The sequence below is a fragment of the Phascolarctos cinereus genome, unplaced genomic scaffold (genome assembly GCF_003287225.1).
Source record: "Phascolarctos cinereus isolate Bilbo 61053 unplaced genomic scaffold, phaCin_HiC Scaffold_3;HRSCAF=262, whole genome shotgun sequence".
Taxonomy (NCBI): Eukaryota; Metazoa; Chordata; class Mammalia; order Diprotodontia; family Phascolarctidae; genus Phascolarctos; species Phascolarctos cinereus.
The window spans coordinates 190,008,286-190,071,542 of NW_027555736.1; the positions used below are offsets into that span (position 1 = coordinate 190,008,286).

Here is a 63,257-nt window from a genome sequence, read left to right on the forward strand (position 1 = left end):
TCATTATTATTTGATCCTCACAGCACCCCTGTGAAGTTGATAGGGTAGGCATTTTTTTAAATCTCCATTTGACAGATGAGTAAACTGAAACCCAGATAGAAAAGTGTCTTACTTAAAGTCATACAACTAACTAATTAATGGCAAAAGCTAGGACTAGAACCCAAGTTCCTTGATTTCCAGTCTTTCTTTCTCTCAGTTCTATGCCTTCCCTCTGTTGGTTATTTCCCATTTATCTTGTATGTAGTTTGTATGTACAGTTGTTTACATACTGTCACTTCCATTAGGTGAGCTCCCCAAACGCACATACTGTCTTTTGCCTTTCTTTATATCCTCAGCCTTAGCACAGGGCACTTAATAAAAACTTATTGAATGACTAACTAACTCCATCAGACCTTACTATGAAGGGAACGGGCCTACTGTAGGATTTTCCAATTAATCCCAACTGTAAATGAAATGCCTTTTGTCAATTGTTTCATGATGGCTGCGGTGGCTTTATTCCAGCTCCCCGGGGGTCACTCGTGTCTGGAAAGCCTTGGAATTGTCTATGTCCTCCCATCTTCTCTGCGCCTTTGTTTTTCAAAGGTGTCCAGTGTGGGGGTCTTCCAGGATATCAGCCCTGCTGTAAATCTGCATTATGAACTGGAAGTTGGCACTGACATGGACACTCTTGGTGGGTCCATGGGGCCATGAAGGTGAGTAGCATACTAAGCCGGAGAGAAGTAGGGGACTGAGCATCTTCTAAGGAGTTTCCTTTTCTTTTTTTTAATGTTTTACTGATGTTCTTTTCATTTATTAACATCACTGTCACTTTCCATAGACTTTGTCCTCCTCCCCACCAGAACCCTCTCTTTCGACAAATAAATTCATATGCCTTATTTCATACCTGTTGTTAATCCCCTCTTTATCAAGGCAGGGATGTATACTTGACCTTCAAGTCTTTGGAACTAACAGCTGGTCACTGAATTGACCATTTTTCTTTTGCTTTACTTTGCCGAGGGCATCATGTAAATTGTTCTCCTATTCTATTCACTTCACTCTATATCAATTTATAAAAAATTTCCCAATTATCTCTCAGTTTCTCATATTTGTTATTACTTAGGGGCCAAAAATATTCCATTAAATTTATATACTAAAGTCTGTGCAGCCGTTTTCAAATCAACAGATATACACTTTGTTTCCAGCTTTTTTTGATACTACAAAAAGTACTGCTATAAATAATTTTGCATACATGGAACATTTCTTTCTTTGAATCCTTGGAATATATGACTAGCAGTAGATAGATTTAAAAAGATATGTATAGCTTAATGGCTTTTTTTTAGTGTAATTTCAGATTATTTTCCAGAATGGTTGGACCAAATCACAGTTCCACCAAAAGTACATTAGTGTGACCTTCTTTCCACAGCCTTTCTGATATTTATCATCTAGTCATCCTCGCTAGTCTTCTGGCTCTAAGGTGAAACTTCAGAACTGTTTTTTTTTAAAATTTTTTTTGATTTATCAACAATCACTTCCATATGCTTTTGAGTTGAAAATTTTTCTCCCTCTTCCTCCCCCCCACCCTCCCCAATATGGCGCACAATCTGATACAGGCTTTACATTTACATACCCATTAAACATATTTTCACATTAGTGAAGTTGTAAGTAAAAATTAAAACCAATAGGAGGAACCATCAGAAAGATGAAACAAAACTCAACAGAAGGTAAAAGTAAGTGATAGTGATTCGACTTCCATAGTTCTTTCTTTGGATGTGGACAGCATTTTCCATCCTGAGGCCTCTGGAGATGTTTTAGATACTCGTAATGCTGAGAAGGGTTCAGTTTAACAATCTTAGTCATTGCATAACATGGCTGTTATTGTGTACAAAGTCCTCTTGGTTCTGCTCACTTCACTCAGCATCAGACCATATAAGTCTTTCCAGGTTTTTCTGAAGTCAGCCTGTTCATCATTTCTTATAGCACAATAGTATTATTCCATTACATTCATATACCACAACTTGCTCAGCCATTCCCCAATTGAAGGGCATCCTCCCAATTTCCAATTCTTTGCCACCATAAAAAGAGCCGCTATAAATATTTTTGTACATGTGGGTCCTTTTCCCATTTGTTTGATCTCTTTGGGATATAGCCCTAGAAGTGCTATTGCTGGATCAAAGGGTATGCACATTTTTGTAGCCCTTTGGGCATAGTTCCAAATTGTTCTCCAAAATGGTTGGATTATTTCACAACTCCACCAACAATGTATTAGTGTTCCAATTTTCCCACATCTCCTCCAACATTTATCATTTTCCTGTTTTGTCATGTTGGCCAATCTGATAGGTGTGATGTAGTACCTCAGAGTTGTTTTGATTTGCATTTCTCTAATCAACAACGATTTAGAGCATTTTTTCATATGACTATAGATGGCTTTAATTTCTTCATCTGAGAACTGCCTGTTCATATCCTTTGACGATTTATCAATTGGGGAATGGCTTGTTTTCTTATAAAAAAAAATTTTTTTAAGGCAATCGGGGTTAAGTGACTTGCCCAGGGTCACACAGCTAGTAAATGTCAAGTGTTTGGTCTGAGCCTGGATTTGAACTCAGGTCTTCCTGACTTCAGGGCTGGTGCTCTATCCACTGCACCACCTAGCTGCCCCAGAGCTGTTTTAACGTGCATTTCTCATTATTTTTGATTGGGAACATTTTTTCTCATGTGGTTGTGATAGCTTGTATTCCTCCTTTGATGACTGCTTGTTCATATCCTTGGACTACTTATCTGTGAGAGGAATGACTCTCGTCCAGAGGTGGGGAACCTGCATTAAGGCCACATGTGACCTTCTAGGTCCTTAACAGAATCCAAAGACTGCACTTAAGGACCTAGAAGGCACATGTGGCCTTAAGGCCGAAGGTTCGCCACCCCTGCTCTTGTCCCTATAAATTCATGCAAATCTTAGTAGGGTCATTATCTAAGATGTTAGAGTTGAAGGTATCCCAGAGTCCCAGGTTCTCATCTCTTTTAGTCAGCCCGAGGATGCTTCAATTGCATTGCCTATCTTGTCTCCTTTATCCCTCCAATTCCTCCTCCATCCTGAAAACTTTGTGTTCTTCCTTTCATCTCTTTACTTCTAGAATTTGATTCTGGCTTGAGATAGGACAAGAATGACTAGATACAAGTAGGTCAAAAAAGGGTCTGGGGCTCAAAGTGACCTCAAAACTGAAGGCAAATCAGTTGTAAAAAGTGATTGACAAAAGTTTAACCTACTGGGACATCGTCATGCTACACTCCAGCCTGGTTAAGTTTTTAACTAGTCTTGCCTACTTACTGAAATATGGAGAATAGAGGGGAGGCAGATATGTGTGTATATGCAAGTACATATACACATGTATGTATGCATGTATATACACACACATTTATATGTATATATGTGGAGAGACGCAAAAAAAATTGAGATAAACTTGGAGGAACTAGAATTGTTTAGCCTAGAAAATAAACATTTGAAAGAAGGTTGAAAAAAAAAACAAACAGAGAGAGAGAAAGAGAGAGAGAGAGAGAGAGAAAGGGGCAGCTAGATGGCAAAGTGGACAGAGCGCTGGCCTTGGAGTCAGGAGGACCTGAGTTCAAATCAGGCCTCAGACACATAACACTCACTAGCTGTGTGACTCTGGGCAAATCACTTAACTCCAATTGCCCTCACTAAAAAAAAAAAAAAAGAACAATATTAAATATAAAGGTATTTAAAACACTTCACAATCCGGCCTTGCCAGTGTTCTTATACTTTACCCCCTTCCACGTACTCTATGATCCAGACACGCTGGCCTGTTACACATGACCCTCTGAATCCCTTCAGCTTTTGCACTGACTATCCCTATACGCCTTTGTTCCTGGAATGCTTTGCTCCTTCACCCGTGCCTCTTGGCTTCCCTGGAGTCTTGCAAGACTCAGCTTAAATCCCCCTTTCTGCAGGAGCCTTTCCTGGTTCTCCCAGCAGCTGCTTTGCCTTTTTCCTCTGAAGTCACTTTCTGTCTGCTCTATGTATTTCTTCTCTCTGCTTACAAATCTGCCTAGTTACTCACAGGTTGTCTCCTTCATTAGAATGCAAGCTGTTTGGAGGCAGAGACTGTTTTTACTTCGTATTCCCAGCACTTACCACTACGCCTGCCTCGTCTTAAGCCTTCAATAAATAAAGGCATGTTGACTGACAGACTCCTGGGGTCTCCAGGACTGTAATTCTACCTTTAGCTTCCCTGGGTCTTTCCTTCTTACATTGTCATCACCATCTCAATCCCTCTTTTTGACCTTGATTTTTCACTCTTTCACCCCTTCCCCTCTTCCTTTGGCTCTGACTTGTCGCCACTCTGATCTTTATCCCCAGTCTCTCAATCCTCCGCTCTGTTTTTTTGCTCCAACTCCAGCAGATGAGTCATCTCCCATATTGGCCCAATGTGTCGCATGTTTAGTGGGTGTGTGGAAGAGACAGTTGGGGAGGGAGAGGGAGAAAGTGGGGGGATTGTTGCCAAGAGTCAAAGAAGAAACACCTGCTAATAGAAGCTCATGCCTCTCCACTGTTCCAGGTAGGTAAGCAGGTGAATTCCATGTCTATACTCTCATAATTTGGGGTGAGGATCCTGGCAGTGGACCCATTATACCTCCTGCTTAGTAGGACCCCTCCCATTCTTTGTCCTAGGCCCTTAAACTCATCTCCTACTGGCCAAGAAACTATTCTTGCTTCCTACTCTTCTCTGCCCCAACCACCAGGTTTTAGAGAGGAGTGGAATGGAGTCAAGGAGACAACAGACATTTCAGGGGAGGTGGGGTGCTCAGTAAGGATTTGGGGGTGAAGTCATTAACATGACCAGCCCAGACCCCAGTCCCTCCCAGGAAATGGGAGAAGAGCCAGGGCTAGAAAAGGCTTCAAATGCCATGGTCTCTCTGACCCCCACCCCTGCTCTGGGCCAGATCTGTGAGCGCCAACCTTCACCCCACCTGATGACACCCCTATGAGGAGGTTGAGGTTATAATGAGGTGACATTTCCTCTCTCACCTATGGGGTGGAGCTGGGATCTTCCCTTTGATGTTACTTTCTATGACCTTTTAGTTTTATTTTGAATTGAAACATGAAGTAAATTGTGCACTTCCATATAGGTTGTAGAACAGAAAAAGAGGACTTATTTACATTAAACTGTATGGGTAGCTTGCTTCCTTTTTAAAATGTAAAATCAGTTCAACCTATAGCTTTCTAATATTGCTTTTTTGGAGGCATGAGACTGCTATTGTACAGTTCCATCCCATACTGTTATGCATTGGCTATTTCTCAATGCCTCTTCCCTGCCCCTCAGCCCTTAGAAAGCTCTCTCTATGTCCTCTATCTCTGTGTTCTTGTGCCTGACACTTTTCCCCCCTCCCTCTTTTCCTTTTGTCTTCACTGCCCCAGGCAGGCTTTTCTGTAACCTGGTTTTCCCTTTTTGGTTAACAATTCCTCTTTATTTGACTTTTGGGGATTGCTTGCCAGGACTTGCCTTAGGCACCCAGCACGCTCCAAACAGAGGTGTTGATCTGGATATCTCTCTAGGCCAGGGGTTCTTAACCTGGGATCTTTGAACTTTAAAAGAAATCTTGATTACTGTATTTCAATATAATGAGTCCTCTTTGTAATCCAATATATTTTATTTTATGCGTTTAACAACATCATAGAAGCAGCTTGATGGGGGCACTGGAAGACCTTGACTTCAAATCTGGCCTTAGAAACTTACTAGCTCTGTAACCCTAAGCAAGTACCTTAACCTCTGTATGCCTCGGTTTTCTCATTTGTACAATGGGGATAATAATAGCACCTACCTTCCAGGATTGTGGTGATGATATAATGATATAATGTTTGTAAATCTCTTTGTAAACCTCAGAGCACCTTATAGATGCTAGCAATTGTTATTCTCAGAAGGTGTCCATACCTGCCAAGGGGTCCAAGACACAAAAAAGGTTAAGAACCCCCAGTATAGGCCTTCTCTCTTCCATCTATTTTCCATCAAACAACAATTCTCCATGTGGCCCCCGGCTTGGATCCCCCTGCTTAGATTAAAGTGTCCTACTTGCCATTGCCATCCTCTCCCGAACAGACTCCCTCCACTACATGCCCGCCATTTTGCAGGTGCCCGGAGCTCCATTTCTTGGGAAGTACAACGATTCAATGGCTGGTACAACAATCTTGCAGAACATAGATGGGGTAGCAAAGGTAGGTGGGAAGTAGTCTGAGATAGGTTCCCCAGGACCGGGGCTGATCAGAATGCAGTAGAGGGATTTGTGGAGCCTGAAGGGAAGAATAGAATGAGTAGGAAGAATTGGGAGAGGGTAAGAAAGGGGTGATGAAGATTGGACAGGGAAACTCTTCCTTGAGAGGCAGCTTGGGATAATGAAGTCAGGAAGACCTGGATTCAAATCCCAACTGACACTAACTAGCCCTGTAAATGAGCCTCAGTTTCCTCATTTGTAAAATAGGAAAGTTGGATTTGATGGCCTCTAGGGCACCTTTCAGGTGTGTATCCTAGGATCCCATCAATACCTATCTGTATAGTAGAGGGGTCCCTGGGAAGGGTTCTGGGCAAAGGGCAGATTTTTGGTCACTCAATTGACCATGTTCTCTTTATCCTCCCAGGCTCCCGACTACGGCGTCTGGTTCCTGCCACTTATGCGGATGGTGTGTTTCAGCCATTGGACGAGCCCCACCTCCCCAATCCCCGAAATCTCAGCAACGCCGCTATGCGGGGTCCAGCAGGGCAGCCCTCCTTCCGGAATCGAACAGTGCTAGGGGTCTTCTTTGGTGAGAGTGGGCAAGCGAGGGAGGAGGGTTAAAGAGGAGCAGGGGTAAGGTTGAAAAGAAAGAAGGCTGCTGATGGGGGAGGAGAACGGAAAGAGATTGGTGACCTAAGGAGGTTTCTAGGAGGTGGAAGGAGATAAGAAGGGAAGCAGATGAATTCAGAATTGGCTGGGAGTTGGGGTGTGTGTGTGGGGGGGGGAGGGCGGAAAAGGAATCAGGTCATCAGATCTCCACCCTGAGCGGGAATTGTAGATTCTTGTGGGAGTAGGTGGGAACACATGGGAGGCCCTCTCATGTGATTTCGCTAAAAGGCTGGGAAGGAGAAGATTTTCATTCAGAAATTAAAGATGAGCATGGTCCTGTGCCTCTGTGGCTCTTTAGGGCCAGCTCAGGGATTGTGGCCATCTAAGGAAGCTTAGGAATAGTTTCCAAGAGGAGAGAGGGACTTAAGAAAAGCTTATTAGACCGACTCTGGGCCTCTCTGGGCCTCAGTTCTCTCATCTGTAACATGAAGGAGTCAGAGTTGAGAGGCAGCTAGGTGGCCCAGGTGGACAGAGCTCTGGAGTTGGAGTCAGCAAGACCGGAGTCTGAATCCTGATTCAGACACTTAGTGTAGCTATGTGATCTAGCCCAATTGCTTCTTTTTCCTCAGCCTCAGTTTCCTTACTCTGTAAAAGGAGGTTGAACTTGGCCTCCTTCCAACTTTAAATCTATGATCCCGTGGCTAGGTACTACATTTGAATCTATGATTCTATCACCTAACAGATACAATTTCATTCAGTTAAACATTTATCAAGCACCTACTACATACAAGTTGTCATTCAGTCATTTCCAGTTGTGTCTGGCTCTTTGTGACCCCCATTTGAAGTTTTCTTGGCAAAGATACTTGGCAAAGAAAGGTTTGCCATTTCTTTCTCCAACTCATTTTACAGATGAGGAAACGGAGGAAAACAGGGTTAAGTGACTTGCCCAGGGTTACACAAGTCGTAAGGGTCTGGGGCCAGATTTGAATCTAGGAAGATGAGTCTTTCTGACTCCAGGCCTGGCACTCTATCCGCTGCACCACCTCGCTCCCCCTACTATGTGCAAGATATTGTGTTAAATATGAGGGATCTAAATCAACAGCCTAATTTTTAAAAAGGAAACTGAGGTTCAGATTCTGAACGCTAGCCTGCAGGAAGACAAAGAGCCTGCCTTGCTGCCCTTCTTGGGCCCAGCCCAGCCATGCCAGTCTCTTGTTCATGGGCTCCATGAGGGAGGGCGCCCTAGTCTCTTTACCCATCCACATTGCCACTGAGGTTGGGCAGGCCCTTCCTGGGCAAGCTTCCAGCTGGCATGTTGGAACCCATGTTGCCAACCCACTGGCTGGGCAAACTCACTGGGCACCTCCCTGGTTGCCAAGGAGAGGATCAAACCAGGAATGACAACAGCATGGACAGAAGGGATTGGTCCAGAGATGGGGCTTCAGGGCAAAGGAGGTGGGGGCATGAACTAAACACTGTCTGTCTTGGGGAAGTGAGTTTTCAGAAGCTCCAAGAGAAAGCTTGGTAGGATAACAGCTGACTTCTAGAGAGCACTTTAAAGGTGGCAAAGCACTTCAAATGTGCCATCTCATTTGATCCTCCAATGTAAGCTTTGTGAGATAGATGCTGCCATTTTACAGATGAGGAAACTGAGGCTCAGAGAGGTTAACTCACTTGCCCAGTGTCACACAGTAAATATTTGGCATGGGAATTGAACCTATATCTCTCTGACTTCAAACACAGAGCTCTATCTGCTATAACAAGATATCTCTGTAGGGGGCCCAAGTGTGTAGGGTGTGTCAACCAAGAAAATCTTTAGTCTTCTTCCTTATGCCTTGGCTGACTGTCCCTCCCCCAATCCTTCCCTGTCTTCCAGGGTACCATGTCCTCTCAGAAGTGGTCAGTGTGGAGCGGACAGGCTGTCCTACTGAGTTCTTGAATATCCGTATCCCAGCTGGGGACCCAGTGTTTGACCCCGGTTACAAGGGAGATGTGGTGCTCCCGTTCCAGAGAAGCCAGTGGGACCCAGACACTGGACAGAGTCCTAGCAACCCCCGGGACCAGGTGAGGTGATAGGAGGGGGTCAATTTGGAACTAAGTGAATATTAGGAGGAGGAGGTTGGGAGTAGCTGTCATCAACACCCTTTTTTCCCCCAAAGGAGTGAAGCTCATTGGGCCACTACAATAATGATGGGGAGGGGATTGTCATTGGCGCTGTCCTGTTGGGAGGGGGGCAGGATATGTGCAATTTCTCAGGCTCAGAGACCGACTGTGGTATATCCAGCTGGGTATTTGACTCATCTGCTATCACCAGCCAATGCTTCACCTCCCCTTACGTGTGTCACTATCCATAGACGAATGAGGTGACTGGCTGGCTAGACGGTAGTGCCATCTACGGTTCCTCTCATTCCTGGAGTGATGCACTGAGGAGCTTCTCTGGTGGGGAGCTGGCATCAGGGCCAGACCCGGCTTTTCCCAGGGACACCCAGGGAACCTTCCTCATGTGGACAGCACCAGACCCTTCCACAGGGCAGCGTGGCCCCCGAGGGCTATATGGTGAGGTCTCCAGGTATCTGGAGGGGCAGGGCAGACAGAAAAAGGTTTAAGGGGAGGGTAGGTTAGTGAATGACTGTGGGCCCATTTGAATCTTGGGATTAACGAGGATTGGGGGGAGTCAAGTGGGAGTTGGGGATCAGCACCTCAGTTAACGGAATCACCTTCCTCCCCTCCTGTTGGTTGTAGCTTTCGGGGCCGAGAGGGGGAACCAAAACCCATTTCTGCAGGCACTGGGTCTCCTCTGGTTCCGATACCACAACCTGTGGGCTCAGAGGCTGGCTCAGGAGCACCCGACCTGGGGAGATGAGGAGCTGTTCCAGCATGCCCGTAAGAGGGTCATCGCCACCTACCAGGTCAGCCCAGGGGCTGTGGTGGGTGTGGTGGAAAGAACACTGGTTTGGGTATTCTGAGAACTGACATCCTAGGAGTGGAGCTCTGACACTCTTCTAACTGGTCATATAATGTCAAGTTACCTTCTCTTCAGGCCTAAATTTCCCAACCTAGTGAAGGTGGGAGATGAGATAGACACTAAATTCCCATGCAGCTTTAAGATTCTGGGTCCCGGGGGCAGCTAGGTGGCGCAGTGGATAGAGCACTAGCCCTGAAGTCAGGAGGACTTGGGATCAAATCTGGGCTCAGATCAGACACTTGACAGTTACTAGTTGTGTGACCTTGGGCAAGTCACCTAACCCCAATTGCCTTAAAAAAAAAAAGATTCTGGGACCCAGAAACCCACTTCTGTCTCACAAGGCATAAGAATACTTCTTAGAGTAGGCACACAGAACAGCTAGGCGGCAGATAGCCTCGGAGTCAGGAGAATTCAAATCAGGCCTCAGACACATACTAGCTGTGTGACCTTGGACAAGTCACTTAACCCCAATTGCCTCCATAAAGAAAAATAAAATAGGGACATATCCAACCTCATCCTAGGGTGAGTCCTACCAGAAGAGAGTCTTGACCAGGGGCACCCCTACTCTGATGGTGTATGAAAATATTCCTTGTCTTCCACAGTAAACCCAAGCTTCCTCTGTACTTCCCTCTTTCTAGTGAGAGCACCACCATCCTAGGCACCCAAGTTCACCAATTCCTGGTCATCTTTGACTCTTCCCTCTCCCGAACCCCTCACAGTCAATCCATGGCCAACCCTTGTCCATTCTAGCCCCCCAGCGTGATGCCTTCTATCTGTGTCCTTCTTTCCATCATGTGGCCAGTGAACTAGTCCATGCTCTTCCCACCTCTTGCTTAGATCTTTTGCAGTAGCCTCCTGTTTCTAGATCTCTGTTTCTAGTCTCTCTTTCTGCCAATTCATTCTCCACCAACTGCCAAAATAATCTTCCTAAAGCACAGATCTGACCATGTCACTCCCCTGTTCAAGAATGTTACCTGGCTTCCTCGAGTCACTAGGATAAAATATAGTTCCCTCAGTCTGTCGTTTAAAGCCCTGAATAATCGGGCTCTAGCCTGCTTTCCAGGCAGATTTCACACTTACTCTCCTCTGGGCCAGCCAAGTGGGCCTACTTGCAATTCCCCAAACTTAGCGTGCCATCTGCCACCTCTGCCTTTACGAAGGCTGTCTCCCATGTGGTAAGGCACTCCCTTCTCAGCTCTGCCTTTTAGAATTCTCAGCTTCCTTCAAGGCTTAGCTCAGGAGCTGCCTTCTGCTGAAAGACTTTCCTGACCTCTCAGAAGCTGCCAAGGCAGTGCGGTAGACAGATTACTGAGCCTGGAGTCAGAAGGAGCTGGGTTCGGGTGTGACCTCGAACTCTAGCTGTGTGACCCTGGGCAAGTCCCTCAACCTCTGTAACTGGCAGTTACCTCCAAGGGTTGTTGTGAACATCAAATGAGACAATATTTGTAAAGTGTCTGGCACATAGCAGGCAGTTTGTTGTTCGGTTGTGACCCAGTTTGGGGTTTTCTTGGCAAAGATGCTGGAGTGGTTTGCTATTTCCTTTTCCAGCTCGTTTTACAGATGAGGAAACTGAGGCAAACAGGGTGAAGTGACTTGGGGAGCTATATTAGAGCCTAATCAGAAAGAGAACAGGCTATGACCAAAGGTAAGAGGCAGGAATGACCCTTCCTAGGGACTCCCCTACTCTATAGACAACGATTCCTCAAAGGTTCTCCCAAAATAATGCCCCACTGCTTTCTTTGTCCCCTTTTCTGTCTCTGTTCTCCTCTCTTCTCCCCATTCTCCCCACCTCCTGCCAGAGGCCTAATACGCTCAGGACGCATATTGACACTTTTTCTGCCCATTGTGGAAAATTGTTTTGTTTGCCTGTGAATAGTTGTTGCAAGGGTGTGGTGTTTTTGTTTTTGTTTTCAATTGGGCAAATTGGAGAGAGAAAAAAAATCTATTTTCTTTTATCAAAAAAAATTAAAGAGACAAAGTACTTGAAGCAATTTAACAAGCATTACTAAGCAATTTACTTAGCAATTTAAATTTACTAAGCAATTTAAAGAGCATTTACTGTATGCAAAAACATTGTTCTAAGAACTGGGAATGAGGAGGCAAAAAATGAAAACCGATTCCACTCCTCTCTCCAGCGCCCATAAATCTCTCTCCTGTCTTTCTCCTTCGGTCAGAACATCGTTCTGTATGAGTGGCTGCCCAGTTTCCTACTGAAGAAGACCCCAGAGTATAAAGGTGAGATGAAGCAGGGTGGGGTTGACATCCAGTAGGCACGAAGGAGTGAGCATGGACTTTGGCTGAATCTGGCTGGGGCATGGACAATGAACCCCAGGGCCATATTGCCTCCCCCTCCCCCACCCAGGGTATCGGTCATGCCTGGATCCCAGTATCTCCCCCGAGTTCCTGGCAGCCTCCAAGCAACTCTTCTCCACTATGGTGCCCCCTGGTGTCTACATGAGGTGAGGGGAAAGGCTGGGATGGGAGGGGCTTGTGATGAAGAGGAGTAATCAGTTGGTCTGTCAACAAGAGTTTATTAAAAGCCTACTGTCTGCTAAGCGCTGGGGCTACAAAGAAAGGGGGAAAAGGCAGGGAAAGGACAGAGCAAAGAGAAAAGAGACAGGAGGATGAATATGGAAGCAGAGCATCCTCTCTGAGGCCCAGTTTCCCGATTCTCAGATTTTAGTACCTCTACTTCTTCTAAGCAACTATGACAAGAGATTGAAGTTGTGGGAAGCTCCCTGGGGGAGATGTCTTCAGGACGAGAGCTATCCTTTCTAATGCTCCAAAGAGGCAAGAGCTGGGGACCATCAGCTGGAGGACCCCTGGGGTAAAAAACATTCCTCCTCCTCCCCCTGCTTTAGAAATTCCAGCTGCCATTTCCAGGAGGTCACCAGTGGGGAGTCAGGAGCCTTCCCAGCTCTCAGGGTCTGCAACAGCTACTGGAATCGAGAGGTAAAGGAATACGATGGCTGGGGAGATGACTGTATGTTGAGGGGAAGGTACCACTGGGGGTGGCAGCATTGGGGGAAGCTATTGGAAAATGGAGAGGCTGGAGGGTTGAGGATGGGTGGCTAACATGTCATGAGAAAAAGGAAGGCCACGGGCAGCTGGGTGGAGCAGTGGATTGAGCTCTGCTCTTGGAGTCAGAAGGACCTGAGTTCAAATCCAGCTGTGTGACCCTGGGCAAGTCACTTAACCCTGGTTGCCTCACCAAAAAGCAAAAAAAAAAAAAGGAAGGCAGTCTAGAATGACCCCAACCCACCTCCATTCCACAGAGAAATCCAGGTGGGTGGGATTAGTCTTTCCCAAATTCCCAGCACTCCTTGATGTTGTCGTTGGTGGTTGTCCTTTATTCTCTAAGAGGACCAGTGACATCACTGGATTCCTGTAGAGCCAGTTTGAGACCATGGCCCCTCTTCAGCATCCTTATTCTTGATCACTCACAAAAATTCTTTTTATTGGCTAGACCTGTGGTGAGTCCCCATTGAGTTTCTGTACCAACACAAGGTAGCAACTTCTTTGTAACTTAGGGTCTCAGAGGGTTAAGTGACTTTACAAGAGTCACACAACCAACATATGGCAAAGGTGGGACTGGAACCCAGTTCTTCTGGACTCCAAAGCCAGCTCTTTGTTTGCTACTTCAAGCTCTTTTTCTCCTCACAACTTAGTGAGATTCTTTTTTTTTTTTGAGGCAATTGGGGTTAAATGACTTGCCCAGGGTCACACAGCTAATAAGTGCCTGAGGCCAGATTTAAACTCAAATCCTCCTGACTCCAAGGCTGGTGCTCTATCTATACTACCACCTAGCTGCCCACAACTTAGTGAGATTCTGAAGCCTGAATTTCTAAATCCAATGTTTTCCCCCTGACTCTTTCCTATTCTCTGTGCTGTTCTGTGCCTCAGTATTTTCTTGCTTTTCTGCTCCTCCAATGGTACCCAAGGAAGAGATGGAGCATAGGACTATAGACTTAGATTTAGTGCTAGAAGGGACCTTCATTTTACAACTGAGGAAACTGAGGTCTTACTCAAGCTTACACAGACAAGTATCAGAGGCAGAATTTGAACCCAGGTCTTCTGGCTCAAGACGAACCCAATACTCATTCCTTAGGTGGCCTAGGATGATCTTCTGCCCCAGTATCCATCCATCCAAAAGATATAATTTTCATATATATCATTCCATGTGTTCCTCATCCCAGTGACCTAGTGAGGTTTGTTCAGCCAGTATCAGAAATCCTGTTTTTGGATGAGGAAACTAAGGCTAAAAGAGGTTAAGGTATTTACCCAAGGCCATACAGTTAGTGGCAGACCTAGAATTAGAATCTTGGTCCTCTGGCCCTTGTCACTATACTATCCGGCCCCAAGCACAAAGTTTAGAGGACATTTAGTGTACCCATATTCTCTTACTTTGATGTCTCTATCTGATGCTCAATAGCCCTGGCTTTCGGCCAGGTGTTACAAATCCTGGCTGTGAAAAGAGCTTGCAGGGAAGGGCTACCCTGACAACTTGGAACAGGAAGGAGTTCAAAGGAAACCTCCGAGACAAGGGCTGTCTTTTATGGAAAAACTGATCCCTGGTATGGAGCAGTACCTTCTTTCTCCAAAGAACCCACCAGGGATAGGAGGAGTTTCGTCTTCCTAGACAGAGTGTAGAACAGCAGGGCCAGGTAGTAAGATGGTCTGTGGCCCCATCATCTATTCCTCTTCTTTGCCCCCCTCCCCAGAACCCAAACCTACGTAGTATCCGGGGAGTGGATGCGCTGCTTTTGGGCATGGCCTCCCAGATTGCTGAGAGAGAGGATCATGTGATAGTGGAGGATCTGAGAGGTGAGTTGGTCTCTCTTAGTACTATGTCTTTATCCCTCTTCCCATCGCCAGTCACCTTGACTTATGTTTTGCTACTGGACCAATGGCTCGGGAGGAGAAAGTGAGGCTGATGACTTTGTCCAGCTCTGCCTCACGTAAATCCAATTCACTAGCAAGTCAAGGCATCACCCTCCTGTTGTCATTGATTGATTCCTCTCCCCCCCCCCCACCATCCCAAGAACCTCAGGCCCAATTTGCCCAGGTGTGATAACCCCACCCCAGGAAGGTACTACTGAGTCAAGTCCCTTTTCCCTACTCTTCCCAGTTCTCCCAACACAACCAAGTTGATGAACCATCCCATGGCTGATACAACAGTCTCTACTGGTAGGGGATTATGAGCCAGGCACAGGACTTGAGGGCTAGGACCTGGGTCTGGTGGAGGTAGCTCAGTTGGAGCTAATTAACAGGCCTGAGAGCTGGGAAATTAAGGTTGGGAGTTTAGAACCTGGGGCATGGGCTGGGGCTAGAACCTAGTATAGGGTTTGATCTAGGGAACTATCTCATTTCCAGATTTCTGGCCAGGGCCACTGAAGTTCTCTCGTACTGACTACTCAGCAAGCTGGTTGCAACGAGGACGAGACCTGGGACTGCCCTCTTACAATCAGGCTAGGGTAGCCATGGGATTAACCCCAGTCACCCGGTGGGAAGATATCAACCCTGACCTTTCCCAGAGGAATGGCACTGTGAGAATGAAGTGGAGGTTGGGGAGGAAAAAGGGGTGTGGGAAGACTGAGGGAGGGCTCAGGAGACCCAGCGAGGTGGGGGGCACTAGGAGAAGGGGCATCTTCAGGCAGTTCTATCTATCTGATTTCTTTCCCAACACTGCACAGCAGGATTCCAGCCAGGAGCAGCCACGGTGCTCTGCCCTGGGCCATACAAGGTCCTCTTTGTCCAGATACAGTGGGCTTCCTCTTTCTTGCCTAGGACCCTGGGAGAATGGCTGAGTGTGGGGAAGGCTTTGGGGCCTTTTTTTTTTTCCACTTGGAGCCATATCCTGATGTTCCACTCACTTTTGTCTTCAATATGGCCCCAGGTCCTGGAGGCAATAGCATCTATGTACCACCATGATCTGTCCCGGCTGGAGATGCTTCCTGGGGGACTCTTGGAGAGCCGAGGGGATCCTGGGCCCCTCTTTACTGCCATCATCCTTGACCAGTTCACGCGACTTCGAGATGGAGACCGATATTGGTTTGAAAACACGTGGAATGGGTGAGGCCTGCCCTGGAACTCCAATCCCCAACCTTAGTCCTGAGTGTGGGCACCCTCTCCCTTTCCCTTTGACACCCGTCTCTACACTGGGCTTCAGACCCCACCTCCCACCAGACCCTCATCCCTACTGTGAGTCCCAGATGCTCTTCCCCTTGGAACTCCCACTTTGGACCTGGTCACCAGCCTTATTGTGTTTCTTTCCTTTCTCCCACTTTTTCCAGTCTTCCATCTCATCTCCTATCCCTTTCCACTTTTGTTCTTGGGTTTTGAGGGTATTGTCAGCCTGCCTTTCCCTCCTTCAGTCCTAATTCAACATTTCTCTCTCTACCCATCTTCCAGTTTGTTCTCCAAGGAAGAGGTGGCCAAGATACGAAACACCTACTTTCGTGACGTCTTGGCTGATGTCACCAGTGTGGGCCTGGGTGCCCTGCAGCCCCAAGTCTTTATCTGGAAAGAGGGTACGTGGCTATTGGGGGAGCATAAGGTGCTTGTGGAGAATGGCCAGGGGGATGAACTGGGATGAGATTCTGTCCCTCTTACTTTGTTCCCCTCACCAGTAGGTTTGATTCAGTGAAGCTGATAGATGGGAATAGGAGAAACACTTGGTCTTGCCCTTGGCAATGCCGGCTCAGTGGTACAGTCAAAAGGTCATGGGCTCCAGAAGATCTGAGTTCAGATCCTGCCTTATTACCTTATTACACTTATTAATTACACTTATTACTTGGGTGACTTTTGTTCATGTCACCAAGTCTCAATCTCCTCCCTGGGCCTCCATTTCTTCCTCTACAAAAGAAGAAAGTTGGATCAGTTAGTTTCAAGGTCCCTTCCAGCTTTAGAGCAATAATCCTAGGATTCTCCCTGGCTCACCTAGGGAAAGGAGGAAGTATCTAGAGAGGGTTGCCCCCTTTGAGGAGAAGACTAGATCCAGAGGGGCCCAAGTTAGAACCCAAAATGGGGCTTAGAAGTGTCCAAGTCAGGTAGAGAAACCCAATCACACGACTATGGCCAGTGAAGATGTTCGGGCACGTGCGTGTGAAAACATCTGGATCAGTTTGGCTCTCAACTAAAGTTAGAATCAGCAGTCTGTCCTCCCTGATCAAACCAGGAAAAGGGTTCTCTTCTGCCCCTCTCCCTGCCCAGAACCCTGCTTGCTTTGTGCTCCTGATCCCCCAAACCTGCTCATCCTAGGTTCTTATAGGGACAGCCACCCCTACTCCATGCGGCTCCCCTTAGGTCTCTCCCAAGCTCTATTGACTGGGTAGTTCCTGTGAAGAAAGCTCAAGGAACAGGGTTCTTCTACCTCTGGAATCCTGGGGAAGAGGCTAAAGTAGGGCACAGTGGAAGAGCACTGGATTTGGAGTCGGATGGTATATGTGCGGGGGGGTGTCTGACCAGTGATGTGCTGGTAACTGCTTAATAACCAGCTCTCCAGAAAGGGGGTGGGGTGGGGAATTGTATATGCAATACATTTTAAAATTTAATCTGCATTATTAACATTCTGTCCACTATTTTTATAAGTTTAGGTAATCAACAAAACAATAAATAAAGCCCCGATTTGTAGCACTTGCTGATTTTGGGGGTACAAATGCTCATCCCCCAAATTTAACAATCAGCTCTTTGGAGCCAATTCAGGCCAGCTTCAGCATAGGTCTGGTTCTAATCCTGGCTCTGCCACTGTGTGATCTTGGGGCAAGCCACTCCCAAGCCTCCCTTTTTTCCATCTGTAAAGTGGAGGGGACAGTACTAAATGACCTTTTATTTCCCTTCCTTCTCTAAATCTGCAATGCTATGATCTTGACTATGGGTAATCCTTCTCCTGGGTCCTGACACTCTCCCCTCTGGCCTGCCAGGAGACCCCTGCCCACAACCCCGGCAGATCACGACTGAAGGCCTGCCCAGCTGTGTCCCTCTGGTGGTACTCGACTATTTCAAAGGCAGCGGCTTTGGATTCGGGATCACTATTGGGGCCCTCTGCTGCTTCCCATTGGGTAAGGAGGCCCTGGTCTGGGAAGCAAAGGTCTGGATGGGGACTCAGGAGGGGTTATTGTGGACAAGAGACAGTTTCAACTATTGAAGAATGCTCAATGGACAGTCCCCTCTTTCCTCTTGGGAAGAGGAAGGAGACAGAAAATGGAAACATAAGTGGAGAAAGGGAACTGAAAGTATTTGAGATCTACAGAAGCCTCTGAGAGGGGTACCCCATCTCAGAATACCAACCCCCCTTCCCAAATATACCCCCCTCCCCAAATCTGTTGGAATTTACTCCCTAAGGACCATGGGAAGTGGTCCCATGGAACCCCAGACCATTCTGGGTTTAGTCTGATTCTCCCTCTGCAGGCACGGCCCCTTGAACTTCCCCTTACCCCTTCTAAGGCAGGCATTCTCTCTCATGCCATGCACGTCCCCCTCCCCAAGAACTACCCAAGTCCAAAGATTCTCATCTGACATAGCTTCATGGGCAGGGAGTTCAAACAGGGCACGGCCTAGGGTGGGGCACCAAGTCAGATGTTCCCCTGGCTCTTCCAGACAAGTCCAGCTACACATTCCTGGTGCTATAGGTTTTCCTGTTCTTCAACCACAGTGTAGCTAGGGTACTGGATGTTCTCCAGTCTCGCCACGGTTGGGCATGTTAGAGACTGAGGCACAAAGTGAGGGGTGGGGAGGGGAAGTGGAAATAAAGCATTTTCACGTACACTATTTCATTAGATGCTCATGACACACCACGGAGACAGACAGCACATAGGTTCCATTTTAAGGATGAGAAAACTGAGGTTCAGAGAGTCTAAATGATTTCTCCGTGTTCACCTGACTAGTGAGTAGGAAAGCCAGATTTTTTTTTAAACCCAAGTGTTTTTGACTCAGTCTTCTTCTCTTTTCACTATACCACATAGTGTTGAAGGAGGCTGGATGAGACCAGAAGTTATGGGGTCTGAGTTCTAAACCTACACACACACATATACACACCAGCTGTGTAACTTTGGATCACCTTTGTAATCGTCGTTTAGCATGTGTGAAACGAGGAAGGTGGAATAGGTGACTTCTCTGCCCCTTTTCAGTTCTAACATGCTGCAATCCAGTCTGTTCTTCCCCAACTGTGTCTAGGACAGGGTTGGGGGAACCTTCGGCTTCGGGGCCACATATGGCCCTCTAAGTCCTCAAGTGCAGTCCTTTAACTGAATCCAAACTTCCCAGAACAAAGCCCTTTAATAAAAAGATTTGTTCTGTAAAACTTGTTTAAAAGGCCACACAGAAGGACCTAGAAGGCCACATGTGGCCTCAAGGTTGCAGGTTCCCCATACCTGGTCTAGGGGCTAGAGACGGCTTGAGTCCCCAGGGAGACCACTGTGCCCAAAGGGCCATAGCTGATGTCCTATTGAGCTCAAGAGGATAGAACCAATCTCATTTGCTGCCTTTGTTTCCAGTTTAACACTTTAAGTAACACATGAAGGCTTCCCTTGCTTAACTAGCGATTAAAATTCAAACTCATTTCCCACCCACCTTCACTCCCACCCTTATTAGACCTGGGAGAGAACTAGAATGACTTTTCTTCATCTAAGCTCTAGCTTATCCCAGTTACTACTCTGCCACTCAAGATACAATACTGATAGCTCTTGCCCCCTCCCTGGTCCCCATAGCCAGCTGGTTTTCTGCTCCTCTTCTACTCTATGACCTTCTGTCCCCCTCCACTATCACCACCTCACCTTCCCAAGGTAGGCAGCTTCATGTAGTGGCTCTGTCTCTGGACTTGGGTTCAGGAAGACCTGACTTAGAATCTCACCTCAGACCCTTACTTGATATGTGACCTTGGGCAAGTAAGTAACTTAATCTCTGTGCGCCTCAGTTAACTCAACTGTAAAATGAGACTAACAATAGTACCTACCTCACAGAATTGTTGTGAAGATCAAATGAGATAATAATTGCATAAGTATAATAATTGCGAAGTGCCTGGCAAATAGTAAGCACTCTATACATCTTAGCTTATTGTTATTATTATTAGGCTCTGAGCTTGGAGTCAGGAAGACATGAGTTCAAATCTAGCCTCTGACACTTGCTAGCTGTGTGATTTACTATTCACTTAGACTCTGTCTCAGTTTCCTCAACTGTAAAATGGGGATAATAACATCTACCTACCCAGAGTTGTTGTGAAGATCAAATGAGATACTCTGAGTACAAGACACACAATGAGCTATGAGATCTTGGGCAAGTTACATTCCTTCCTGCCTCTGTTTCCCAAATGTAAAATGGAGAGAAGAATAGACCCACCTCCTAGGGTTGTTGTGAAGATCAAATGATGTTTGTAAAATGCTTAGCAAAATGCCTGGCATATAGCAAGAACTTAATAAATCCTTGTTTCCTTGCCTCCTTTCAAATATAAAGCATTTTACAAACCTTAAAATGCTATGTAAATGTTTTATTGTTATTATTATTAGTCACTCTGTAGTCCCTGTCCCTGCCCCTTTCTCCCTGGAGCTGTCTTGGGACAGCTAAGTTCCTCTTAGAAGCCTTATTCTCATCCCCTTCTCTGGTGAGCTGGTCTGGGGTAATAGCCATCCATGGGAAACGTGTGGAATTCTAGAGTGGGCTCAGTAGAGGTTGTTTCTGATGGCCCCAGCCCTAAAGGCCAGAGTAGTCTGGAGTCAGGTCAAGTTGGCCCTGGGGTTAGGTGGGAGGTTTTGTAAAAAGGCAAATCCTTATTTTGGTCTTCCCCAGAGCCTGGTTCAGAATTAGCTCTATTAAGGGGACAGAGCAGCCCCAGGTGAGAAGTAGGAGCTCCTAGGAGGGCCAGATTCCAGGGGCCTGAAAGATCAAGATTGAGCTGAAGGAGTCTCTCTGACAAGGGAGACGGGGTGCTCGTTGAGGAATGAGGCAAAGACGGTCTGTCCTCTGACCCCTCTTCCCATCTTTGCTTCCTGAAACCTTTCCCACGTCTTGCTCCTTTCCTTGAAAATCCCCATTACTTCCCTCCTCCAATTGCTTCTCCCCCTCCCCAACCCTTTATTCAACCCCTGAACTACCTCCTGTCCTTGCATCTTCCTCCAGTCAGCCTGCTGAGTGCCTGGATTGTTGCTCGACTTCGAAGAAGGAATTTCAAGAGGCTTCAGGCCCAGGAACGACACAGCATCATGTCTGAGAAATTCGTGGAGGGTGTGGAAGGTGAGCCTGGGATTGGTGGTGGGGGTGGAGGTGGGGCAGGTCATGGGATTAGAAGGAAAGAAAACAGGTTGCTCCAAAATCAGAGCTGCAATGCCATCCCCACCAGCCACTCCCCAAGTTGTCCGGAGGAAGAGATGGCAATCCCTTGTTCCCAAGCATCTCTTGCTTATCTGGGGGCAAGAGACCAAGGCTAGAGAACCAGGAGGCCTCTTAGAGGCTATGTCTATTCTATTTCAATTAAATGAGCATTTATTGAGCACCTCCTCTGTACCAGCCACCATACCAGGCACTGGGTGATTCAAAGACTAAAAGAAAAAAAAAAGTCCCTGCCTTCAAAGAGCTTAAATTCTCTAGTGTTGTATAGTGTACTATTATAGGGGAATGCAAAAAGAGCAGTGGTGGTCAGCAAACATCTCAATGTCAAACCTCTTGCAGAATATTACCAAAACCACCCTCTCAGAAAACTCTTCCTGAAACCATCCTGAAAACTCTCCCCCCAATGGTCTTCCACAATAGAACTCTACAGGATTTATTGAGCGGTGCAGTGGATAGAGTGCCAGGTTTGGAGTCAGGAAGACTCATCTTCCTGAGATCAAATCTGGCCCCAGATACTTACTAGCTGTGTGACTCTGGGCAAGTCACTGAACCCTGTTGGCCTCAGTTTGCTCATCTGTAAAATGAGCTGGAGAAGGCAATGGCCAACCACTCCTGTATCTTTGCCAAGAAAACCCCAAATGGGGTGAAAAGGGTCAGAAACAACTAAATAGCAGCAACAACAGCAACAAATCATGTGCCCACACCTGGACTGGGAAAAGAGGGATCGTGATAGAGTAGGAGTGTTGGATTTGAAGTTGGACGTGAGTCACCTGAGTGACCTTGGGCAAATCATCGCCCTGCTGTCTGCCTCAGTTTCCTCAACTGTAAAAGGGATATAATAATAGCAGCCACCTCCCAGGGTTGTTGTAAAGATCAAATGAGATGACATTTGTAAAGTCTTTCACCACAGTGCCCACCATTTGGTAAGCACTGTATAAATAAATTATTATTATTATTATTATATTATTATTATTATTATTAACCTTCAAGGTTATCTAGGCCATCTCCCCCACCAGCTGCCAATTTTACAATCCTATTATGCTATGAAGTAGTGTGAGTGGCTGAACTCTTGCAAATCCTTTCTTGGCGGCCTATAGCTGTAGAATGCCTATTCTTGTGATTATAGTTAGTCTGTGTCCAATTGGTAGGGAGGGCAAGGACATCTCCTAAGGATGTGAGAAAAACCGGGAGCATATTAAGTACGAGCAGAAACCCTGATCCTGACCTTGACCCTAGCTTTCTATTAGGCTACTCTTTAGCTAAGAGATCACCAGTTCCTCCTACACAATCCTTCATGATTCCTCTACCTGACCCTGTCACTCTCTGTCCGTCTGTCCATCTGGCCAGCCATTGAGTGGCAGGGCAGGAAGGAGCCCTGCCGGCCTGTACTCCTGAATCTCCAGCCTGGGTGTCTTCAAGTCCTGGATGGCCGGCTCTCATTGCTCCGTGTCATCCAGTTCCGGGACTCCCAGAAGATGACCTTAATCCAGTCTAACAACCGGGGCCGACGGGCGCTTCTGCTCAAGATTCCCAAGGAGTATGACCTGGTACATCTCTTTCTTTTACTGCTATATCTACTGCTCATCTCCTGCCCTACAAAGAAACATTAAATGACTTGGCCAGGGCTAGCATACTGCAAATGAAGTTACCCTGACCAGCACTGATTCACAGTAACATCACTAATCCTTTATCATTGACTTCCATGTAAGTCACTGTCCCAGCTCTGGCTCCAAAGCCCAGTAGGTCTCCCCGTATGCTTTTATTCAGTACAAAGGACCTTCTGACACTTGTTCCTTTTCTGGGTCACCTTCTTCTAAGGAGATCCGCAGACTCCTCAGCCAATGATCCTGGGGAGAGAGGCTGTTCATATGTAGCCAACCCCATATTACTTGAGATCCCATTGAGTTTGAAAGTCTTTGGTGGGAGGCTGAGTCAGGGGCCAGGAGCCAGGGTCTGTATGGCCTCAGCTTAGAGCAGCAAAGCCAACTGCCCTCAGCCTCTCCTTCCTCTGTCCTTCACCCCCTTAGCTGTTGCTGTTTAACCTGGAAGAGGACCGGCAGACTTTTGTTCACAGTCTTCAGGAGGTCCTGAAGAGCAGTGGGCTGACTTTCCAGGAGTGGGAGCTCCGAGAGCAGGAAATGATGAGGACCACTGTGACTAGGAAGCGTCGAAGGCACATCTTGGAGACCTTCTTCAGACATCTCTTCTCCCAGGTACTCTGTGGGGCAGTCTGACTGTAGATCAAGGACTTCCGTATATTGGCATGGGAGGCAGTGGGGTAACCAGATTAGATTCAGAGAACCTGAGTTCTAGGCCACGTTCACCATTTGATTTTCTCTGGGATCTTTGTCCTAATCTAACTTAACCTCTCTGTACCCTAGTTTCCTTATCTATAAAAGAGGGCTGCTAATATGTGCCCAGCCTCTGAAGAAGGCTGGAGTGAGGACCAAATGAGCTTGAAAATGCAAGTTCTAGCCAGATATGAAGGATTGTTACCCATGGTTATGAGATTATAGATACAGAGCTGGAAGAGACCTCAGAGGCCAACATGAGGAAACTGAGGCTATTAGAGATTGTGACTAACCCAAATCTCTTTGTGGCACTGATTTTTCCAAAAGGGGCTGCCCAAGTTTGCTTCCCCCCCCCACAATATCCTACCCATAGAGCTCTGGTTTACTCCAGGGTGAAGATAGGAGACATTGGCAGTGTAGCCAGGCCTGTGTATTTACCTCCTCTCCTTCAGGAAAGTGTCAAGATGGGGCAGACTTTTAGTCCCTCTAGCTTCCTTTCTTTTCCTTCTCCTTTCCCTTTAGGACCAGTCTGCTTTTCACCATCCTTTAAAGACCAGGCTGAGGTTGGGGTCCCTGAAGTTCCCTCCTTCCCCATCTTTTTATATTTGCCTTATATTTGCCTTCACACACGTGTTCAGATAACCTTAAATGAAACTATAAATCTATTGTAATAACAATATTTTTATAGTTTTTGATTTATTTATTCCTTTCAATTTATTTAGTTTATTCATTTTAATTTTTTCTCAATTACACATAAACAAAAAGTTTTAGCATTAGGTTTTTTTTTTTAATTTTGAGTTCCAAATTCTCTCTCTCCCTCCTCTCCCCCCATTTGAGAAGGAGGGGAGTTCTATATAGATTATACATGTGAAGTCATGCAAAACATTTCCATACATTTCCATAGTTTTGTAAAGCATTTACATGTACTACCTTATCTGAGTCTCACAGCAAGCCTGTGAGGCAGTTCCTATGACTATAGATGAGGAAACTGAGGCCCAGAGAATTTAAGTGACTTACCCAGGGTCACTAAGCTAACCAGTGTCTTAGGTGGGGCTTCAGATCCAGGTCTTCTTCACTCTGAGTCTAGTACTCTGTTCACTCTAGTTGGGATGCTGCCTCTCATATTTATGTGCTTCTTTAAAGTTTACTAAGCATCTTCCTTGTTTTATGGAAACAAAATAGAATTATTTATTTATGGAAATAAATATTTCCATATTATCTCCATTTTACAGAGGAGTAAAAGAACTGAGTGATTTTTGTCCAGGGTTGGCATACCCTGGTTACCCTGACCAACTTTGATTCACAGCAGCATCATTAAATGTTTTAATGGCCTAACCCCACCCTTAGTTAGAAACCTGCCGAAGAAAGTATTCAGGCACTTCCCAGAGATGAGCTCAGCCTAGCCCCAGTGCCCAGGAGGAGTCTTTGTTCTCTGTTCCCCAACCCCAGGTGGAGTTTGCTGCTTCTTCCCCTCAGCCCTAGAGCAATTTCTCCAAATTCAAAGTCAGTGTCCTGTTTGTTTTATTGAAACCATACCCAGGCTATTCTGAGAATCATCTGCGTCATCTCTCGCTATGCTTTAAATTAAAAGTTAAAAGGAATCTCTTTGAAGGAAAAAGTTAACCCCTCTTCTCATTTCCTTTCCAAGTCATGTTCTTTGGTACCCACCTCAGTCTCTGTGAATACTTTCCTTAGACACCAAGAAGAGGGGAAGGGAGGGAGCAGCGTGGTGTAGAGGAAGATGTGCTGACTCTATAATTTGAGGACCTTGGTTCAAAAGATCTTGCCTCTGAAATCATCTCCCTGGACTTAAACGAGTTATAACCTCCTTGGGACTCAGTTTCTTCATATATAAAGTGAGAGGGTTGGAGCAGATGATCTCTGAGGTTCCTCCTGTCCCTAGATCTACAAACTAATGAAGAAAGCTCCATTTATATTTGCTTCTGTGCAACCCAAGTGGCCTCCTTGTTGCTGTCTGATTCCCTAGGTTCTCGCTGATCTTCGGTCTCTGTTCTGTCCACCAATATTCTGCCATCCAGATAAAGGTCCTGATTCGTGCCACCACTGACCACTTATCATCAGTCTCAGAAACCTCATGATTCACATGTGCCAAATAAGGGAGACATTCGGGGTTTCTGTTTACACTTGCCCTAACATGCATCTGCTTACTCACCCTTGCCTTCTCCCCCATATAATCCACTGAATCACTCTTAACCAGAAATCACTGCTCCATTCAACCCCTGAAGCTGGCATACAACCAGAGAGACTTCTTACTCTCACTTAATCTCTAAACACAAGACTCACATTCCTTCCATGCTCCCTTGATCACCAATCCTTGTTCTCAGACTCGTCTTTAAACTTCCACTCAACCAAAATTGTCCCTAAAGCCATTTCCTGCTCCTCAGAAATAGGTCTGGGGATTCACAAGAAGCTCTACATCTCCAAACTTTTCCCCCAACCCCTGCTTCTTGATCGATTTTTTTTTTCCAACCCCACGGTGTCCCCAGCTCCTGACACTGTGAGGGATAAGAAGTATAGTACCTGTCCTCAAATAATTAATTGAAGAGAAGAGCAGAGGGGTGGCACAATAGATAAAGCACTATGCCTGGAGTCAGAAAGATTCATTTTTCTGAGTTCAAATCTGGCCTCAGACACTTACTAGCTGTGTGACCCTGGGCAAGTCACTTAACCCTGTTTGCTTCAGTTTCCTCCTCTGTAAAATGAGCTGGAGAAGGAAATGGCAAATGACTCCAGTATCTTTACCAAGAAAACCCCAAATAGGGTCATGAAGAGTCAGATACAACTGAACTACAATTGAGGAGAGGCAGCATATGCACATGAAAAGATAACTCATCCACAAGCATGATGTGATTTTTAAGGTCCCTTACAAATCTAAGGCTTATGAGCCAATGACTTAGTGACAGATGGACTAAAGGAGCTTTAGGAATTTAGATGGAGAAATCACTTTGGGGTGTGCTGTTGAGTGGCTAGGTAGAGTAATGTATACAGTGCAGGAAAACCTGACTTTGAAACTTGTCTCAGATACTCACTAGCTATATGACCCTAGGAAAGTCATTTAACCTCTCTGTGCCTCAGTTTCCTCATCTGTAAAATAAGGATAATAATAACACCTACCTTCCAGGGTTGTTGTGAAGATAATGAGATAATATCTGTAAGGAGCTTTGTAAACCTTAAAGCATTATATAAATGCAAGCTATTATTATTATTGTTGTTGTTGTCAAGGAAGACTGCATGGAGGAGATGGGTATGATCTGGGCCCTCAAGGACAGGTCGGATTTGAATGGGCAGAGAGAAGTAGGGAGGGAAATCTAGACAGAGGGAAATGGTGAGAGCCAGGTGGCAGATGTGGGGTGGGGCAGGGCATGTTTGGAGATGAATGAACAGAAGTTTGCCTGGAGTAGAGTATTCATCTGGGTTAATAACGTAAGATAAGGTACAAAAGGTAGGTTTGGGCCAAATTGTACAAACAATAACCATATGCAAATAGTCCTTTAGTTTGGGGGAATTCCCTTCACTCATGTGTGACTGTAGGTAAATAAACTCAGGTAACTGACATTCACAAGTCGGAGGTGAGATTTGAATAAGTCTTCTTGACTCTGAGGCTGGCAGCTCTATCCACTACACTACATTACCTCTCAATGGCCTTAATGACGTCTCATCATCATCATTATAATATAATATAATATAATATAATATAATATAATATAATATAACATAACATAACATAACATAACATAACATAACATAACATAATAAATAATAACATAATATAATATAATATAATATAATATAATATAATATAATATAATACTGTTTTGTATGTGGGAAAGTTAGGTGGTGCAGTGGATAGAGTTCCAGGCTTGGAGTCAAGAAGACTTGAATTCAAACCTGGCCTTAGATACTTCCTTGTTTGCCTCAGTTTCCTCATCTGTAAAATGAGCTGGAGAAGGAAATGGCAAACCACTCCAGTATCTTTGCCAAGAAAACCCCAGATGGGGTCATGAAGAGTAGGACACAACTAAACAACAACAGTTATGTATATAATAACAATAGCTAATAGATACATAGGTATATTACATATATACATATTTATAGCACCAACTACGGGCCAGGCACCTTACTAGACATTTTTACAAAGATGATCTCATTTGATTCTCACAACAAACCTTCCAGATAGATGCTGTTACTATCCCCATTTTACAGATGAGAGAATAGAGGCAAACAGGTTAAATGACTTGCCAAGATGATACAGCTAGTGAGTGTGTGAGAACAAATTTGAACTCAGATCTTCCTGACTGCAGGCCTAGTGCTCTATCTACTGCGTCACCTAGTAGCCTCATTTTATATGTGTGTGTGTGTGTGTGTGTGTGTGTGTGTGTGTGTATGCTTCTTTGCTTTCAAAGCACTTTCCCATTTATGAAAGCTAGCACATACACAGAGTATCCCTAAAGTTTTAATAGCTTTAAATTGCACTAAGACTTTCGGGACACCCTGTACTATTAGATTATAAGTGCATTAGTAGGACACAAAACAAATTGCTAGGTGGGTTTGAGGGGAATGTTGCTTCCAAACAGGAATAGGTTATATCTCAGAAGAAATTCCTCTGAGATTTGAGATGTGTTCCTGTCACTCTATCTTCTAATTGCATGTGGGAAAATCGTAATGGCTCTTCTCTGACACTAAGCCTCATCGCCTTAGAGTCTGGCTCTTGGCTGCCGTGATCCTCTCAGTCTGCAGAGCTCAGCTGGGCTAAGTCACTCCTAAGGGCCCAGGCACCATCTCTGCAGCTGCCTGGACCTCAGACTGATTCAGGGTTTAGAGAACTCTTTGCCCTTTTCCTGTGCTTCTGTTGCTTGGTGGTAATCAGAGACCCTGGGGAACCCTTTTTTCCCTCCCTTCCCTACAAATAGGAAAGCAGATGCTGCTGCTTTTACTGGTGGCATTTTTGTCCCAGGTAAAGGATTAGCTAATAATCCCTAACATCTGTAGAGAATTTTAAATTTTAAAAAATGCTTTCATGTCCATATCTCATTTGAGCCTTACAAATCCCACCGGAGGGAGACAAGACAAATATCATTCTCATTTTAAAGATCTGAAAATTCATACCCAGAGAGAGTTATTGCCATCAGGTTATAAGACTTGGAGCTAAAAGGAATCTCAGAGCTTACTGCATCCAAGCCCTTCATTTCACAAATGAGGAAACTGATGCCAAGAAAGGGAAAGTGATTTATCCAAGGCCAGCTAGATTGCAAAGTAGACGGAGTGTCAGGCCCAGAGTCAGAAAGACTCATCTTCCTGAGTTCAAATCTGGCCTCAGACACTTACTAGCTGTGTGACCCTGGGCAGGTCACTTAACCCTCTTTGCCTCAGTTTTCCTCATCTATAAAATGAGCTGGAGAAGGAAATGGCAAACCACTCCAGTATCTTTGCCAAGAAAACCCCAAAAGGGGTCATGAAGAGTTGAACATGACTGAAAAACAACAAACAATAAAGTAAAATCCATGAGATCATAGATTGAGAACTGGAAGAGACTTTAGAGGTCTTGTAGGCCACGTTTTCTCATTTTAGAGATGAGGAAAACAAGTCACAGAGAGGTGAACTGAAATGACTGAAAAACAACTGAATGAAGAGTTAGGAAATGTGGGCTCAGATCCCAGCTCTACTACTGATCTAGAATCAGTCACGTTATTTCTCTGAGCCTCAGTTTCTAAAGTATAAAAAGAGAAGTTTGGGATAGAGAGCTTCTGAGATCTCTATCACTAATAATGTTCCTTCTAGATTTAACAGTTTGCTAATTTATAAACCTCACTTACTGGGGAAAAAGATGTAAGGATCAAGTCCCTACTAGAATCTCACCTTCTTCAGGGAGCCTCACCTAACTCCTCTTAATTCCAGTGGTAGTCTTTTAATCATTTCCTATTTATCCTACATACATGCTTTGTATATATTTGGTTTCACCTTATCTCCCCCATTAGATTGTAATTTCCCTAAGGGCTGGGACTATCTTTTGCCTCTTTTTAATATCCTCAAGTGTTTAGCACAGTGCCTGGCACATAGTGGTGCATAATAAATGTTTATTGAATTGAATTGATCATAGGACCCCAGATTTAGAGCTGGAAGGGACCTTAGAGGTCATCTGTTCCAACTCCATTTTACATATGAGGAATGGCAGCTCAGGGATCTTAAGTGACTTGCACAAGGACCGGGCAATTGCATTTCAAACAATCAACCAACAAGCATTTATTAAGCACCTACTGTGTGCCAGGAACTCTGCTAGAAAGTGGGGATACGATATAAAGAATGAAACAATCTCTACTCTCAAGAAGATTACATTCTAAGGGAGGAGACAAGTAGAGATGTTATTATACAAAGTAAATATAAAGATAATACTCAGTAGTTAAGGAGGGAAAGAGGGAGAGATGAGCAGTTGGTACAATCAGGAAAGCAGACGGCACTTGAGATGTGTCCTGAAAGGAATGGAGGGATTGTATAAGGTGGAGATGAGGAGGGGGTGCATTCTAGGTATGGAGAATGTCCAGTGCCAAAGGCGGAGAGATGGGATATGTAGTGTTGTGTCTGAGGAACAGAGAGAAGGCCAGTTGTGCTGGATCACAAGGGATGTAGTGTACAGTGAGGCTGAAAAGATGGTTTGGGACTAGGATTTAGCTATTAAAGGTAAATAGAGGGCAGCTAGATGGCTCAGTGAATAGAGCATTGGGCCTTGTGTCAGAAAGACCTGAGTTCAAATCCAGCCTCAGATGCTTTCTGGTTGTGTGACCCTGGGCAAGTCACTTAACCCTGTCTATCTCAGTTTTCTCATGTGTAAAACTAGCTGGAGAAGGAAATGGCAAACTGCTCCAGTATCTTTGCCAAGAAAACCCCAAATGGGGTCACAGAGAGTTGGACATGACTGAAAAACAACTGAGCAATGAGAGAAGGTACCCTTCTTCCCATACTTTCAATGTTCCCATCTGCCTTTCTTATCCTAAAGGTCCTACTCTTGGATTACTGAGGAGACACCATGACTAGAATTCTCTTGACCCCCAAGACAATTTCTTTTCCAGTCTGACTCAGACTGGATGGCCTCCAACCCAGCCACGCTCCCTGACTGACTTCCTTCCACCTTCTTTCTCCTGTTGTTCATCTGCAGGTGTTGGACATTGACCAGGCAGATGCAGGGAGCCTGCCCCTGGACTCATCTCAGAAGGTGCGAGAGGCCCTGGCCTGTGAGCTGAGCAGGGCAGAATTTGCAGAATCTCTTGGCCTCAAGCCTCAGGCCATGTTTGTAGAGTCCATGTTCTCTCTGGCTGATAAAGATGGCAACGGCTACTTATCCTTCCGGGAATTCTTGGACATCCTGGTGGTCTTCATGAAAGGTAGGAGAGGAGCAAGGGTGGACGAGGAAGGCTAGACTGGTAAAGGGAGGAGGGAGGAGGGAGGAGGGTTACTGGGGAGGGCATGGCCTGGGGAGCCTGAGCTTAGAAGGTGACCCTTGAAGGGGGATGGTAGGAGATGCTCACCCTATTGGAGATGGGTTTGAGGGGAGGGGTGGGGGGGGAGGTACCTGCAAGAGAGACTCCAGCAATGGCAGGGCAGGGACTAAGGGGCTTAGAAGTTGAAATGTGGGGGCAGCTAAGTGGCGCAGTGGATAAAGCACGGGCCCTGGACTCAGGAGGACCTGAGTTCAAATCTGGTCTCAGACACATAACACTTACTAGCTGTGACTCTGGGCAAGTCACTTACCCCCATTGCTTAGTCAAAATAATAATAATAATAATAATAACAATAATTTAGAAGTTGAAATGTGATGCCTAGAGATATCAGTTTAGTGGCAAAAGTCCTGGATTTAGAGTCAGTCACCTGGCTTTGATAATTACTTTCTATGTGACAAGTCAATCAAAATAGGTACAACTTGGGGGCAGCTAGGTGGCACAGTGGATAGAACTCTGGCCTTGGAGTCAGAAGGATCTGAGTTCAAATCTGGCCTGACGCTTGATACTTACTAGCTGTGTGACCCTGAGCAAGTCACTTAACCCCAACTGCCTCAACAAAAGAAAGCAAAAAAAAAAATAGGTACAACTTTACCTTTATCCAAGACAAACTGAAGGAAACACTAAACTTTAAGGCACTATAGAAACAGGTATTACTGTTACTATTCTAAGTGACAATAACCTGGGTGTGGTCTCTTTGTCTGCTGTGAGAGCTCTCTAAAGCTGAATTTCCTTCAGAATGTCTCATGAGCTTATCTAGGTTGGGGGAGCGTGGGGTTTTCCTCTGGAAAATGATTGGGACCATGGCGACCTTCCTCCACCCAGGCTCCCCTGAGGAGAAGTCCCGCCTCATGTTCCGGATGTATGACTTTGATGGGAACGGTCTCATTTCCAAGGAGGAGTTCATCAGGATGCTTAGGTCAGCACCGTGACAGCTGCCAAGAGGGAGGGGTGGGGTAGAGACAAGGGAGGGGGGAGGGAAAAGGAAGGAGTGGGAGGTAGGGCACATCCTGGCTCTGAGAGTGGGGGAGGACATTATCAGGGTGGCACAGTAGATTGCATGATGGCCCTAGAATCAGGAGCACCTGAATTCAAATCCAGCCTCAGACACTTACTAGCTATGTGACCCTGGGCAAGTCACTTAACCCTGCTTGCTTTAGTTCCTCATCTGTAAAATAAGCTGGAGAAAGAAATGACCTTGGGCAAGTCACTTAACCCTGTTTGATTCAGTTCCTCATCTGTAAAATGAGTTTGAGAAAGAAATGGCAAACCACTCCAGTATCTTTGTCAAGAAAACCCCAAATGGGGTCACTAAGCGTCTGACAGGACTGGACTGAACAACAACATTGATGACTGGTCAGTAGCGTATAGTATTTAGCCTTTCTGGCAGACTCTCCTAGCCCTGATTCTCCATTTCTGGTTCTGGGTTCAGGTCCTTCATCGAGATTTCCAACAACTGCCTGTCCAAGGCCCAGCTGGCTGAGGTGGTAGAGTCCATGTTCCGAGAGTCTGGCTTCCAAGACAAGGAGGAGCTGACCTGGGAGGATTTCCACTTCATGTTAAGGGACCATGACAGTGAGCTCCGTTTCACACAGCTCTGTATTAAAGGTGAGTTTCTGGGATTAGGGAAGACAGAATGAAAGGGAAAGGATTAATTTCAACTGGAAACTGGGATTCTACTTTATCCAACTCTGGGTCCAAGGTCCATTGACTGGCTTGGGGCATGGGAGCAGAGCATGGGGGACAGCGTCTCCTCTCACTGCAACCACACCCCCCAAGCCAGAGGAAACTCGTTATGTGCTCAGGACAAATTCTGCCCCCACCCCATCGCCTCCTCCGGCTTGGCCACTAAGGGTGGAGACTGTGATGGGAAACCACATTTCTGTTGTCCTCCTTGATTATGATGCAAGGTATGCAATGCACGCCTGTCAGAACTTTGGACAGGGGCACTGGGAATAAGGAAGGGTCAGCTGGGTGGTGTCAGGATGGGGGAGGATCTGTGGGCCAGTCTGGATCCAGCCACATGTTGGTGGTTTCTGGACTCAGAATCCCGCTGGAAGCATGTTCAGACCCAACCCAGCCTCTCCCAGGATTATGAGTGTTTGGACAATCTGAACTACAGTGCTGTTGGAGTGAAGGTGAGGGAGGGTCACAGACATGAACAATGGGTGGAGTGAGAACAGGATTATGTGGGAAACCTGGCTCATTAGAAAAAAAAAGTCTTAGACTTGCAGTCAAAAGACCCGAGTTTGAATCCTACAGTTGTCACTCATTAGCTGTGGTACCCTGGCCTTCGGTTTCTTTGTCTGGTTGCTGTTTGTTCTTTTTTCCTGAAGAGGACCATGACCTCAGGGAGGTGATGCCATGACATGCAAGTGAATCGGATTTAAGTGAGGAGGGCTGTGCAAGGTCACCAGCCTCACTTTCTTCTCTGGAGCCATCTGGGTCCAGTGGCCAGATATAGATCAGGACAACTGGCAAAATGGGAAGTTGAACTAGATGATCCAGAGGTCATTTCCTGCTCTAACTCCTATAATTCTGGCGGTGTAGGGACTCTAGTGATCTGAGGGGGCACTGAGAGTTTTTAATACTGCAATTTTGACCTCCATCCTCAAAGACAGAGAGTTGGGCAGCAGGTTGAAGGACACCTAGAATGAATGATTGGGGTCCAGGGGAACATATTGGACCTAGGGGTCACAGGCCTAAACTCCTAGGAGTCTGCTAGAGCAGGGATCAGCTTCTGGGACTGAGAGCAGAACCAGGTATGGGAAAGAAGGGAAGAGGAGAGTTTTCATTTTTATCAGAGAAATCTTCATTGTTAATATTTTAGGCTTAGCTTAGTTTTTTTTTCAGGCTTGTGGGCTTGTATTATACAATATTATATTTTAAACATTAAGAAGTATAAACTGTGTTGTAGAGTACTATGCTTTGTGCTGAGATAAAAGCGTGGTTCCTGCCCTCATGGAACTTACAGTCTAACAATCATACACAAACATAATAAGTACTTTGGAGAGATAAGAAACAGACGACTACTTGAAGTCTGAGAGGGAAAGTCATCATCAAAGGAAGCCTTAATGGAAGAAGTGGCATTTAAGATGTGCTATAAGGGAAAGATAGCAATTCAGCAGATAAAGCAGAAAAGGAAAGAGGTTGTTTGAAGCATAGAGTTCAAGCATCTGGAGCAATGGCAAAACTGGGCTTGTTTAGAGGGACTGAATAGTCTAGTTTAACTGCAGTAGTGTGAGGGAGGGCTGTGCAAAGTCACCAGCCTCACTCTCTCCTCCAGAGCCATCTGGGTCTGGAGTGCATGGAAAGGAGTGGATTGAGACGCCTGGAAACACAAGGAGATATCTGGTTATAGAAAGCATTGAATTCCAGGTTGAAGAGTTCGAATTTTTTTCTGGAGGCAATAGGGAGCCATTGAAGATGTTTGAGCAGAGGAGTGACATGATCAGATTCAGTATCAGAAAGATTGTTTTGTTTACTTTAGAATCTGAGAGTAAAGTCCAGAAATTCACAAAGAGCCTATTTAAGCCTGAACTGAGAGCTTAGGAAGGAAAGTATAGGACACAGGAGAGGAATGTGGAGTCAACCTTACATGTAAGGTGAATAGGTGGCTGCCTGTCCAATGGGGTTTAAAGGATGTCAGTTAGGCTCTGCTGTGCCCCAAATATATCCTCTGTCTGCCTGCCACAGTGTCTGACCTCCCATTAGAGATTCATTTTGAGTCTCTTTCAGTTGGGTCCACTTTTAAAATGTAAACGTACCTGAGAAGAGAATATTTCAGAAAAAAGGAAAAGCGCTCTCACTGCTGAACCTTGGGGAAAAAAGGCTCAGCACCTGAAGATCTGTCCAGGTCAGGGGTTCTTAAACTTTTGTGTGTGTGCCATGGTCCTTTCTGGCAGTCTGGAGAAACCTAAGGAGGCTTTCTCAGAATGATATTTGTTGCCTACATTAATGATTGAAGGTAATGCTACGTTTCAGTTAGAAGTCATTGAATTTAAGATGTCATGTTTTCCCATCCATGTTCACAGCCCCCCCCCCCAAATTCTGCCCCTGGATTCCTTAAGAGTCTACGAACCCCAGGTTAGGAACTCCTCATCTAGGAGGCTACTGTTGCTGACTTAAAGAGCCGCTTGGCTCTCTCTAGTTCGGGGGTGGGGAACCTGCAGCCTTGAGGCCACATGTGGGTCCTCAAAACAGTTGGGATTCAGGCAAAGGGCCACACTTGAGGACCTAGAGGGCTACATGTGGTTCCCCACCCCTGCCTAGTTCTTCTAGGTGTAGACCAGCCACTTCAGTTAAAACCTTTTCCCCTCAAAGAAACTTTATTAGGACAATAAGGAAAAATACAGATAAACAACTATAAAAACATTGTAGTGTGCTATAATTAGTGACAGGTCAGCTCACACAATTTAAAGGAGGAAGGCTACCTCTGTGGCCTAGCAGCATGAACAGTCAGGAGAATTGGGTTCGAATATTGCTGGTGAGACCTGGTCAAGTCAGCTTGACTCTTTATACCTTAGTTTCCTCATCTGTAAAATGGGGGTGATACAGATATGCAAATTACCTACCTAGCTCACAGGAAAGTAGTTTGTAAAAGTTAAGGCACCATGTAGAGTGTCGTAAGCTATTGAAGCTTAAACCTGCACTAAGATTCTTTTGACACCCAGTGAGCTGTTATTTTATAGCAGATTCCTGTCTGAGGACCCTTGGTTGAGAGTGGCCCTTCCCTGTGTAGCCCTAGAGATTCTCCTGTGCTGGCAGATACCCTTGTACCCTTATCCCAGAGATGCCCGTGACTGCTGACCTCAGGAGGCTAGCTCTCAGCCCTGGCTTGTTTCTCTCTGTCTCAGTGGGAGTGAAGCAGATTCCCTGCTTTATTATGAAGGCTACCTGTTTTCTCAGGTGAAGCCAGGTTTCTCCACCTCCCATTTAAATACCATCTCAGTCCAGTCTTCACACATGGCCAATAGTAGCTAAACCTGACTTCCTGTGAGTATGATTTTTTTAGGGTTCTAACTAGTATTCTTGATCCAGTTTTCTCATGTGACCAAAAGTAGCTGCGTCATTATCTGTGGCCTGTCTTAAGTATGCCTGCTCTAGGCTAGGGTATCACCACAAACTGGGTAGCTTTCCCTTTCTGTTTCAAAACTAGTCACCCAATAGGACTCTCCACTAAATTCCAATTTGTCAGATGTTTCCAATTTTCAGCTTATTGGCTGAGCAGCCATGACAGACATGTCTTGAATCTGCCAGCTCCACCCTCTCTCCCATGCTCTCTTTAGATGACTCATTAATCCTTAGGTGTCTACCAAATAGTAGTCTTCCAATCAGTTAATCAATTTATTAAGAGATTCATTGGAATCTCTAGGATAAGTATCTGTAAGGATAGGGCAGGATAGACAGAAAGTCCTGGGGAGAATTTATGTGGCTACCCAGGGACAGGTTACTCTAAGCCAAGGGTCCTCAGACAGAAATTAACAATAAATTTATATATAAATGATTATTATATTATAATGTGATATAATATAATAATATATTATTATATTATATTATATATATGATTTATATAATCGCATTTATACTGGGTATCCCAAGACTGTCAGATACTATGCTGCCTGATAGACAAAAATGAGTCACCATCTTCAAAGAACCTACATTCTCAGAATCTCATCTTAAAAATGTATAATATCACAAATATTATAGATATAGAATGAAATAAGCAATTTCCACCTACAGGAAGAGAAGAGATGTTTCTTCATTAAGAGCTGAGAGTAGCACATTGAGTTCATTCATAGAAAAGTATCAGGGGCTTATCAGTCCGGCAGCTAGCATTTATCAAGCATCTGCTATGCACCAGGCACTGGGCTAAGTGTTGGGAATACAAAGGAAGGCAAAAAACAGTCCCTGCTCTCTGAGGAATTCGACCTAAAGGGAGAGACAAATGTAAACAACTGTGTACAACCAAGATATACATACAGGATAAATTAGGGGTAGTCTCTGTGGGAAGGCGCAGAGATTAAAGAGGACGGGGAAAGCTTTTTGCCTTGAGACTTGAAGAAAGCCAGGGAAGTTAGACGGCAGAAATGAGGAGAAAGTACATTCCAGGCAGGGATGGCGGGGTAAGGATGGCCAGTGAAGATGTTTGGAGTCAAGAAATGAGGAAACTGAGGCCCCAGGGAGTTAAGTGACTTGCCCAAGGTCACCCTGATATCAAGCATCAGAGGTGATATTTGATGCCAATTTTTCTAACTCCAGAGCCATTTCTTCTACCTCGGCCCCATGGGGGAGGGCACACTGTGCTAAAATGGGCCTCACCAGGGCCAGTTCTATGTATATTAGTACTCTGACTATCCCCTATAAGACTACTGAAGAAAGGCCAAGGTTTCCCACTGCCTCCAGGCCATCTCCAGTCATCCTGATCTATGTGTTGCCACTGAACCCAGATGGCTCTGGAGGAGACAATGAGGCTGGTGACTTCACACAGCCCTGCCTCACTCATATTTAATTCACTTGCAAGTCAAGACATCACCTTCCTGATGTCATTGGTCCTCTTTGAGAATGAAGTGCAAACAACAATGTAAGACTGCCATTGGAAAAAGCTCTTCAGGCAATAGGTTCAGAGGGAACCTGGCTAGAGGTCAGAGGCAGATGAATCCATGCTGTCTCTGAGGGCCAAGTGGAGCCCCATGCATCTAGAAGAAGAGGGCCTGGGACCAGTTCTCTCTCTGGAGGTCAGGTGTGTCCTGCTCACTAGCCCTCTTCTGGATTTATAGGTGTGGAAGTTCCTGAAGTCATTAAGCAACTATGCCGGAGAGTCTCCTTTATTAGCCAGGATAAAATATGGTGAGCCCAACCCAGGGATGATAAATGTAATGGGGGGGAATGGAGGGGCTCCCTAGAAGTGAGGGGCTAGGGGCATTGAATGACTCCTTCCCTAGAAGTGAGGGGCTGGGGCATTGAATGACTCCTTCCCTAGAAGTGAGGGGCTGGGGCATTGAATGACTCCTTCCCTAGAAGTGAGGGGCTAGGGGCATTGACTGACTCCTTCCCTAGAAGTGAGGGGCTGGGGCATTGAATGACTCCTTTCCTAGAAGTGAGGGGTTAGGGGCATTGAATGACTCCTTCCCTAGAAGTGAGAGGCTAGGGGCATTGACTGACTCCTTCCCTAGAAGTGAGGGGCTGGGGCATTGAATGACTCCTTCCCTAGAAGTGAGGGGCTGGGGCATTGAATGACTCCTTCCCTAGAAGTGAGGGGCTAGGGGCATTGAATGACTCTTTCCCTAGAAGGGAGGAGCTAGGATTCCCCAAGATCTAACTTCATAATGAGATTATGGCTTTGCTTATGGAAAACATCTACCTTTCCCCACTAGCTGAGTGTATAGCCCTTTCCCCAGCACTCTTAGGTCTGAGGTCAACAAAATAAGAACTAAAAACTCTAGTGTCTAGAGCAAATTCACCTGGGAGAGGGGAGAGAAAGGAAGGCTGAGGTGAAAATGCAGAGGCCTGTATGACCCTAGGTAGAGCTACACAGAAGAAGGGGTTGGGAAGAGGGCTGTCCCTGAGAGAAGGGCACCTCCATAACGAGATCCTGGGAGCTGGTGGGCTGACTTAGGCCCATGAGGTATTCGTACATCGTGGTTACTGTGGGAAGGAAGCTGCCACCAAACCCCGGGAGAAAGAAAGTCCCCCTGAATGTGTGTATCCTGAGGCAGAGCTCTGATAATCCTGCTAATTGTGGCTCTGGGGCTCAGTCATAGAAGCAGCTGAGAATCAAAAGGGCTTTGTTTCTGACCCGGCCACCACTCCTGCCTCCTGTCCCTTTACCCAGAGCTTAGAATCCTGAACAGTTAGGAAGGGTCCCTGGAAATCTGGGCCGTTACTTGGCCTACTCTCTTCCTATTCTGTTCCCTGTTTGAGTCTTCATATGTCTCCTTAGTGATCTAGCTGATGAGACGACCATGCAGAAATTCAAGTGCCCGGCATCTATAGACCCACCGCAGGAGGTCCGAAAGAGGTTTGGCAAAAAGTACGCCCTGTTCCTTCCCCTTAGCCAGACACAGGTGGGTGCAGATAATGACAGTGAGTAAGAACAGAGTCCTGGTAAGAGTTTGGGCAGGAATGAAGAGGAGAGGAAGGGATTGATCAGAGTATGAGTGGGCAGTGTTAGGGGTTGGGTAGGGGTAGTATCTGCAGGACTGAGCATCAGGCTGAAATAAGTGACATAAGAGGCAGTGTGGTATAGTGGATGGGGCACTGGACTTGGAGTCAGGAGATGCAGGTCCAAATCCCACCTCAGCTACTTACTAGCTGTGTGACTCTAGGCAAGTCACTTAACCTCTCTGTTTCTCAGTTTCCTTATCTGCAAAATGAATAGATTGGATTTGATGGCTTCTAAAGCCCCTTCCAGCCCTAAATCTATGTTCCAATGTCTGTCTGGAGGCCTGACCTTTTACAAGTACCCATCCTTTTTACATTTTATTCCCACGACCAGTTTGCAAAACATTTTTTATGTTATTCACCAGTACTTAGGTGAATTTGTGTCCCCTTCTGATGCATTTAGCTGAGAATTGTTTCTACTTTCATTCTCCTGGCCCTTTCTTAGCACCCACTAGCACTGGTATGCTCCCCAGGATCCATTTGGAGGTACCCCAGATGGCCTGAGGGTACCTGGGAGTCAAGGGCTGGGTCTCCCTGTCGTGCAGGCTGACATCGTACCAGCCCCGGCCCTTCACAGAAGCACGCCGAGAGAAGTTGCAGAGAAGTCGTTGGCATCAGACTGTGCAGCAATTTAAGCGGTTCATTGAGAACTACCGCAGGCATATTGCCTGTGCTGCAGTCTTCTATTTCATCGCTGGCGGGCTGTTTCTGGAGAGGGCCTACTGTGAGTGACAGCTCTTGGGGGTGAGGTCTGCTGTGAGCAGAGCAAGGACTAACTATAACTCCACCGAGGGTGGTATGCTTTGGAGGAGACTCCTGCCTTGGGTGTATAGGGAGATGGAGTGATTCACCCCGCTGTTGAGTCGGGCCCTTGCCCCCTGGGGTTGTTGAAGAGGGGGCCATGATGATGGGAGACCCTGTCCTCTGATGGTCATGGGGATGGGGTCTCATCTGAGTGACTCTCAAAGGAGGAAAGGTTTGTTGTGAGCGATGGAACCTGGGGTGAAACAGGCCAAACTGAGGCCTTTCCTGCAACAATGGCTCCGATGAACCTGCCTCCCGCTGCCCCTTCTCTCCCTAGTCTATGCCTTTGCGGCCCACCACATGAGCATCACGGACACCACCCGGGTGGGCATCATCTTGTCCCGAGGCACGGCAGCCAGCATCTCCTTCATGTTCTCTTACATCCTGCTCACCATGTGCCGCAACCTCATCACCTTCCTACGGGAGACTTTCCTTAACCGCTATGTGCCCTTTGATGCTGCGGTGGACTTCCACCGCGTCATTGCTGCCACAGCCATTGTGCTCACAGGTAGGACTCAGGAGGCTCCAGGACCCCAACCCCCCGCTTGGGGGGGCCAGAACCACTCCTCCTACTTATCCTTCCCTCCCCACCCATCTCACTTCCTGAAAGTCATCCTCCCACAGGGCCTTGGCAAAGAGAGGGCCTGGCTGGTGAGTGACAGCCCTGAAAGGGAGGCCCCACCTCCTCCATCTGGCTCCCATGAACCTGACTCCACCCTGAAGATATCCTCCACCTTCCTCTCTAATTCTTCTTTTTTTCTTTTTTTGCAAGGCAATTGGGGTTAACTGACTTGCCCAGGGTCACACAGCTATTTCTCTCATTTTTCACTCTTCTCTCTTTTTTGTTTTTAGGCAATTGGGGTTAAGTGACTTGCCCAGGGTCACACAGGTAGCCAGCGTCCAGTATTTGGTCTGTGACCAGATTTGAACTCAGGTCCTTCTGACTTCAGGGCCGGTGCTCTATCTGCTGTGCCACCTAGCTGCCGCTACTCTTCTCTCTTATAAGACCATAAACGTAGTTGGAAGGGACCCAAGAGGCAATCTAATTCAATCCTCTCATTTTACAGATATGGAGGGGAAATGACTTGTCTAGGGTCATACAGGTTGTAAATGGCAAACCCAGTCCTCTGACTTCATATCCAGGGCCTACTCACTACCCTCTACCCTCTGTTCTCCCTCTTCCTTTTTTCCTGTTTGTCATTCCTTGTTTTCCACCTGGACTGGGCACAAGCTTTTCTATCCATTTAAATCTTGTTTGCTTAGCACTGTGTCTGACAAGTAGTAGGTTCTGAAGAAATGCTTATTTGTGACTTGACTTGATATATGGCGTGATAGTAGAATGAGGCCTGGATTTGGAGTTAGAAGATGTGGGTTTAAATCCTAGCTCTGCTACTTACTACCCATATGACCTTGGCCAAATCACTTCATCCCTCTGGGCCTTGTTTTCCTCATCTGGAAAATGGGGAACTTGGACAAAAAAGATTTATGATCTCTTTTAGCTCTAAATCCTATGCCATGGTCACAAGGGGCGATCAGGGGTCAGGCCTCACCTGGTCAGTTTGGGGCAACAATTAAAGAAAACGTTTATTAAATTCCTACCGTGTGACTGTAGGGGAGGCAGAAAGCATGATGTAGAACATTGGTGTCAAACTCACATAGAAATGGAGGCAACTCGGTTATTCCTCAGGATCCCCATGGACTACACATTAATTTGTTCAGTCGTTTCGGTGGTGTCCAATTCTTGGTGACCACATTTGGTGTTTTCTTGGCAAAGATATTGGAGTGGTTGGCCATTTCTTTCTCCAGCTCATTTGACAGATGAGGAAACTGAGGCAGATAGGGTAAAGTGACTTGCCCAGGGTCACACATCTAGTAAGTGTCTGAGGCTGGATTTGAACTCAAGAAGATGAGTCTTTCTGACATCAGGCCTGGCACAATCCACTATCCCCCCTAGCTCATAGTAAGCACTATATAAATGTTAGCTATTATTGCCATTTATTCTTATTATTGGTGCTGCTGTTATTATTCTTTACTATTCTCAAAGGCCATGCCAGTGAAACACAAGCTCAGGCTGTTCCTGCCAAGCTGGGGAAATACCAGATGGTGATGAGTTGTGTGTCTGTCATCCAAGGACCAGTCTAGCTAAATTCATTGCTATTTTGGCTGGAAGGGAATGCATTTTAAGAAGGGCAGGCAGCACAGTGGAAAGAATACTGACTGCAGTCAGACAACCAGAGTTCAAATACTGCTTTGGATATGACTTTGGGCAAATCCCTTCCTCTCTCTAGGCCAAATTTCTTTGTCTGTAAAGGGTTGGGACTAGTCGGCCTCTCAGCTCTAGATTATTTCTGAGCCTTTAAAGCTCCATGAGAACTCTCTCCTGAAGTTGTCAGTGAGTTGTGCTTTACCTTGGCGGGGGGGGGGTAGTTCCCACGTGAGAAAATTTCTGGTCCTGGAAATATTGAAACAAAAGCCTTGGAGAGATAGAAACAGAGGAGTCAGATGAGGCATAGTGAGGGAAGAATCAGTTCTGATTGGAGAGATCAGAGGATCCTCCTCCCAGAAGAGGTGGCCTCGGAATTGGGCTTTAAAGATGGATAGAAATTCAACAAAATTTGTGAAGAAAATGGCATCAGGGTTCTGTCCTTTCTCTTCCTTTTATATATATGCCTTGTTTTTTCTTCACCTCCCCTAACTCAAACTCCCTCCCTCAGCTTGCCCAGTGTCAGTGGGGAGAGGGAGAGCTTTGCCTTAGTGGTAATAAGGTGCTAAGCTTGGTATAAATGAGTTTAGTGTAATATCCCTTTCCAGGTGGATTTGAGCTTCTAAAGAGTGCTATGACATATATAACGTATATCTGATTGCTTACCATCTGGGGAGGGGGAGTGGAAGGGACGATGGAGAGGGATAGAATTTGGAACTCAAAACTTTTTTTAAAAAGTTTAAAAATTTGTTTTAACACGTAATTGGGGGGAAATAAATATACATTTTTAAAAGACTGAAAACAACCAAAAGAACAAGAAAGTCAATTAATTGAAGCCAAAAGTGCTTTCATTTTCATCTTTGTATCTCCAGTGCCTAGCACATTGTCTATTAAACAGCACTTAATAAATGCCTGTGGAATGGGAAAAAAAGTGTTATGAACCCAAAGAAATGCATCTCTAATGGTGGAATTTCAGTTTCTGTACCCGTAAGTGGGAGAAGGAGAACTGAAGAACTCTCCTTGTCTCCCTTAATCAGGAGCCAGAGGATCAGGTCCTCATAATGCTTACTCAAGCCCTCTGTCACTTTGGACTGGGTTCCTTTCCCCTGGGCTAGAGGAGGGACTGGTTTGGATACTGCATGACCCTCCCAGCTCTCTCCTTAGCTGTTTTTCTCTTCCCCAGTCCTGCACAGTATGGGCCACGTGGTCAACGTCTACTTGTTCTCCATCAGCCCACTCAGTGTCCTGTCTTGTCTCTTCCCTGGCTTCTTCCAGGATGATGGGTGAGTGCAGGCTCCTTCTTTGGTTATAAAAAGGGGGTAAGCCTTCAGGGTACAGAAAGGCTTAGGGCAGGCTTCTGATTTGGGGGAAGGGATGAAGGTTTGAGTTAGCTCTGCTGGATCCTGTCTGCTTCTGCATGCTGCAGAGGGCTGGAGAGGGGCCAGGGCAGGGGGGCAGAGATGGGAGACATTTCAGACTGGAGGTTGGGAGGATTAGTGAATTCTTGCCTACTCAGTAACCTTTTCTTGCCTGACAGGTCTGAATTGCCTCAGAAATTCTATTGGTGGTTCTTCCAGACAGTCCCAGGTGAGAACTTTACCTTCATGACATGACTATCCCTAATGCTATAGGCCTGGGCCCTAGGTTCTATCTCTAGATTCTGAGTTCTAGGTTCAAGATTCTAGACTGTCAGTCCTGGAGTCAGGAGGACCTGTGTTCAAATCAGACCTCAGACCCTTACTAGCTATGTGACTCTGGGCAAGTCACTTAACCTTGATTACCTGAGAGAGAAAGAAAGATTGAGAGAGAGAGAGAGAGAGAGAGAGAGAGAGAGAGAGAGAGAGAGAGAGAGAGAGAGAGAGAGAGAGATTTGGGGCCTGCATACTGAGTTCCAAATTCCAGGATCTGGATTCTAAACTCTGGATTATGAGTTAGGAAATTGGGGTTCTGAGCTCTAGGCTCTGTACTTTGAGTTCCAGTGCATGTTGTCTCCTTGTTGGACTATGAGTTCCTTGAAATGAGAGATTGTTTTTTGCTTTTTTTTTTTGTAACCTTAACACTTAGCACAGTGACTGGCACTTAGTAAGCATTTAATAAATGGTTTCTCATTCATTCATTCATTCATTTATTCATTCATTTTCTGCACTAAAACTATTTTCTTCAAACTCTAATGTGTGCTTCCTAATTTAATTCAACGACTATTTATGAGCTTCTACTGTGTGCAAGCTGAAGCCATATGGCATAATACCAGACTTGGAATCAAAAAAATACCTGGATTCTTGCCATTGACACTATGATCACATTGGCTGGGATAGACTAGGCAAATCGCTTTAAGTTCTCAGTGCCCTCAGGAAACTCTTGAAGATGATAAGTTGCAAAAGAGTTGCTGATTGGCATTGGTTGAGGAAAGTTCTTCCCAGGGAACTCCTTATATTAAAGTCATAGTTCTGGACCAAATGTACCAGGCACAGGACACTTGCATACTCAGGAGACAAAGATGAAAAACAAAGTAATCCCTGCCCACAGAGAGCTTCCATTCTACATCCTCATTTCAGTAGTCTAGGATTTATAGGATAAATCTGTGTACCCTTTCTCCAAGTCATCATGATTTTATAGGCTTTAAACCTTCTCTGACTTTGCCTTTCCAACATAAGGACTCATTCTCTCTTTAGCTTGTCCCTTACCTCTAGTTTCTTAGTCATTTAAAGCACTTTTCCCAGAACCTTTTCTATGTCTGTTAGGTTTTTCGTGAGTTGTGGTCACCAGAAGACCCTGAAGTAATTAAAGTGTAGGGAGAAGTGAAGCTAACCCAACATGTTACCTTACATTTTTTTTTTGGGGGGGGAGGGTAGAAACCAGACCTGTGATTGCTTTTATATAGTGAGTTCCCAGTAAGGAAACTCTCTTTACCAAAGAATATAGACTTTCTTCAACTTATCATCTTAAGAGAGTTGCCAGGGGCATGAAGAATCTCACAGTTTGACTTGCCCAATGTCTTACGGCCATTGAGAGGCTGGTCTCAAAACTAGGTCTTCTTGTCTCAAAGAGCAGTTCTTTTAACTACTTTATTACATCATGTCTTAATACTTCACATTTGTATAGGACTTTGATTTGGGGTTTATAGGATCTGGGCTCTGGACTCTGAGTCCTCACATGCTAGAGTCTGGCACCCAAGATCCAGAGCCCAGATCCAAGCCATCCCAAATAAGAAGATGGGTCTCTCACGTTGGAAAGTGCTGTTGTATATCTGGTACTTGGAAGTTGAGGTGACAGATTGAGGACAGTGACAGTAACAGGGCTGGTGACCATTGACTAAGGACAGTGATAGCTTTGGTGACATGGGTCGCTGTGACAATAAGAAGGTTTAACAGTTACAGGAAGAGTGATATTGACATGGCAGCTCTGCTGAAAATGAGGAAGAAAGCAGAATCTTGGGAGAGAGGGACTGGGCTGCTACTGTTGCCCCAGGGCATGGAGTGGGGAGGGGAGGGGACACCCTGTTTATGCTTTTTTACCTGCTCCCCTTCATGTATGTTTTCTGTTCTTTTCCCCTTATTCCTGCTCTTTAGGCCTAACAGGAGTTGTGCTGCTCATGGTCCTGTCCATCATGTATGTCTTTGCTTCCCACTACTTCCGCCGGCGCAGCTTCCGAAGCTTCTGGCTCACCCACCACCTCTACATTTTGCTATATATCCTGGTAAGAGGGGGGCTTACTTTTGGTGGGAGCTAGCAGGAACCCCAAGGTGTAACAAAGGGAAGGTGCAACAATTCATTGATCACTTCAGTGTTCTCTAATTTCTCCCTTCGTTATTGTCCAGACCTAGATTTATGCATTTTTAAATTAATTTTATTTTTAGTTAACAAGTATGTATTTTCTCTCCTTCCCATACCCTTCCCAAGTTAAAAGAAAAACCAAACCCTTATAATAGTACACATAATCAAAGCAAAATAAAATGCCACACTGTCCAGTTCCAAAATATTTGTCTCATTCTGCATCCATTACCTCTCTATCAGAAGATGTATAACATGCTTTCTCACTGATCTTCCGAAACTGTGGCTGGTCATCATTGTGATGATTAGAATTCTTAAGTCTTTCAGACTGTTTACAATGTTGTTATTTTATAAATTGTTCTCATGGTTCTGTTCACTTCACTCTGCAGCACTCCTTATAAGTCTTCTCAGATTTCTCTGAATTCATTCCTTTCTTCATTTCAAGTTAAGTGACTTGCCCAGGGGCACACAGCTAATAAATGTCAAGTGTCTGAGGCCAGATTTGAACTCAGGTCCTCCTGACTCCAAGGCCGGAGCTCTATCCACTGTGCAACCTAGCTGCCCCCTTCATTTCTTATAGCAGAAAAGTATTCCATTGCATTCATATACCATGATACTTTTAGCCGTTTCCCAACAAATGGGCTTCCCCTTAGCTTTTGGTTCTTTACTGCTACAAAAACAGCTGCTATAAGTATTTTTGTACATATGGCAGACCTGTAATTTATCCAGGTTCATATAGCCTGCATGTGTCAAGGATAGGATTTGAATGTAAGTTATCCAGCTCCCTATGTATTAAGCCACGTTGCTTCTCAGTTTTTCTGCATTCTTTTTAAAACAAAACTTGGGGGCAGCTAAGTGGTGCAGTGGATAGAGCACCAGCCCTGAAGTCAGGAGGACTTGAGTTCAAATACAGCCTCAGACCAGACACTTAGTAGCTATGTGACCCTAAGCAAGTCACTTAACCCCAATTGCCTTGAGAAGAAAAAAAAAACTTGACTATTTAGTAGTCTGATCCCAAAGAGAAAGACTTTTCTGACCAACTAAAAATCTAAACAACAGCACTGTCCTGCAAGCCTACCTTTAGCTTGGGGTCCTGTAATAACCATGTATAATTTTCTTCCCCACATCAGTCTTTCCTCATCTTAGGTGGTTGGTTTTGGCTTCCTGTGTGATCTGCCTTGCATGTGTTCCTTACTGGAACATCAGGAACGTCCTCCTATTTTGGACTAACATTTTTAAAAATGTGCCAAGGTCACATTGTTGTTTCCATTTCTGACTCTCAGGGTGTTAATAACCCCACCCATCTAAGTATTATGAACTTGTAAAGTCGATGAGCTTGCTCAGAATTCCATTGCACAGATTGCCAATGAAAACATCTTCTAACTCCAACCTGTCCCTTAACCTCTCCTTCCCAGAAACCCTGTCCCCATACTTTCCTTCTCATTCATTCTTCTCTTCATTTTCTATTCTCTTCTCCCCTCCATTTTCCTTTTCTTTCCTTCTTCCTCTTCCCTTCCTTTCTCTTCTCTATTATCCTCCCTGCCCTATATTCTCCTCTCCTTCCTTTCCCTCTATTCCCTTCTGTTATCATCCGTTCTCTTCTCGTCCTTGTTTCTCATCTTCCCTTCCTTTCTCCTCTTTCCCATTTGCCTTTTCTTTCTTCCAGTTTCCCCTCATCCTGTTTCCTGTCTTCCATTTTCCTCTTCTCCATTTTCTTTTCCTCTCCTCCCCTCCATCTTTCTTCATTTCTCTTTTTCCTTTTTCCTCCATTCATTTCTCCTCCTCTTCATTCTCCTCTCTTCTTCTCTTATCCTTCCCCTTCTTATTCTCCCCTCCTCTTCTTTTTTCCTTTCTTCTTCCCTTCCCCATTCTTTTCTTAAAGAAGAGGAGAGGAGTCAGGTTGTTTAGCTATTTAGTTTCTGAACTGATTTTCATTGTGTCTCCAGTGTTTTTGTTCATGGATCTGAGTCCTTCTATTCTGCTCTTCTCCTAAAAGTGGCCCCCTGAAGTATAGTTCTTAATTAGAAAATATATTAAATTTTTAGGCCCTTGTAACTCTTCCCACCCCCACCCCCCCGCCTCCACTCCCCAAAGCCTAGTCATTAGCATCAGAGAATTCTAGACCCTCTTAGGGTTGTTCTATCTCCAACTATGAAAATCAAAGTTACATTAGGTATAGTTTCCATGAATATGGAATAAAAGGTCCTGTTGTATTCTGCCCAGTCAGACCACATATGGAGTATTGTGTTTGGTTCTGGGAGCCACATTTTAGGAAGGACATTGCCAAGCGAAGAAGGGATCCAGATAGAGAAACACCTCGAGGCTACCCCATTTGAGGGTCAGTGGAAAGAACTGGGGAGAAGTTAGCTTAGAGCTAAAGTTAAAGGACTTAGCTTGGACAAAAAGGGACTTAAGGAAGTATAGGCCAGTTATCTTCAAGCTGTCTTACAAAACAATTAGGCTTGTTTTTCTTGGCCTAAGAGGGCAGAACCATGATCATTAAGTGGAAATAATAAAGAGGCAGTTTTAGGCTTGATATATGGAAATGTTTCCCATTAATTAAATTGATCCACGAGTGGAAAGGGCTTCTTCAGTGGTTCCCTCTCAGTAGAGATGTCCAAGAAGGCTGGATGACCACCTCTCAGGCATGCTCTATAGAAGAGATTCTTGCTCAAGTATGGGTTGGAATTGATGGTCTCTGAGCAACCTTTCATCTATAACACTCTGGCTCTGTAAAGTAGGTTTCAGTTTCCCCTAACGTGGAAAGGAAGTTCTTCATTTTCTCTGCTTTCTTCCTGATGGAGTTGAATCCAAACCCTAGGCCCTACCATCTTATCCTTAGTGTCAATGAGTCTTACTCTTCCCTATTAGTCCTTCACAAGATATTATTAGTCAGTCCCTGTTTAGTCTGCTCCTTTTCAGAATCAGTGACCTCGGCTTTTTGTAAATATCCTGGTTCCATAATCTTCTCCTCCAAAGGAATTGTGTCTAATACCTTCATCCCTGCCTTCTCAGCAATGGGTAGAACCCTGGCCTCTTTCCAGCTATGTCTCTGCAAGGAGTGCGAGGTGATTTTCTAAGTTCTTTAGACTAGATCAGTAGCTGTGATGTGTACAGGACACCCAAAAGAGTGTGCGATATTGGGTACTACCTGACCCAGTATCTCAAGGTAAAAAAGCTAACTGCTTGGGAATTAAGATCCTTCTCTTCTGATTTAACTCTGGGTTATGGGGCTCCTGGAGAAGGAGTCATCTCTTTTGCTTGGTCTAGGGAGGCAGAGGTCCAAAGAGGTTCCAGGACACTCTACTAGACAATTCTAGGCTCAACTGCTCTGGAATCCTCCTGCTAATCCTTTCCATTCCTCACTGCAGGATAACTAAGATGAGAGGTTCTCCCACTAAGCTCGGATATAGCTCCTGGGTTTGGGGATCTCTTGGGTATTCAGTAGCAATGTCAAGGTGACAATTAAGGGATTTAGGTACAGAGGAAGAGACCTGGGGACTTGGCATGGACCAGAAAACCTCACTGTAAGGAGACAGTGAAGATTAAGAGTTAATAGGGAAGTAAATGATTTGGGTGTCATTGTGAAACCCCAAGTTGATGATGAATCTCCAACAGAGCCCTGTGGTTAAAAAAAGTCATTAGGAGATTGGGTACATAAATGGGCCTATAAAGTCAGCCTCTCACTGTATTCAGTAGTGATCAATTGCTTTATGAAAGAGGTGTATGGGGAAAATGGAGAGAGTTCACAGAGCTTTGGAGAGATTTTAAATTAGTTCTATGAGGACATGTTAAGAGATCTGGGAATAATTTGAAGAAAGGAAGGATGAAAGGTGGTGGTAAAGGAGGACCCTTCAATTCAGTTTCATTGAGTATGTATTGAGTGCTTATTCAATATAGCACCTAGCACAGTTCTAGACAAAGAAGTAACGATTAACAGGGCCCGATGCTATAGAAAGGTCCAAGTCGATAAGATTGGGAAGGGAAAGGTCATTGGATTTGGTAATCAGAGAAGGTCATGGATGGCCTTTGAGAGACCAGAACAGAATAGAATGGGCAAGCTAGAGCACAAAGTGTTAAAGAGAGAAAGGAGTGACGGGAAAATTATTGTCTGTCTTTTGTTCGCAAAGAGTACCATGACCTCATGGAGGTGATACTATGACTTGCAAGTGAATTGGATTTAAGTGAGGGAAGGCTACACAAAGTCACCAGCGTCACTTTCTCCTCTGGAGCCATCTAGGTCCAGTGGCCAGATACATATCAGGACAACTGGAGATGGGAAAACAGAAACTTGTGGTAGAGATGATTGGCTTGAACAGCTTGATGATGAAAGACAATAGGAATTAGATGGAATCTCGAGGAGACAATATCAGGGCCTCCAGATGAATGCTCAAGCAGTCAATACATGTAGGATGGTTACCAAGAAGATTGTAGAAGGGATTCCTTGAATGGAGGAGGAGTCAAGATGACTGGATTAAGTGGCTTTTCAAGTTCTTTTCACTAAGATCCCAAGTTGCTTTATGGGAAATGGTGAAGAGTTGTTTTCAATTTTCTAAAAGGAAGAGGAGGTTGTAAAATTTCCTTCATTGCAGTCATTAAAAATTATCTCATTCATCTCAGTTGGCTTAGGAAGTCAGGGATTTCTTCTACAACCTCTCTGTTAGCATGATCGTACGTCCTCTGCTAGGTTTTGACCTCAGGGTCCTATAATCACTAAATGTGATTTATTCAGACTCTCTGAGAAGTAGGGCAGGTACCTAGTATTTGAGATGGGGTCTGGCACTCAGGTAGATGGGAGCAGGGGTTTGGTGCTGAGGGTCTCTCATCTTGACCTCGGTGGTGAATGGGGAGGGGTATGCCTCGAAGTGTGCTGTACTAACTAATTGTGTCTTTTTCAGCTCATTATTCATGGCAGCTTTGCCCTCATTCAGCTGCCTCGATTCCATATATTCTTCCTGGTCCCAGCTCTTATCTATGGTGGGGACAAACTGGTGAGCCTGAGCCGGAAGAAGGTGGAAATCAGTGTGGTGAAGGCTGAGCTCCTGCCCTCAGGTATAGCCTGAAAGGGAGGGAATGGTAATTATATCATCAGGTTCAAGGCAGATTAGGCCCAGATACTAAGGTGTCTGGGTCACCTGGTCAATCTGGTCAACCTCACCATGGACTCCTTTGACTCTGTTCAGGAGCTGAGAATCTACAAGCCCCACAAAATGTGGGCAGGGGAGTATCCTTGTCTAAGATTTCCTGACAAGTCCCAAGCCAAGGGCCTAGGGATAACCTAGAAGGGAATTACCTTCATGAAAGTGATGGATGATTCCAAGGTCCCTGGCTCAATGAGCCTTTCCTAAATTGTATGTACTGCATCCCTAATGGACTAGGGGTCCTGAATTGTTTGTTTATGCTTGTGTCACGGACCCCTTTGGCAGTCTAGTGAAGCCTATGTACCCTTTCTCAGAATAATATCTGTAAATGTATAAAACAAAATGCGTAAGATTGGAAAGGAAACCAATTATATTGAAATAGTTATAAAAAGTTTTCAAACCAAATTCACAGACTCCTGATTGAGCTTTTATAACAGTGAGAGTGTTACATACCCAGTGCCCACTGCTAGATACCCTTTTCTAAAGATACACAGTTATAGGGTCAAAAATTTAGAACTGGAAGGGACCTTAGAGGTCTTTGAGTCTAACCCCTTCAGTTTTTCAGATGAGGAAACTGAGGTCCCAGAGAAGTTAAGTGTCTTGCCCAGGGTCACACAGCTAGTAAATGTCTGAGGCCAGTTTCAAACCCTGGTCTTCCTGACTCTGAGTCCAGCATCCTACCCATCCCACTATGCTGCCTTTCAGAGGAGGGACATATAGCTAAAAGTGGGAGGAGCAGAACATTTATAGTATCTTCAGACTTTGGTTCTGGGCCTTTCCTACCCTGTTCATCATTGTGGTATACTGGAGTGCTCATTGGTGTCCATGATGTTGAGGGGTTGAGGCTCATGCTGTTTCAGAGCCCAGGTACACATTAAGACAAAATTGTAGGAGCAAGTGATGATGGTTGAGTACGGGATCCCAGACCCAAAAGCTAGAAAGAGCTAGTTCAGCTCTTTCATTTTATAAACGAGGAAACTGAGGCCCAGGTCAGTTAAATGACTTGGCCAAGGTTGCACAGAAAGAAAGCAGCAGAGACGGACTTATTTGCTCTACACGCACTTTGTCTACTCATAGTGACCTCCAGTCTAGAGTTCCCTATCTGAGAGGTAGAAGCTCAGTTTGCCTCTCACTTTCAACATACTCTTTTCTCACTACCACAGAGTTCTATTTAAGATACATATCTCCATACCCAATCAATCAAAAAAATTTATTACGCCCCACTTTCTGCCAAGCATCCATTTCTGACCCTCCTAAATACCATGATAGAAATGCTGGGGCAATCAGCATCCAGCCTTTTGGGGCATCCTTGGCATGGCAAGAATGTCCCAGGGGAATCCCTTAGGTGTGACACAAGGGCCTGCCTATGTCCTCTTCTGCCCTTACAACCCACAGCGTCTAAGATCATGACAAAAAGGGTGGGGGGGGGATGAGAAACAGAGCTCAGGGGAACCCAATGAGAAATTCTGGTCATAGTTCATTCTGTAAAGAGGCATCATTGGGGTCTCCCACACTCTGGTTTCTGGCCACCCTCAATTTGTCAGATCCAGATGATACTATCCAATTCCCCACCCCCACTCCCATCCCCAGGGAGGGAATGGAACATGGGGAGTGGAGGCAGGTAATGTGGGCCCAGCAGGTAGAGCAGGATCAGGACCGCAGATGGTGGCTTCCTGGGATCTGTAGGTGTAATCATGTCTGGCACTCCCTTTGCTGTCTCCTTTGTCCCCAGGTGTGACTTACCTCCGATTCCAGAGGCCCCAGGGCTTTGAGTATAAGTCAGGGCAGTGGGTACGTATAGCCTGCCTGGCCCTGGGGACCACAGAATACCATCCGTTCACTCTCACCTCTGCACCCCATGAAGACACGCTCAGCCTTCACATCAGAGCTGTGGGACCCTGGACTACGCGACTCAGAGAGATCTACTCACCCCCACCAGGCGCTAGCAGCATCAAATACCCTAAGGTACCTTCCATATACCCCAGAATCTCTTCCTTGGCCCTGAAACAGATTTCCCAAAGTATCCCTCCAAACTCTATCCAAAGTGAATAATCCCAGAAACCCTAAGAATCCCCCTCAAACACTGTGTACTTAACCCAGTGGGGGACTTTATTATCCCTTACTGATAATGCCCTCATCTATGATGCCAGGACAAGGTTGGGTGGTCAGACTGCCCTGTTTCTTACCCCTCTCTTCCCTTATGACAGTTATACCTGGATGGGCCATTTGGAGAGGGTCACCAAGAGTGGCACAAGTTTGAGGTGTCTGTGCTGGTAGGTGGGGGCATTGGGGTCACCCCCTTTGCCTCTATCCTCAAAGACCTGGTCTTCAAGTCATCAGTAAGCTGCCAACTGCTCTGTAAAAAGGTAAAACTCCTCTCCCAGGCCTCAACTCTGAGGGGAAAAAAACGGTGACAGTAGCAAATCCCTCCTCATGCCCCTTTGTCACCCCAAATCACAGCTATGAGGGAAAACATCCTGTCTCAATACTCTATTTGCTACACTACCTAGCTGAGTTGGGAAGCATGGTGTCCAAAATAAGAGAAGAAATGGTTATATTCTATTCTGCCCCAATAGAGTCAAATCAACAAACATTTATTAAACCACTACAGTATGCTAGGCACTGTATTCTGTGCTAGGGATGCAAAGAAAGGCAAAAACCAGACTGTGCTCTCAAGGCCCTCACATTAATAGTAGCTAGCATTTATATAACTTTTTAAGGTTTGCAAAGTACTTTGTATATATTAACCCATTTGATTCTTGCAATAACCCTATGAGGTAAGTACTATTATTACCCCCATTTTACAGATAATGAAACTGAGGCAGACAGAAGTTAAGAGACTTGTCCAAGGTCACACAGCTAGTAAGTGTCTGAGGCAGGATTAGATCTGAGATCTTCCTGAATCTAAAGCCCACATTTTATTCGATATGGGATCAGGCCACATCTAAAGTTGTTATTGTTCAGTCACATCCAACTCTTTGTGATCCCATGGACCATACTGTCCATGGGGTTTTCTTGGCAAAGATACTGGAGTGGTTAGCCCTTTCCTTCTCCAGCTCATTTTACAGATGAGGAAACTGAGGCAAACAGGGTTAGGTGACTTGCCCAGGATAACACAGCTAGGAAGTGTCTGAAGCCAGATTTGAACTCGGGAACATAAGCCTTCTATCCACTACACCACCTAGCTGCCCAAGGACATGAGAGCTGCCTTTATGTATAGGAAGGGCTATTATTGGGATATACTTGTCCTTCTTGGTTCCTGAAGACAGAACTAGGAACTATAAAGAGTCCTGAGCTTGATGTAAGGAAAAATTTCCTACCAATTAGAGCAGTCCCAATATAGATCAGACTGCCTTAGGAACAACCCACTTGCCGAACGGACAAGTCCCCTCTGAGGACTCTTCCAGCTCTGAGGTTCTGTGATTTCACCTACAGGGCCTGGGGCCTGGGCTCTTCTAAGAGCCCTGGCAAGATTTGTCTCTGAGATTCTCTCCAGGCAGGGGTTGGATTGGATGGGGAGGGTAGATCCCCCTTACAGAGTAGACACCTGGGGCACTGTCAGGCCCTGGCCTTGGGGAGAGGTGGCAGAGGTGGGGCAGAGTGAAACCATCTCTCTTTTTTTTTTGCAGGGGGGGGCGGAATTGGCGAGGAGTAGAAGCAGGGAGCCCAGGGAGGCTGGGCAAGATTCTTGAGGAATTTGAAGAGGGAGTGGAGGGCACAGTGCTAGGTACATTCAGTCAGCCTAGGCTGCTTGGCCTCCATTTGTACAAGAGCCCCAGCTTCCCCTGTGCCCCAGCCTAGGCCTGAGTCAGTAGGGTGAGTCACTGGGGCAGGAATGTGTCCAGTAGAGGCACAGCCCATTACCCAGGCAGCAGTCTGAGGATGACAGAGAACCGGCTGTGAGCTGTCTTCCTCTGCTAAACCATTTCCCTTCTCTCCTGCTCTCCAATAACCGCCCCTCCTCAGCATCAAAAAGTCAGGTACCAGTTCATCTGTGGGGCCTGCTGTTTCCTTCTTTTGAGGGGCCCTACACTGAGCAAGAACCATATATGGAAGCCTCCCACCTACAGCATAGTTTTGGGGGAATTTGAACCTGTGCTTCCTGGACAGTGAGGTCCATGCACACAAGCGAACCACTTTAGATAAGGCCTGAACCAATGTCAAATAGAGTGTGGGCTTTAGATTCAGGAAGGCCTGAGAACTAATCCTACTTTTGCTCCCTGCCATCTTTGAGGGTAGTCATAGCCCATATCCCTGTCCCCTATAGACACAGGTCTAGAGCATTTCTTCAGGATACTTAAGACATTGTCTCCCTTAAGACATTAGCTCCTCTAGACCAGTAGCCAGGGGCCTGGACATGTTTCAGTGGACTAAGGGGAGGGCTCAACAGCCAGCTCCACAGGCCCATGAGGACCTAGACAAGGAGTGGGGAACCTGTGGCCTTGAGGCCAATGTAGCCCTCTAGGTCCTCAAGTGCGGCCCTTTGAATCCAAACTTCACAGAACAAATCCCCTCAATAAAAGGATTTGTTCTGTAAAACTTGGACTCAGTCAAAGGGCCACACTTGAGGACCCAGAGGGCTACATGGGGCCTCAAGGCTGCAGGTTCCCCACCTCTATACTATCCCTCTGAGGAAAACCCATTCCCCCTTTCCCAAAAGGGGTATTTAATTCTTTTTGTGTCTTGGACCCCTCTGGCAGTCTGGTGAAGTCTATGGACCTCTGCTCAAAATAATATTTTAAGGGCAGCTAGGTGGTGCAGTGGATAGAGCACTGGCCCTGGAGTCAGGAGGACCTGAGTTCAAATCTGGCCTCAGACACATAACACTTACTATCTTGTGTGACTCCAGGCAAGTCATTTAACCCCAATGACCTCGCCAAAAAAAAAAGTATATATATATATATATATATGTAATGTATAAAAGTCAAAATAATATTTTAAATATATAAGATAAAATGAATAGAATTCTTTATATTTATACTCAATGATATTGCAATATTGTTAAAAAATATATTTTTTAAAACAAGTTTCACATATTTCAGGTTAAAAATCCCTGGGCTAGAAATATCAGATATTAAAAGCACTCCCTACCAAGGGCCTTACATTCCCCATATCTCAGAATTCCCCCATCACACCCTGTGGTAGATGCTCCAAAGACTCCTTAACCCTCCATCCCCGGGCTAACATCTTCAGATACCTGATAAAATCTGCCTCGTGTCCCCCTCCTCCACAGACTGAGTCTGCATGTGAGGGGCTTCGGCCCTCCCATCAGAGGCCAGGATCCTTCTTGAGCTCCTTTCCTTCTCCCACGCTGTCTGTGTCCTCAGTTTCTGGCTGCAGCTGCATCCTTTGACCAGGAGCTCCTCTAATCTTGTCCCTCTCCTGGAGCAATATCTGTCGTGATGAGGTGGAGGGGGATCCCTGGGGTGTGGGTGTGGGGAGACACCCTTCAAGGCTTGATGTCTCATGAGAGTGAAGACTGATTGGGGGCTGGTGTCCCTAGATCTACTTCATCTGGGTGACGAGGACCCAAAAGCAGTTTGAGTGGCTGGCAGACATCATCCGGGAGGTGGAGGAGAATGACCGGCAGGACCTGGTGTCTGTGCACATCTACATCACCCAGCTGGCTGAGAAGTTTGACCTTCGGACCACCATGTTGGTAAGAACTAACTGGGATCTCAGAGAGGAGGTCATATCTGGTTGGCCTTGGCCCTGCTCTCACTCCTAGTTCCAGTTATCTCCCCTCTCCCAGTCTATTGGGCTCTCTACACCATCCCTGGCCCCGTTTTTACAGGCATCTTGTAGTGGGCCTAGAGTCCTGAGTTCAAATTCAGCTTTAGACACTTACAAGCTGTGTGACCCTGGGCAAGTCACTAAACTTCTGTTTGCCTGAGTTTCCTCATCCGTAAAATGGTGAGAATAATCCCCATCACCTACGTCACAAGGTTGTTGTGATAATTAATTGAGATAATATTTGAAAAGTGCTTAGGCCAGTGCCTGGCACATAGTAGGCACGTAATAAATCCTCCTTTCCTTCCTCCTTCCCTCCCTTTCTTCCTTCTCTTTCCTCCTTCCCTCTCTCCGTCCTTCCTTTCTTCTCCCTTCCTTCCTTTCTTCTCTTAGTACATCTGTGAGCGGCACTTCCAGAAGGTGCTGAACCGGAGCCTCTTCACGGGCCTGCGCTCCATCACCCACTTTGGTCGTCCCCCCTTTGGCCCCTTCTTCAGCTCCCTGCAGGAAGTCCACCCACATGTAAGTACCTAGACCTTAATCCTCTCAGGGTCCTAAGGAAAATTCCCTTGACTTCTCCAACAGACAGAATCTACTGCCACTGAGGCCCTGGGTTCCAGGAGGTGGGGAAGCGAATGCAGAGGGAAATTGTGTACCATTTGGGGGGACAGAGTAGGAGGCCACGTAGGCTGCCTTGCCCATGAGGAAAATGCCCTGCAGGGAGAGGCCATATAGTATAATGGGTACAGATAGGGATTGGACCTGTGATTTCATTGGTACTGGGAACTCCCATGTGAGGAGTGAGGTCCTTTACCAGGGAGGTCAGTGCCTTCTCTGCAACTTCTAATTATAGAGAATTGTCTACAGCAGTGGTGTCAGGCTCAAGTAGAAAGGGCCACTAATCTGCATGCAAGGATCCTTATGGCCACATATTGACTTAGTTTTAAAATATAATGTTATCTCTGTTATAATTTTATTTTGTTAGATATTTCCCAATATTTCTCAATTACATTTTAATCAAGTTCAGTATACCCTTGGAGAGTGTGGAGGGACACCTTTGAGTGATTTGCCCAGATTAACACAGCCAGTATATATCCTATGCCAGACCTGGACCCAATTTTCCTGGCTCTGAGGCCAGCCCTATTCCCTTTGTAGTAAAATGTCTTTCATAGAACATGACATGCTGGATTCGAATCAGGAAGACCTACTTTCAAAGTCCTATCTCTGACATTTGGTAACTATGTGACCCTGGGCAAGTCATGGCAATTTTCTGATCCTTTTTCTTCTTCCTCCTTTTTTTTTTTTTGGAGGCAATCAAGGTTAAGTGACTTGTCGCCAGGGTCACACTGCTAGTAAGAGTCTCAGGCTGGATTTGAATTCATGTCATCCTGACGCCAGCACCCATGTTCTATTTACTACACCACCTAGCTGCCCTCCTCCACCTTCAAACATTTGTGTACTTGGCAGCTAGGTGGCTCAGTAGATAGAGTGTGAGGCTTGGAGTTAGGAAGACCTGAATTCACATCAGGTTTCAGACACTTACTAGCTATGTGACCCTGGGCAAGTCACTTAATCTTTGCTTTAATCCACTGGAGAAGAAAACGAGAAACTACTCCAGTATCTTTGCCAAGAAAACCCTTGGACTGACATGTTGGCATGATATGGTCCACAGGGTCACGAAGAGTCAGACACAATTGAACAGTCAACACAGTTCACGCCCCAGAGGGACATCATGAAACTCAAATGAAGCCTTTGCATGTTTTAAATCACTGTATAAATGGAAGTTATTTTTTATATGTATTGCTACTTACTGTCCAAATACTAAGCTATCTCTCATAATTTTCACTGTTCTTGGTTGAAACACAGACCTCCTTCGGGTGACCATGTACCTAGGCTTTGCCTCCTCTCAGCATGGTCACGGGGTGCCATATTTCCCCGGCTTCCCTGAGTACATTCTCCCAACTCTTCCTGTTCTTTCTTCATCTGGAGAGCTTTCTCCATGAATAGTTGTCTTGGGGTCCCCGAGTCCTGCTGTGCCCCATCAGACACTGTAAAATTCCCTCTGGTGACCAGGCTGGAACCACAGGAATTGTCTCTTGAGCTCTATTTCCTGGGTTGGACCCTAGTCTTTATCTCTAATTCATCCACGGATTCATTTATTCATTCATTTATTACAGATAAGACACAGTATTTAACATTTGATGATTAAGTCCCATAGACATATCTGGCAGCAGACTAAACATTTTGCAGGACATTGTTTTCCATTGAGTGTTTTCTTTTTCATAGTAATGGTCAATGATTAAAATAAGTGGGAAACTGTATAGTGTAACAGAAAGCTCCTTAAGAGCAGAACTAATTTTTAAATTAGTAATTTCATTTCATCTTTAAGTTCAACAAGTATTTATTAAGTGCATATTATACACCAAGTACCATGGTGCTAGGCATTAGGGATACAGAGACAAAATGAAACAATCCCTGTTCTCAAAAAGCTAACATTCTACTGGGGATAGGAGGAGGGAAACAACTGGTAGGTAAACAAATAGACAAATGTGAATCAAATGTGAGGCATGTACAAAATAAATACAAATAATTGGATAGCACTAATAAATAGGGCAGCTAGGTGGCGCAGTGGATAGCGTGCCAGGCCTGGAATCAAGAAGATTTATCTTCCTCAGTCAAATGTGGCCTCAGACACTTACCAGCTGTATGACTCTGCGTAAGTCATTTAACCCTGTTCGCCTCACCTTCCTCATCTGTAAAATGAGCTGGAGAAGGAAACAGCAAACCTCTCCAGTATTCTTTGCCAAGAAAACCTCCAATCAGGTCACGAAGAGTCAGAGATGACTGAAAAACGACTCAACAGCTAATAGGAGAATCAGGAAAGACTTCATGTAGGAGGCAACATTTAAACTAAATGAAGATGGGGATTCCAAGAAGGAGAGTTGAGGAGGGAGTGTTTTCCAGACATGGGGGACAGCCTATTGCAAGTGTATGGATGGAGGAAGGGGATGGAATATTGTGTATGGAGAATAGCAAATATGGCAGTTTTTTCATTTATGACTTTGTAGTCCCAGTGCCTAACAGAGTGCCCAGCACATAGTAGGTGCTTGATCAATACTTGTTAAATTGAAATGAGAAAAAACAAAACATTAGGCTAAAAATGAGAAGACCTTGGATTCTTTTCTCTCTCTCTCTCTCTCTCTCTCTCTCTCTCTCTCTCTCTCTCTCTCTCTCTCTCTCTCTCTCTCTCTCCTCTCTCTCTCTCTCTCTCTCTCTCTCTCTCTCTCTCTCTTTTAGGCAATTGGGGTTAAGTGACTTGCCCAGGGTCACACAGCTAATAAGTGCCCAGTATTTGAACTCAGGTCCTCCTGACTTCAGGGCCAGTGCTCCGCACCACCTAGCTGCCCCCAAGACCTTGGATTCTAACCCCAGCTCTGTCACTCAGTGCCTGGCCTCAGCTTATTTATTCCTCCTTCATGCCTTCTGGGGATCGCTCTTCCAGGCTCTTGATCTTGACAGCTATTTCCCCATCCCACCCTTGGTTCCTGACTCCTTCTCCACCATACCCACTTAGACTGTGCCAGCAGCTTAGCCCTTTCCTTTTAGTCTTTCCCTTGCCTTCTCTCTCCAGGTGCGGAAAATTGGGGTGTTCAGCTGTGGCCCCCCTGGCATGACCAAAAACGTGGAGAAGGCCTGTCAGCTCATCAATCGGCAGGACCAGACTCACTTCTCCCATCATTACGAGAATTTCTGAGGCCAGATAGAGTCTATCATTGCCTACCTCTGCTCATCTGGAGCTCAAGGAACAGCTCCTGCCCAGGCCTAGCCCAGCCCTCCTCTTACCTGCTGAGGTATCTGGGGCTTCAGGTGATTGCAGTCACACATGAGAACCCAGGCTATGTCCCAGCCTCTTCACCTGGAGCCGTGATGGTTGCTGGGGAAGAAACATGAGGATCACAGGCTGTGGTGAAGGGAAACTACTTTTTTTGTGGGGGGCAGTGGAGGAGGGGAGGAGAGAAAATAGTCCCTTCCCTTGTAGTCTGCTGTTTCTGTGCCGTCCCCTGCAGTTGGGAGTAGGAGTATTCCTGGGGTACAGATGCTGGCATCTTTGAGTTCTCCCCACTCCATGTATGTGAGAAAACATATGTAAATAGCTTTGCAAACCTTAAAATGCTATCCAAATGCTAGATATGAGCCCCCTTAGATTCTTCGGTTGGGTTGATGTGGCTTTGGAACACTGGATGGCTGGGGAGGAGAGGCAAGAGTGGGACCATTTTACCTTTCCTTGGACTTGAGGACTCTCCCTCCTCTCCCCACTCATCCTTCCCTCAGGATCCTAATCCAGTTGTAGTCTTGTCTCATGTTTTTAAATAGCCCCAGTTTCATTCCAACACAGACCACGGCCTGGGGCTTTCTATCCCAGGCTTCCATTCATTCAGGTAACTCCCCCCATTCCAGCTGGAATATTTTCATTCCATTCATTTACTGTTCTATGCAAATAAACCATTTTTCTGCCCTTCTGGAGTCTCTTAATTCTGCCCTCTTGCCAGCTAAACCTAAGAACACTGACCCAGCTGACATTTGCTTCAGAAACATCCAGGGCTGGGCAGTGCTGACATCTTAGTTGGGCTGTGCCCAGTGATTCTGAGGACCGAGACTCATCCCAGTCTGTCACATTCTCTGTGATTCCTACCTGGGAGGCAATTAAGGGAAAGAAACCTTAAGTTTTCTCATAAAAGGTTCCTTATCCAGTCTCCCACATTTACTAGACATGACCCCTGATACTAAAAAACTTCCCTCAGGGAAAATGAGCAAAATTATCTCAAATCTGTTAAAAGTTTAGGTCTCCTCAGGTGAGAGGAGATGCAGGTGATATTGGGTTGAGGGTTGGAATCAGACTGTAGTGAAGAGTCTTTGACTTGTAATCAATGAACCTGCACTGAAGTCCTGGTTCTGTCTCTTATTAGCTGTGTTACCCTAGGCAACCTTCAACACCTCAGCCTGTTTTTCTCACCTGTGAAATGGGAATAACACTTGCATTAACTACCACTCAGTTATTGTGAAGAAAATGCTTCTCAAACCTTGAAATGCTATACACAAACATAGTAAGTGGAGTCGTAGGAGGAAGGAATTATCTGGCAGTGCTTGGGGGTAAAGGGTACAATACTTGGAGAGAGACATTCTTTGTCATCCTGGCCCACTCTCCGTACTCCTCTTTGGGCCCTGGACTCTCTCAAGCCCCATTTGTCAGTGCTAAGTGGACTCTGCCCTGCTGAGAATGTGGAGAACATTGCCTTAAGAGAACTCAGACTCCATAGATATACTCAGTTGGATTTTCGAACAATAAAAAAATCTCATGCTTCCAGGGAGCCCAGTATATGGGGGAGAACGGGGGAGGGCATTTATTCAAGGGACACTTGGATTCTTTCGGGAGTTGGGGGAAGAGACCTACATGAGACAAAAAGGAAAAAGCTTTGGGCCCTGTCTTGAAGTCCCTAACACCACACAAGGAAACCCTTAAACCATCACAAAGATTCTCCGGTTAGGAAGAACAGGTTGGCCATGATGCAATAGGACTGACAGGCCAGGCCAGGGTAGTCATGTAAAACTTTCCAGGGTTTTTCAGAATTGGAAGATAATCTGGTGCAGTGCACCTCCGATCTCCTGTAAGAACCACGTGAGAGCGTCGTTGGTTATCTGGCCACTGGCCCTTGGCAGGATCTGTACTGTCCCTTGGTTGTTGCCGGTGGTACTATGATGAGGTACACCTGGTGATAAGCTTAACTACGTGGTATAAGGGTTATTTCTAAGCCAACTTTGTAGTCACTGCCCGTTACCTCGATTCCTTTTTCAGATCAGGTTGTAGGCTCAGAGAGATCCGGTCTGACCAATAACATCCTGCTAATAACTGCTTGAAACTCGGCATGTCCGTCTCTCTCTGGGCCTCTAAAATCTCTAAAATGAAAGGATTGGACTACATCAGAGGTTCTTAACCTTTTTTTGAACAGTTTCCTCAGTCTAATATTTTTAAATAATTTAAAGAAATGCTGAATTTCGGGTAGCTAGTGTTATGAAAATAAGAATGTGATTTTTCGCTAAGTTCATGGGCCCCCTGAAATCTATCCACTAACTCCCAAGAACCCCTGGACTAGATAAAATCCCTGAGGTCTTTTTCTAGCGCCAAAGCTCTGGAGAGAAGAAAAAGAGGCTGAACCTGCCGCTGATCCCTGACGGCAGTGGCCAGGCCCCGGAGGTTCCCCAAACTCTCCCGCGCTCGCAGTTAGAGGCGGCCGCCAGCAGGGGGCAGGGGGCACTCACTGGAGCGTCCCCCTCTTTCTTGGGGCAGGGCGGGCAGGCTCTGCGCCCGCTGGCAAGGCTGAGAGCTGCGTCCCAGGCTTTGCCCCACGAGTTGGGAGCTGGCTTCTGCCCTCAAGCCTGTTTTCCCTGCGACCACAGTGCTACAGCCGCTCCCCTCGGAGTGGCCAGGGCAGAAATGCGAAAGCAAAGCAAACCAGCCCAACCTCTCTGTCCTGTCCTAGCGGTCCC

The 63,257-nt window shown here is 45.7% G+C and overlaps 1 protein-coding gene across 1 annotated transcript; it reads left to right on the forward strand.

The window, feature by feature from the left end:
- The first annotated feature begins 634 nt into the window (after nucleotides 1-634).
- DUOX1 (dual oxidase 1) lies at nucleotides 635-60,547 on the forward strand. The gene is made up of 35 exons (XM_078151387.1): nucleotides 635-692; nucleotides 6,122-6,205; nucleotides 6,626-6,790; nucleotides 8,687-8,874; nucleotides 9,165-9,366; nucleotides 9,553-9,719; nucleotides 11,950-12,010; nucleotides 12,138-12,234; nucleotides 12,637-12,727; nucleotides 14,497-14,599; nucleotides 15,149-15,321; nucleotides 15,672-15,847; nucleotides 16,187-16,305; nucleotides 17,698-17,835; nucleotides 20,888-21,001; nucleotides 22,445-22,644; nucleotides 23,125-23,310; nucleotides 30,560-30,785; nucleotides 31,725-31,818; nucleotides 32,332-32,507; nucleotides 37,679-37,748; nucleotides 38,288-38,298; nucleotides 38,683-38,688; nucleotides 38,823-38,931; nucleotides 39,608-39,786; nucleotides 40,144-40,374; nucleotides 43,253-43,352; nucleotides 43,607-43,656; nucleotides 45,639-45,766; nucleotides 50,739-50,892; nucleotides 52,714-52,946; nucleotides 53,189-53,347; nucleotides 56,485-56,640; nucleotides 57,105-57,233; nucleotides 60,343-60,547. The coding sequence occupies exons 1-35, from the start codon at nucleotides 635-637 to the stop codon at nucleotides 60,463-60,465; spliced, it is 4,656 nt and encodes a 1,551-aa protein (XP_078007513.1). The 3' UTR covers nucleotides 60,466-60,547.
- Nucleotides 60,548-63,257: the final 2,710 nt, after the last annotated feature.

Bases quoted from the DNA above. Each gene is read 5' to 3' on its own strand.
- DUOX1 (XM_078151387.1), top strand. From the start codon at position 635: ATGAACTGGAAGTTGGCACTGACATGGACACTCTTGGTGGGTCCATGG. The intron at 693-6,121 runs GTGAGTAGCATA...GCCATTTTGCAG, and splicing joins GGGTCCATGGGGCCATGAAG to GTGCCCGGAGCTCCATTTCT. The intron at 23,311-30,559 runs GTACTCTGTGGG...GTTCATCTGCAG, and splicing joins TCAGACATCTCTTCTCCCAG to GTGTTGGACATTGACCAGGC.